At 35.9% G+C, this 72089-nt stretch overlaps 1 protein-coding gene, 1 non-coding gene and 1 pseudogene across 4 annotated transcripts; 1 reads left to right on the plus strand and 2 right to left on the minus strand.

The window, feature by feature from the left end:
• The first annotated feature begins 8078 nt into the window (after positions 1 to 8078).
• Positions 8079 to 39569, plus strand: LOC18444052 (dehydratase family). Of its 2 annotated transcripts, none has more exons than XM_088871251.1 (14): positions 8079 to 8966; positions 13479 to 13550; positions 16644 to 16691; positions 17449 to 17603; positions 17739 to 17933; positions 18041 to 18152; positions 18367 to 18436; positions 18520 to 18578; positions 18686 to 18809; positions 18901 to 18971; positions 19188 to 19289; positions 19851 to 19931; positions 30306 to 30464; positions 37047 to 39569. In XM_088871251.1, exons 1-14 carry the CDS (start codon positions 8412 to 8414, stop codon positions 37098 to 37100), a joined length of 1857 nt encoding a protein of 618 aa, XP_088727377.1. In that variant the 5' UTR covers positions 8079 to 8411; the 3' UTR covers positions 37101 to 39569. The 2 variants fall into 2 exon arrangements, with proteins under 2 accessions (XP_088727377.1, XP_006854292.1); XM_006854230.4 differs by lacking the exon at positions 37047 to 39569 and adding an exon at positions 30566 to 30904.
• On the minus strand, positions 37712 to 39399 carry LOC148781249 (zeatin O-xylosyltransferase-like; annotated as a pseudogene). The gene is made up of 2 exons (XR_016059816.1): positions 39237 to 39399; positions 37712 to 39115 (listed from the first exon to the last, which is right to left on the minus strand). The product of XR_016059816.1 is annotated as a zeatin O-xylosyltransferase-like (transcript).
• A 12214-nt stretch (positions 39570 to 51783) lies between the features above and the next one.
• LOC18444045 (zeatin O-glucosyltransferase) lies at positions 51784 to 53290 on the minus strand. Its single transcript, XR_016059817.1, has 2 exons — positions 52851 to 53290; positions 51784 to 52741 (listed from the first exon to the last, which is right to left on the minus strand). It is a non-coding gene; the product is annotated as a zeatin O-glucosyltransferase (transcript).
• Between the last annotated feature and the right edge of the window lie 18799 nt (positions 53291 to 72089).

Raw genomic sequence — 72089 nt, forward strand, 5'->3', positions numbered from 1 at the left:
TCGTAATTTTCCTAAAAAAAAGTACTTTATGACCATTTGTACGGTCTAATTGCTACAAATATTGAAGAGCTAATATATCATCTATTACATAAAAGCCACCTCAAAATCGAGTAGTATTTACGTTTGGTTCCTGTGAAACATGAAAAAATTCTAAAAGCGTGGGAAAAAAAATTGGTTTTCAAAATTATGAAAAAATTCTAAAAGTGCGGGAAAAAAAAATGGTTTCAAGATTAGATTTCAAATGAAAACTGCCATTTTATATATGGCAAAACTTTTTAAAATTTGGTACTTTAAAAAACAAAAAAGCATACAAAGGGACCATTTACTTCTAGTATAAGTCAAACTTACTCTTGTCTATCAGATTTTAAATCGTTGTAAGTATGTCATTGACTAGACTCAAAGTTCAAAAAAAAAAAAAAACATCTCGAATTTCATGATACATCTCAAGTCATCCAATTTGACATCTATTAGCTAGGAGTGTTGGGACATCTTTATAAATAGTAAATAATCTCATAGTGTACAATCCCTTAAAAATATCTTCGACCATATCCACTACAAATCTTTTATTTCGAAAATATATGTATCAATATTTAGTTCATTAAAATGTACCACTCATTCTTGATTTCCCATCCATTATGCTGATATCGTTCGATAAAAGACCTGCCCGTCACTAGTAAGGCCCTTCTCTTGAACTTTTCTTTTTTCTTTGAATGCTAACTTGTGTAATACCCTTCTCTTGACCATGGTTCTCTCTCAACCTAGACAAAAATTGCACTCACCAATTTTGCCTCGTAAGTTGTTCACAGCACAAGTGACCAACATCGAATGCATCATTACAGCAAGTTATCATAGAATGACACCCAACGTTAGGAACGATGGAGATGTTCATTAGTTGAGAAGTGATTATCGAGATCAGAACTGCCCGTCACAAGCCAAACATACCCAAGGCACATGACCACAAGTTCATAACAAAAAGAGCCAAGGAGGAAAAATGTGACTTGATGTCTACTCATCTATATAACCGAAGTTCTTTCTAACCTAAGTTGCCAAATACTTGCTAGCACAGCAAGTAGAAAGACACCCAATTTTGGTAATGGTGGAAATATTCATTAGTTGAAAAGTGATTATCAAGACCTGCCCACAAACCAAACATAACCAAGGCACAAGACAATAAGTTTATTAGAAGAGAGCCAAGAAGGAAAATGTACCTTGATGTCTCCTCATCTTGCTTACATAGGAGGCAATGCTACAGATGGGGAGTCCATGATGGTTTATGCAGTCAATTGTGAATAACTTATCTAGATTGTAAGCTAAGTGGATGCTTGGGTCATGATTGAGCATTTCTCTTTTATAGTTCCCCACTGTATTAAGTTTTATGAGTCGCGTCAGTTGCAATATAATGGCACACACCATCCAGTTGTCTGACTTGTTTGGAGCAAGGATTGGGCTTTCACCATAATGAAGCTGCCAATCCTGTTACTCAATTGCAGCTTCTGGGGCAAGATCCAGTTATAAGCTCTGCCTCACCTTGGTTGGAGATTTTTTATTATCTCTCTAAATCTAACACAGAAACCTATGGAAGAAAGGCCAATGAATCCCTGAACTCACCCTAGGCTAAGATATAATGGCCAGTCTAAGCTTACCTTTGAGCCAGAGAGAATTGGACTAGACATACCTAGAGGTTATGTAACCAAAGTTGCCAAATGGTTGCCAACATTGCATGTTTTTGTAGATTGATCCCGAGTTACGTAATGGTGAAGATCTCCATTAGTTGAATAGTGATTACTGAGGCCATAACTCCCACTGCAAGCTAAACAAAACTTCCAACGGCAAGCTAAACAAACCCAAGATACAAGACCATAACTTTATAGCAAAAATGCAAAGAAGGAACATGTTACATGATGTCTCCTCATCGTGCTTACACACAAGGCAGTTATCGGAGATGGGGAGATCTTGATACCTTATGTGGTTAATAGTGAGCACCTTATATAGTATCGCAAACCAAGAGAATGCTTGGGCCATGTTTGGATCCAAAAAGGACCAAACCTTTCAGGCCTCAGAGTTAGAAAGGATTTGATTTTCTGGAAGTCTATAACTCGATTTTAAAAGTACATAGTTTCGGAGTCTGTCGCCCATGTGAGAGTATCCACCGCCACAAGATCATACATGCAGCTAGGGTGGGCGAGAAAACTATTGAGCTATCCTAGTAAGTGGGAAAAATCATGAACCTCTGAGCCTCTCATTCTCTATTGCCTAATTACTGCCTCCTAATTGGTGTTGAACCCTGGATCCAAGAGCTATCTCCTAAAAGATGGTATTTTTACAAGCGACAGTAGCAAATAGACTAGGAAATTTAATGCATAATGATTAGCTCCCAATTCATTCATCTATCCAAAAACTATTGCTTCTTCCATTGCCTATTGCGACCCTAGTCTCACGGATAAAGATCTCCTTGCACTTGTTAAGATCTCTTCAACCACCAAATTGCTTTGCAATTAGACTTACACCATAACCAACCTGCTCACAGAGTCCCTTCTACATTTTTTAAGCACAGCACTCATAGGTGGTTAGGCTCTTGCTACTACCACTTCACTAATAGAGCCCAGTTCATTGCCTTCGGTCTCCCTGCAAACTTGTCCCATTATCTAAAAGGCGCAGTTTGTATAGAGCGGAGGCTCTAAACAATCAAAGTAGAGCACACCTTCAAATAGTGTCGAGAAATGTGGTTTTAATACTGAAAATCTTTGTGACACCTTAAAATATATTTTTAATCCTTGATTATAAAATTTAAAGCTTCAAAAATAGTGTAGATCGAGCAAATCTATGAAAACTTGAAAATCTTGAAAATTGACAGTCCAAAAATGTGTTACAAGATGTACTTTTTTGAAAACTTGAAATTAATTTTTTTCACATGTCCATGCTTCTTGATGTCGAGATGATCAATTTGAAAATATATGGGCATCAAATCAACCTCTTTTAGTGAAATTTTTGAGGCGGTCTCTAATTTGATTGTTTAGAGCCTCGGCTCTATAAAAGCTTTTTCCTTATCTAAATAATACTTATTACTTTCTGTTCACTCTCCCCACAAACTGATCCATCTTAGCTGCCACTGATGCTAGAATGGACACATAGTACATTGGTAAGTTCATGGGGTGAAGAGGTTATTCTACATCCAAGAGTTATGCATGTTTTCTCTTAGAAAATTTCCCATTATATCTATGATAAAATACATAATTTCTTAAAATATTAATAGAATAAAAATTTGGCACAAACTTTATATCCATTATAAAATCTACTGTATGCAATATTTTCCAAATATTGCCATTTCTTTGTTTCGAAAAGATATTATTTTCTTTTCCCATTTTAAACCCCAATAAACAGTTTACCTCTTGTATAACATGATCACAACTTGCCGCAAGTGGTTGTGATGTGCTATTAATCATGCAATGTGAAGTTTGAGAAAACATTTTTGGGATTTTGTGTGGAAAAGTAACACATTATTACTTGGTCATTTTCATATCTGATGGCTATGTGTGATTACGATATTTTTGTAATAAATAGTACCATAGACACTTTTATATCTAAATGTATAATGCCTAACAATCTTTCAAGGAATTATGCTTATATCATATTTGAGGTACTCATATTCATTATCCATAGTTTATACATTAAGAGGTATCAAGTTGTGTAACTGTTTTAAAAAAAAAAAAAAGAGAGAAAGAAATAGGGTGGTGATAAAAACAAGTAACAAATCTCATATGCTATATATCGAAATTAAAATGAATGAATGAAGGTTTTTTTTTTATTGGTGTACCAGTGCAGATTCGGACCTCTATTCTTTGGTGAGAATAGAGTTCAAGATTTAATTCATGGAACTCGATAGCACTACCACCACGGCCCCAGCCCATTCAAACCACCATGTTGGTTTGAGTACCCTATTTTATGCACAAACCAAATATAGATTATTTGTCTTTAAGGAAAAATAATAATATATATTTTTGTTACAAGGACATCACAATTGGTACTAGCTATTAGATATCAAATAAGATGGCTCGAGGTATGTTACAAAGTTCGAGAGATATCTTTTGAACTTTGAGTTTAGTCAATGACACTTACATCTACGCGATTTGAAATCCAACTGACAAGAGCGATTATGACATCTTTGTATTAAAAGTAAACAATCTCTTTATATTCTATTCCAAAAAAATATAAGATATTTTGCAATAGTATTGTTTGTGTTGCGTAGACAAGTCATCCACCATTCAATTTTGTCAAAAAAAACAAGGATGCGGATCCTCGAAGGAAGGTAAAGGTTATGGATGGTTGGTGGGGCAATCCCAAATTGTGGGTTGGGAGCAAAATGGAAAGGGAACACTTAAACTTAAGGACATGATACAAAAGAGAAGTATAACAGGTCATAGGTGAAATACATTTTTTCCTTAGATTTGACTGACATAAGTAGTATATATTTAATGAGTTGCGAAGAAGTAAAACGAATGAGACAAAAATGAAGTTCATAAATAGGCTTGAGTTTAAGATATACTGCTCCTAATTAAATTTTTTTCTTCTTTTCATATTCATAATCAGTATTTAAAAAGGGCAAACCGCGTTGTAATCGTATCGGATAGGAAACCGGTGGGGATAGTCCGGTTTCACCAAAATATTGGGAACCGTGAGGTACCTATTGGGAACCTGGGCCAGGTTTTGTTAGAGAACCAACCACACCTTACATTTTTATTGTTTTCAATTTTTTTGTTCTTTAATTCTGTTTTTTCTTTTTGTATTGGCCGGATTGCCAATCCTCCGAACCGAACTGGTTTTCCACATGGGCAATCTGGGTCATCGATCCGCATTTTTAAACTTTGTTCATGATGATCGAGATCTTCAAACTATGAATTTTAGATCCAAAATCCATCCATAAAATAAAAATCTAAGGATTGCCATTAGAGTCCAACCTTGACATGCATCTGCTTGGCATAACTAACCTCTCTCTCTCATGTAAAATATATATCAACATCCACCATCCATTATCAAGATGGCCAATGGCAATGGCAATTATTATGTCCTTAGCACTTAACAATCCTTGCATAATAAAAATAAAAAATAAAAATAAATAAATAAATAAAAAGTAACATGCAATAGTTTTATAGTAATATAATGAACCATTTCTTTAAAACTGTTGGAGATGATTTGTTTGATCCCAAATATTGAATATACACTCTTTTCATTCTAATAAACAATCACAAAACATTTTAAAAAAAATTAGAGCCCCCTTCGCGGGTTGTTTTGAATGTGCTTGGGATATTTTCAAGCATAATGCGTTTGGGATATTTTCAAGCGAAGAAGGGACATCGTATGGGGTAAGTACGAGTAAATTATATGTATTCTGTTCTACACTTAGCACGTGATTCCCATTGCATGTAACATTCTCCAAAAAAAATCTCTATTTTTTTTTGACAAATATTACTATCTTTATTAAAACTAAAGAAAAAAAATTACATTATTAGAAACAAGAGAAAGTAAAGAAGCACCACCCTTTACCAAACATCCGCCACATAATTATATATATGAGAGAAATAAACAAGGGAAGGTAAAGAAGTACCACCCCTTACCAAACATCCGCCACATAATTATATATATGAGAGAAATAAATTGTTATGGAGGAAGACATATTATAATTCGTAACCATAAATACCAAAGTTCTCATGAGATTAGCTATTCTTTATTATCACATTCGGATAATCACCTTCTATAAAAAAAAAAAAAAAAAATCCCATTGCATGTTCTTTTTCCCCTGCTTCTCTATTTCCCCTCTTTTGTCTCTCCTGCAACCTTTCTCTGTGCACTATACAGTGAATGTTAATTAATTATAAAAAGCTGAAGGCCACGAACCACCTATAAAACAGGGGGGCATCGGTCGGGTACGGGTCAAACTGGACCCAAATAGTTTTGGGTCTGGGCTTTCGTGTCCAAAGTTTGGACGGAAGGGTCAGGTCCACTGCCTACCTATAGATGTGAACTTTTTTTTTTTTTTAACCATTATATATATATATATATATTACTGTTGTACCCATATTACTATCTTATATTATTGACAACATTTTCAGTGATGCACAACATTTATGAATACCCATATTCTTTACTGTATTACGTAATAACTGGAAATTTTAAGAAACAAACATATTGGCAACATTGGGAAGAGTCACAATATCACAAGTTGGCTTTTAAACGTTAAATCTTAATCAGGCGGCTCAAAGTTTATGATTTTTAGATTTTATTCTATAAATCATTTTAAAGCAAAATTTGAGGCATTCGTAGATCTTACAAAGGTGCACATAATAATACTAATAATAATAAAATATTTTTAGTGATGAACGATTACTATAATACCTCTAAAAATTGTAGGGGCATCTTGGTTATTTATTTTTATAGAAAATATTTATTTTTTATATTTTCACTTCATCCTAATTTTATGATGGAACGTCTAAAATTTCATCCAAAAATTTTTGTAGAAAAAAATGTTGCCGTGACATTGGGGTATGACGATCATAGCAATTCGATTCAGATCAAACGGCTAAAAAATGGAGTAGGTCACATATAATTTAAGAAAACTTATAGATACTATGCAATTTCACTTTTCTACATATCCTATCCTCTCTTATTTTCTCTCTCTACCTCTCTCCACCCATCCTCTCTTTTTCCCTCCACTTTTCCTCACTTTTTCTCTATATCTCAGTACCCTCTTTCATTTTTTTTTCTCTCTACCACTCACATGCCCATAATGTGGTATGACACATTTTGTGTTAGATCGAAAATTTTTTTACAATCCGGTACAAAAAAGTGCCAAACAGTGAAAAAAAATTCCGTCTGACAAAAACATGCTGGACCGCATTATGGGTATGTGAAAGTTAGTGGAATCCAATGCGGTTCGACACGTTTTGTGTTGGACATAAAATTTTTTTACAGTCTAACATGTTTTTGTGTTAGACCCAAAATATTTTTATGGTCGGACACCTTTTGTGCCAGACCACATTATGGGCATGTGAGTGGTAGAGAGGGAAAGAATGAGAGATGGTAAAAAGAGAAAGAGTTGAGGGAGGATAGAGCGATAGAGAGAGATAAATGGTGACGAAAGGTAGAGAGAGAATGAGAAAGGGTAGAGAGAGAAAGAGTTAGGGAAGATAGAGCGAAAGAGAGAAACGGGTTGAGAGAGAAGACCGGTGACAGTTTTTTTTTTGTTAATTAGAGAGAGAGTTTGAAATATATTTTTTTTTAATAATTAGAGAGAGGGATTTTAAAATAAAAAAATATAAAAAAAAGTAGGTTGAGCCAAAGAGAGAGAAAAAAAACAAGAAGGCATTTTGGTATCAAATTGGTTTGACCATTTCCGTATAAAAAAGTAGTGTTGGGACTTAATGTATAACAGAAAAATTTTCATGAGTACGATGCGTCGAAAAGTTGAAATTGTGATATGTATAATTGTTGGGGTCACGTAGAAATATTTCCCATTTTTAAATACCCAAGTAACATATACACTTATTATTCGGAACGGGTGCGGGGTTGGCTCTAGCAGGACTTGGACCTGAATCATATTTCAGTTCCGGGTTTTGGACATAGATCCGACTTACCATGCCAAATTTTGAACACCATACCCAAACCCAATGTCAGGTCTATCCATTCGGTCCTGGGTCTAACCTGATCCAACAAAAGGAGCGATCGCAAAAGAACAAAGAAGCAGATAATGGTTAGCCATTAGTTTTTAAGCAATCTGCTGGCTCTTAAACTACTGTAGCCTGCTTGCATGGGCGGAGAGGAGAGAGTGCAAAGAGAGATTGGTTTACAGAAGTGCAGAGAGAGAGACTGGGTTGCTCTTTTATGAGAGAGTAGAGAAAGAGGTTTAAAAAAGGGCAGAGAGAGATAATTGGTTCTCTTTTGTGAGAGAGAGAGTGTGGCTTGCACATGGAGAGAGAGATTTGTTTGGTTCATGTTGTGGGCCTCGAAATTCTGTGGCGTTTTCCTTGCATATCTAATATCTCTGGTATCTTTTCGTATAAATCTCTTGAAACCGATAGCGTCTTGGGGGCTTTCCGTATTTATCTATATTTGGAGAAAGAGTTCCGCACTCTGCTTTCTCACTCATCCTACTCCCTGCTTTGCTCTCTCACATACTCCTACCAGGGCCCAAGCAAGTGACCCTTTCTCTCTCCTCAAGAGCCACACCTACCTCCCATCCAAAACCCCTTTTCAAAATCAAAGAAAGAAACCCACTTCCTGCCTCCACACCAACTTCCACTTTCTCTCTCTTGATTGTTCTCAAAAAGACCTTTTTCTCTCTAAAGCACTTCTTTGTAGCAGAACTCACACCAGGAAAGCAATCAAACAGACCCACCATCGCATAAGAAACTGTCGCCATGATCACCACCTCTGCCTGTACCTACCCCCTCTCGATCTACCACCTCAAGTTCTCAAACCTCTCATCCCCATTGAGTATTAGAGCTTCTTCTTCTTCTAATCCTTCTCCTCCTCCTCGTTCTTCCTCTGTTTCTACCCATGCTATTGCCACTGAAGAAACCCAAGCTCCGACCGTCCCAAAACTCAACAAATACAGTAAACGAATAACGCTACCCAAGTCGCAGGGTGGCTCTCAGGCCATTCTCTATGGAGTGGGTCTCTCTGAAGAGGATTTGGAGAAACCCCAAGTGGGTATTTCCTCTGTTTGGTATGAAGGCAACACCTGTAACATGCATCTACTTCAGCTTGCAGAGGCTGTAAAGGAAGGAGTGATAGATGCAGGAATGGTGGGTTTTAGGTTTAACACAATTGGGGTGAGTGATGCCATCTCCATGGGAACTCGAGGAATGTGCTACAGTCTGCAATCACGAGACCTCATTGCTGATAGCATCGAGACTGTAATGTCCGCTCAGTGGTATGATGCCAATGTATCGATCCCCGGTTGCGACAAGAATGTGAGCATTTTGTATTTCTTCTCTTATATGTCTCAACATTTTTCTACTGTTTCTTAAGGGAACTATCCCCTTCCTATTTTGTCTCTCCTGTTTCATTTCTCGCTGTACTCCCTTTCCATGTTCTTGGATATTGTGAGTGTTTTTCACTAGTTGTGCTCTTGTGATTCTAATAAATTTTGCATCTTTTGATAAGCAGTTGAGTGCTAGATTAACTGCATTGAGTTGCTCGTATTACTTGTCCCTTTTGTTTTTTTCTTTTTTCGTTTATTGTAAGAGTTTTCTGTCCTCTATACTGCTTGGCCACCTGATAAATTTACATCTTTGGAGGACCAGTTAGTGCTAACTTAATCACATGGAGCTGAATTCATTGTTTTGTTTTCTCTCTTCTTTCTTTTTGTTGTGGGGCTGGTAAGAAGAGATTTGACCTTGTATACTACTGGTCTCGTGTATAGTATTAATGTTTTATTCTGTCATGCATTAGAGTTGAGTTGTGGATCTATCAAGTATTTGTGGATATTTCTGAATGATCATTTGGTGGCTTCAGGTTATTTTTGTTAGTCAAATTCCCAAAAGCTCCTATCTTACAAAAAATCCATGGAAAAATTGCAAGTACATTTTTTCATTGAGTAACTTCTAGAGCTCCTAAATCCCACTTAGATGCCCCTGATGTTGTTACCCAAAAACAGATCTTAAACAATCACAATGGATGGCACTTTAATCATGCACATGGACTTTGAAATTTACAACCACTGGTTTTGGAAGTTGTCATTATCGTTGCTCTTGTCTTGGATGTTTGTACTCAGGCTTGATACATTTCTGGATAAATTTCTAGTTTTAAATGTTTGTGCAGGAAAAAATGCCTCTCTTTTTTTGTATTTTCTTATTAAAATTCAGGGATGCATCTTTGGAATTTTCTATGATTATTTTTTTGGGTTATAAAGTTTTTGGGGGAAAGGCTAAAATGATGGTGATGATAAAGTTTTTTGGGACTTTACTGTTCTTTAGTATTTTAGGAGCTACTTGGATTAGTAGTTAGAAGACTTATGAAATTCTTTATTTTATTAGGGGTATAAGTGTCATTATGATTTCTTTTTAATTAGAACTTATAATTCAACTAGAAATAGGATTTATTGGGTTCTAAGTAAGGTCTTTTGTTATTAATAGGGGTCGATGCAGAGAATATAAAACTAGAATTAAATATTATTTGTTTTGAGAGTCCTAGTTAAAACAGAGAGCTAATAAATTTGGCTTGGTAGCTTCCACCATTATTTTCAATCAAATTTTCAGTCCTTTAATTTCTTTATGTAAATTCTCTGTTGCATTAGTTGGCATAAGAGCATGATCCTTCCCAAATAGCCATTGATCGACATGAATATGCATTTTTTATACAAAATCTGGACCTAAAGCAGGATTATTGGACACCCGTTGTCCCCTTTTGAACCTGGGCGGCTGCTGAGACGCCTGCCTAGGCCTGGACAGCCTATACCCCTGCCTAGGCCTGAGCAGCCTAGACCCTTGCCTAAGCCTGGGCGGCCTAGAGGTGCCACCTGCTGTTTTTGGAACACTGAAAAGAGCTGAAGATCTACTGCAAACTTGCTCAATGGCTGTTAGAGGAGGTCGAATTTGTGGTCATGGTGGTGTCAAATTTACAAAGGCTGGGAACTCAATAATCTGAAAGGAGAATTGGGGAATTGTCGTCAAAACACATAAAAAATGTGCGAATGGAAGTAGTTTGAAGGATCTGATGCACTCACTCTGATCGAAGTTTAGTTGTTCAAGACAAAAGTTGGTCATAGTCCTACTTATTTGAGTCCACAAATGAGAATTCATTCTGTAACCATGGAAAGAATGAAGCTTTTCTTCACAACTGGGTAGGAATGAGGATCTTTCTCATGAGGAGTGCCTAGTTAAGCCTATCTTTAATGAGGAAGACGAAGATCATATCTTCATCTCAGAGCTGCATGAGGAAACTTCTGTTGCATTTATGTCCTTAAATTTCAGTTCAAAGCACTCTTCTTTGATACCACTGTTGTTTCAATCTATGATGAAAAATGAGATCTTGTGTGTGTTCCAATTTTTGATGGAGAACCTTTGGAGGATCTTTCTCATGAGGAGTGCCTAGTTAAGCCTATCTTTAATGAGGAAGAAGAAGATCATATCTTCATCTCAGAGCTGCATAAGGAAACTTCTGTTGCAGTTATGTCCTTAAATTTTCAGTTCAAATCACTCTTCTTTGATACCACTGTTGTTTCAATCTATGATGAAAAATGAGATCTTGTGTGTGTTCCGATTTTTGATGGAGAACCTTTGGAGGAAGTTGAGGAAATTGAACCATTTCTCTTTGGAGAGAATGAGGAGAGGTTACTTCTTGAAAAGGATGAGGAAACCTTCGATGGGGAGGTGAAGAAGGAAACCCCAGGTGAAGATGATGATGATGACCATGGTAATGGCATAGAAAGCTAGGTAACTGTTAAGGTTTGGTGTAAAAGTCTTGGGTGGTGCCAAGGGGTATGGATGCTTCATACAAAGTGTGCGAAGAAAATGAGGTTGATGGGTTTGCAAGCTTGGTTAGGATTTTAAAAGTTGCAGTGGAGAATTCTGGGGGTTGAGAGCATTGGAATCAAGGTGGTGCAGAGGAAGGTGGATCTTAACCCACTAATCTTGGCCCTGGATTCGAAGAGAAAGGAAGTAGTTGATGAGGTGTTGAAGGCTGCAAAGACGAAGACTTAGTATCATTTTTTAATTATACATATCAAGATCCTTTTCTTGAGGGCTTCTTCATACCACCCATACCATTGGAGCCGACAAAGATTAAAATTGAAGAATTTCAAACAATTTTGAGTCAATGTGGTAGTTTCAGGCAGATTTTTCGGTGTTGCTTCCGAGTTTTAACATCTAGATGTATTCCAAACCATAGTTATCTGAATCTCTCCTCCCACCTCGTGTTTCTGGTTTCGAAACCCGATTCCGCGTTTCCATTAAGGAATCTCAACGGAAACCGTTTCTCGGAACCAAGGAAACTCGATTTCTTAATTTCGGAATCTCGATTCAACACATCTTTAGAAGCCATTTTTCGGAACCAAGGAAACTCGATTCCTTAATTTCGGAATCTCGATGCAACACATATTTAGAAACCATTTATTGGAACCAAGTAAACTCGATTCCTTAATTTCGGAATCTCGATCCTGCACATCTTTAGAATTTTGAACCCATTAATTGTGGGTAGATGTTTCCAAATATATTGAATCTGGATTCCAGCGAGGATTAATTATTGTTTTCACGTCAATTGGAGTAGAAATCTTCCTTAAAATGCTTCTAGTGGTTACAAGGTTTCATTATTTTACTTGTACCACCTTGAATAGTCTTTACTTTAAATGTAAAATATATCAGGTAAATACAACACATACAATTAAAAGTAAAACCATTTGTGTAGACATAATGCTATTTTGTCTTTATAATAATGAAATCAAAATCACAATTCAGAAATACTTGTCTTTTGTATATAATGACCTTAAGTTCAATAGCCAACACTATCACTTTAAAATTTGGGAAACCTTCTAATAAGAGACATCCAATATAGGTTCTAAAGATGATGAGGCTCAAGATGTGCTTGTGGCTTCCTTCTCTATAAAAATGAAATCTCGACTCCTGGTAGGGGTCGTCAAATGCATTCCATAGTTCATATTATTGTAAATCTCGATCTCAAACTGGCATGGATCTTTGATCCATATACTTCAAAAACTCGATTCCAAATATGTTAGAATCACGATTCGAAACAGCAACATATCTTTGTTCCACATATGTTAGAAACTCGATTCCATAGATGTCGGAAACTCGATTCCGCATATTAATGAATCTTGACTTTCGGAGTGTCAATTCTAGAGGGATGGGAATCTCGATTCCAAGGAGGATGGAATCTCGAGTCCATATGTGGGTGAAACTTGGATTTATTTCGGTCGAAACACGATTCTCAAAAACTAGGAATATCATTCCTAGCAATTCCTATTGTACGGACAATGATTCCTAATACAAGAAGCTTCTAGCCGGCTGCAATTCCGCGATTCCGGTTCCTAAAACGATTCGGGTTCCTAGACGTTTCCAACAACTATGTTCCAAACTGGGAAATATTGGTTTATTTATTCATTTTTGGAACTATTACTAATAAATTTTTTGGATTTCCTCTTTGATTGAAAAATAATTAGATTCCGGCATTTCAAATTTGAATGGACAACACTCTTGTTTATATGAAGAAGGCAGTCATTTTCCCATTTGTATACTATATATGTTATTGCTTTCTTCAAGTATATCAATTGTGATTTAGGTTGTCTTTTCGCATCCTGGTTCAATGACAAAATGGATGAGATAGTCTATTTTAGCCATTTTCTTTGAAACGCCTTAGGGTCTGTTGTCATTTTGGGAAGAAAATATCTCTCAAAAGATTATTATTAATAATGCAGAATGGATGCAATCTTGATTTGTTGATTTAGTGTTTGATGTCATTTGTCTATACAGATGCCAGGTACAATCATGGCTATGGGGCGCCTTAATCGGCCTGGGATCATGATTTATGGCGGTACGATTAAGGTCAGTAGCTTAAATATTATTCATTCCTTGTTTTTCTGGGCATCTAACCTTTTGATATCTGGAAAATTTTAAAATGTACAGAGTACAATGTTTCATTGAAATTTTGGCCGCATAAGACTGGTGGCTGCTTTCCTTGGCAGTATATTTGTTTTATTTATTTATTTTTTTTGAGAATAATTCCTTAGCAGCATGTTGTACATTTTTTTTTCTTTTTTTTTTGTGTCACCTTCACTTGTTCTAGAAACTAATTGGAAATGTATTCATTTCCAGTCAGTCTATTATATTTGCATTTGGAATATTTATTTCTTGCCAAAAATTCTAGTTTGAGTTATCATCCTTCAAGTAGTGTTACATGGATATCAACAAGTCTGGTATGTGTCAGGGTGTTTGGTACTGAGGCTAAAAAGTCAGTACTTCCCAGCATGTCTGTACGGACACTATTTTGAATTATATAGTTATATACGATATGATTTCATGCTAACTTGCATCTAAGTTAAAAAGGTGTGATTGCAAGCAGTGTTGTTGAGATGACCTTCTGTTCAAGAGGTTGCATTTGCAAAACTGCTTTTAATCTTGAATAAGATAACTTTAATATTGTATATAAGATAATATTCTTACATTAAGCCTAAGTTAAAGTGGCAGAGCGGTAGAGGCTGGCTTTACGCACAAGTGATTATAGGTTCAATTTACTGATTTTGTACCTTTCTTTTATTTCAAATAAGATCATATTACATTTTATAATATACTGTCCTGATATTGCAATAAAGCCAAAGTGGCAGAGTGGTACGACTTAGGGGGCTTAGGCTTTATTCCCATGTGTTCTTAGGTTCAAACCGTAACTTTGGACTGTTGGTTTTATATTTTTGTTTTAATACAAGCTCAAAGGAAAAAGGTTCAAGAAAAAAAGCTGGTTGCCTAGATTCAAACCCTTGACTTTACACCAATGCTAAAATGTTTGCTCTACCATATAATCCTCTTCATTATAGTGTTAGAAAAAGATGGCATTTAATTAAAAGGTGTGGTTTCCATAAGGTTGCAACCTTAAACAATCCAACTAAGGTGCACCTTCAAATTTTATCATAATATATAATTTTGATGTAAAAATGTTCTTAGGATTATCTCAAAATCTATTTTTATATCCAATTATAAAATTTTAAATTTCAAAAGTGGTTGAAATCAAGTAGATCTATAAACATATGAAAATCTTGAAAATGGATGGTGTAGATAATATGTTGTAAGATGTACTATTTCTGAGACTCAAAATCTTTTTATTTTTCATAGTCACACATCTCGATGTCGAGATGATCAATTACAGGGTTTTTCAACATTAAAATAACCTTTTCCGATGGATTTTTGAGGTGCATCCATAGTTCTACATTTTAAGGTTGCAATCTAATATAAAATTTTTCCTTAATTAAACCATATTGATATATATTTAAGAAAGGGTGCGGTTTGTATAGTGCCTAGGCTCTAAACAATCAAATTAGAGCCTACCTTCGAAAAGTGTCGAGAAATGTGGTTTCAATATTGAAAATCTTTGTGATGACCTTAAAATATATTTTCACTTTTATTTATAAAGTTTAAAGCTTAAAAAATAATGTAGATTGACATATCTATGAAAACTTTAAAATCTTGAAAATTGACGGTCCAAAAATGCGTTACAAAATACACTATTTCCACAACTTGAATCCATTTTTTTCTCATGTCCATGCATATTGATATCGAGATGATCAATTTGAGGATATTTGGGGCATCGAAACAACCTCTGCTAGTGAAATTTTTGAGCTAGGCTCTTAGTTGATTGTTTAGAGCCTCGGCTCTATAATCAAGTTTCGGTGATGTATCTATGCATGTTGACACATGTCACTATGTGAATAACACAATGTCTAGGTAACACTGTGTTCAAGGTTTCATACTTTTCTTTTTGACCTCATGATCGATTATTAAGGCCATTCCATATTTGCTGGGATCGGGAGTGCAGGATTGTGAAAGGCTAGAAGATCTATATGGTTGGGAGAGCCGCCATACAATGCATATGTTGGGGATCAAGATCCCTAAATCTTAGGGATCTTGATCCTGACCTTCTAGGGATCTCGAGCCGACCTTTTGCTTCTCAATCCCAAACTTTTGGAGATCTTGCTCTTATCCTTAAAGAATATATATAGAGTCTAGGACTATATATACGCTTTAAAGTAGGTATCTCTTTATTTATAGCCAGCAAGCAATGCCACTATATTAAAAGTATAGTTGCATTGCTAGTTGGCTATAATTTAAGAAAGTTATTAGTTTGGTCGTTATTTTGGCCTTTTTGGTAGGGATTGAGATCCATGCCTTTTAATAGTATTTTGTCAAGGAACAATGAGACTATGGATGTTCCTTCTGATCTTACTTTCCATATTAATTTCTCCAAGTTAGTGTGGCTAAAGATGCTACTTTTTTTTCTCTATGGGAGAATTTGTCTCATGCAAAGTCTTTAACCATAACATTGAGCTGGAACTCTTGGGAAAAACCAATATTTTGTAGGAATAATTGTTAGAATGACTTTTGCAATGCCCATTGAAAGAAAGAATCATTGGGGAAGGACATCCATTGATGTTGTGGATCACCTCCTCTGATTTCACTAGGTGTGTTTTGGAGCAGTTAAAATGAAATTTATTTGCACTTATAAATTCGAAACAACTTTATTATGAACTGCTTATAGATTAATTTCTACATTGAATGTGGTACTTTACTAGGAGTAGCATATCTAATTTTTTTGTTTGTAAATTTGACATGCATCTCATTCAAGGATAGCAGTACATATTGGTAAGACAATCTTTTGAAGAAGCTGTGTGTTATTGAGAACTGTAGTGCCCAAGGGGGGCCGAGGTATTCAGGTATAGGACAAGCAGCATTTTCTCATGTATAAGATTATGTTCAAATCCATTATAGTTCATATGGTCATTGAGGAAAACAAATTTTGCCTCCAAAATGCATCGCCCTAGTATTTTGTTTTGTTTTTTTTTTGTACTAGGCCAGTATAGTTTGTCTGATTCTTGGAATTAATAAGATCTTATTGTTGACTTCGGTTTGTTTCCTCTTATTGTAATACAGTCTGGCCATTTTCAAGGTCGTCCTTATGATATAATTTCTGCCTTTCAGGTAATTTTCATATCTTTTTCTTGATTTTGAAATTTTTTGTAGCATGATTTCTATTCTTGTACTTTTGATGGCCATATCCTAGGGCTATTGATAGGGGTAGCAATCAGGTTAGGTCGCCGAACGGGGTCCAGGTTGGGGGTCATCTCGACCCGGTATAAAATATATAAAAAATATATTATACAATGCAAAAAAAGGAATTATTTTATTTCTTTTAATTTCTAGACCTTGATTGGGTTCGGGTTTGGGTCCAAATGATTGGGCCCCGGGTTGGGTCCACGTCCGACCTGGACACAACCCGACCCATTGACACCCATAGCTACTGCCATACATACGAATGATAAAGCTGTAATATATTACACATATTCACTGATCTGCCCTTGTACTCTAAAATACACCAAGAAACATATTAAATTTACTTTGTTCGCATCACCCATCAAATGGTACTGAATGTCAGTTAGGAAAGAGCTTGGTAATAGAAAGTAATGATGAGAAGGAGGCATAGCTTTAGTAATCAAATTTTCTCTCTGGTAATTGCTAGATGCGTAATGATAAGAGCTGTAAGTTCGTCACTGATGAAGTGGCAATTGACCTCAATGTTCTTCATTTATTCATGGAAAACATTATTTTATATGATGTGAATAAGATTAAGTTGATGTTGCATCTTACATGTCAAAAGAAAAAAAAAAGGAGTTGGTGTTGCATCTTAGACTTGTATTCTTATATTTCTTAATGGCTTCATTATGAATGTTGTGGTCAGTGCTATGGAGAGTATGTTAGTGGGTCAATCAATGATGAGCAAAGGATGAATGTCGTGCGAAATTCATGCCCTGGTGCAGGGGCTTGTGGAGGCATGTACACAGCCAATACCATGGCTTCTGCTATTGAGGCAATGGGCATGACCCTTCCATACAGGTGAATTTAGTTATGCTATTTTTACACCTAATTATAAATTTAGTTATGCTATTTTTACAACTAAATTAGGAGTATAAACTTGTGCGTTTCATATAATTATTATTTTATGTTTTTGTTTGTTTGTTTCATGTGAAGCTCATCAACACCGGCGGAAGACCCACTAAAGCTGGAAGAGTGTCGTCTGGTTGGTAAATATCTTTTGGAATTGATGAAATTGGATTTGAAACCAAGAGACATTATCACTCCAAAGTCTTTGCGTAATGCAATGGTGATTGTTATGGCCTTGGGTGGGTCTACAAATGCTGTGTTGCATTTGATTGCCATTGCAAAGTGAGTGAGTAATTCTTCTATTATTTATGGTTGTTTCATTTGTCATCATAAAAGATGCATTTGTCTTATGGGAAAGGTGTTTAGGGTTGGCTTTATATATTTTGCAGATCAGTGGGTCTCCAACTGACTCTCGATGATTTCCAGAAAGTTAGCGATGCAGTGCCTTTCATCGCAGATCTCAAGCCAAGTGGGAAATACGTAATGGAGGACGTGCACAAGGTTTGCCATTGAGGATATAGCTAGAACTGCTCTTTTCATTTTATCAGATTTTGTGAACCATCTGAGATGCACCTTGACTTCAAAAATTTTTCCTCAACTGTCAGAAAACAGGAAGTTGTTTTCATTTTGATTAATTGCTTTTGGTTGTTGGTTTCTGAATATTTTTAGGTTTCGATTTGGAGTTTTTAATTTTATTATATTTTAATATTTGTAGATTGGAGGAACACCAGCAGTTATTCGCTATCTCCTAGAAGAAGGCCTTTTGGATGGGGATTGTATTACTGGTGAGTATGCTTACAGTAATATATGTAGCTAGAATTCCCTTTTGATCTGTTCTCTCCATCTGAGCATGGTTGGGGTTTTGTAGTCACTGGAAAAACACTAGCCGAAAATGCAAAGATTTGTCCTGCCTTGGCGGAAGGTCAGGTACGACTGTCGAACATCTTAAATGAATGAGAACTCTTATTGAATATATTCATATGGAGATTTTCAAAAAAGATCAGGCGTCAACCTTCTGGTTGTTTGTTTTTCAGCAAGTCATCAGACCTTTAGGAAATCCTATCAAATCAACAGGACACCTCCAGATATTATATGGCAATGTTGCACCGGGGGGTTCTGTAGCAAAAATCACAGGAAAAGAAGGGTTATTTTTTTCAGGTAGTTTCTATTTTATTTGATGATTTAGTTAAATATATTTTTCTAGTTTCGATTTGTTTAGTAGAGTTGAATGATGTGCCTTTGGAGGCAGGTTCTGCTCTTGTTTTTGAAGGCGAGGAATCTATGTTAGCAGCTATCTCTGCAAACCCACAAAGCTTTAAGGTACCTTGATACACGCAAACGTGCAATTTGTAGGACCTCATTAGTCCCTGAGTTTCATAAAGGTTTTGATAAAAAAGTTGTTCAGATTTGTTTGTTGGAATGAAGGGTCCAATTTCCTGAAAGATATTGTTAGTTTACCTTGAGGGTAAAATTGAAGATATTCCTCTCTCCATGTTATGTTGTTTACTTACTTTTGTTTTGTTTCCTCCGTGCCAGGGCAAAGTTGTTGTAATTAGAGGAGAGGGACCTAAAGGGGGACCGGGCATGCCTGAAATGCTAACACCAACAAGTGCTATAATGGGTGCTGGTCTTGGAAAGGTATATGCTCATTGATTTTTCTTGATGGACACTTGGTCTGCTTTAAAACGTTCTTTCTTTTTTCTTTTTTTTTTTGATATTTCTCCTTTTGAAAGCTACTGTTATGGTAATCGACTGTGTTAGTATCATCAACATTACTCCCACGTTTTATTTTGGAAGGATCTTAATTGTTTTTTTGGTTCTTTTCTTATCTTTTGATTCTCTAAATTCCTAACTGTGCTCTTTATTGTCCTAACAAATGCATATATTAATCGAATCTCCCTGCCCCCTACACTACATCCCCTCCCACAACCACCACCCACCCAAAACACCTCTCTTCACCATGGTCGCACAAAATGCGGACTTCTACTAATGACCAAATTTATCCACATTGAGCTATGGAAGAATGAAATGTCCTTTGAATTGTTAATATTCTTGTTTTGTTTGACAGGACATGACATCTATAATGCTCCTTGATACTGTCCTGGTCAATGGGTGTATTTCATCATTTAATGTATGCGTATGTGGATTTATTCAAAATATTGATTGCAAAACCATCTGATAAGCCCATATATGTTTCAGGAAGTAGCATTGTTGACAGATGGGAGGTTTTCAGGAGGTTCACATGGATTTGTTGTAGGGCATATATGCCCTGAAGCACAGGTATGCCATTTGATTTTTTTTTTCTTCAAAGATGTCAACTTGTATGTCATTTGATATTTTTTTTTCTTCAAAGAAGTGAATTTGTATGTCATTCGATGTTTGTATTGTTTTGAAGCATCAGAAGAATGGTGTCTTTATTCTTTTGTTGGATGGTCATTCATTCTCTTAAAAATTATCTGGCTTTTGCAAATGAGGATTCGAATCACACTAAAGTGAATTGATACTTCTCTTAAAAATTATCTGGCTTGTTGGATGGTATATGAGAGGAATATTTGTGCTGTATAAATTATGTATTTTTATGGCTAATGAACAAGATACCTGGACATCTCCTGATGCTGTGATGGTACTTGGATCATATCCTTCTCTTGGTTAAGGCTTTATTTGCAAGTGAGATAATTTAAGACAGGTAATTGATTATGCGCTGCACTCTATTGCATTTCTTGCAATAAGGATGGAAAGGGTAGGGGGCCCCATTTCATTCAGAATGCACAATGCTTCTTATTAGCCACATTTTGCATGACCATGTGAATGTGAAAGAAGGAATGATGAATATAAGTGAATGACAAAGACCAAATGTAATACTGATGTTGATCAATCCAAAACTGTAATACTAATGATGGGTGGGCTTGATTCCGAAATTATGATGCATAAACGGTATTTGATATGGAGCAGCTTGAGAATCAAGCTAAGAGGTGTGTCATGGTGGATATACTGGATGTGGAAGAGTTGTGTCTGTAACATGCTTCTGTTTTATTTGGGAGGCTACACACTGATTGAGCAGCATTCTTGGTTTTAGCATCTCTTTCAGTTCTTCTTGTGGGAATACTTGAATAGATGATATGTTGAGGACTGGACGAAATCCTTTACTGCACTGCATGAATATTTAGCAAATAGATGAGATAAATAATGCCTATGGATATGGATGATCTTTTGTCAGTGTAGGCTGAGTACCCCCTTTTTTTTTTTGGACTAGTGTGGGTTGAGTATATCCTTTTTCCAGTGGTTTTGACTTGTCCCTCATGGTTGAAGTCAAATTTGAGAGTCATCTTATCGCTTTCTTCATTTCTGTTAATTGACTATACCATTTTTTCTGTGGCCCTAAATGAGAGCATATTTTTATATGCAAACTGGAATTATTTTATATCATTGTCATTCGAAGCGAGAGTCAGTATGGAGGATGGTCGGTGGCAAGAAGCTCCCTAGTACGGGAGACTAGAAGTGCTCTTCCAGTAAATATATAAAAACATGATTTTTAAAAAACAAAAAATGGCTCTTATAATTATATTTAGATCAATAATAAATATCTCTAGTAATTTTAAGACTCATTTATTTATTCAAGTGAGTCTTATCATGCAAAAGCTGTGCATAATAAGACAACATAGTTATTTATTTGATTAGCACATTGTAAATTCTAATGACAGATATCAAGAGATTTGAACCTTAGCCTTGAGCAATCATTTTCATTAAAGAAAATGATGTTAATATATTTTAGTATAATAAGCACAGCCCTTTTCTTCTCTTATCTGTTACAAATTTTTTTTGATAAAAAAAATAGAAACTTAAGCATGATAAAAAGAGAATAACATTGAGAGATAAATAGAGATGAATTTTCATCTAAATTTTCAAAATTTGGACCAAGGGCGCTTCTTTTAATGCAATTCTCTGACCACTACATTGAGGACGTCCTATTTGTGATTGATATTTCCCCTTAGGAATATATAGCATGTGTGGATTTGCATCAAGACTATCTGAATTGATTTATTGACATGCATTGAAGTCCATCCTTTTTTTGATAGATATGGATTGTAGTGTTTCTTTCCCACTGCAGAATTTATGGAACATGATTTTTTTATATTATTACTTTTTTTTTTTTTTATTGAAATGCATTTAAGAAAAAGGGATTGTCTACAAAGAGACCATTTATCTTTTCTACATGGAGGTCACAATCATTCTTATCTCTTAAATTTCAAAATGGGTGGTTGTAAGAGTGTGTCATTGAATAGACACAAAGTTCCAAAAAAAAGATTCTCAGACTTCGTGACTCACCCCAAGCCATCCAATTTGACATCTAATGAGTGAAAATGATTGTGACGTCCACATAGTTTCAAAAAGCGCTAGGCGGGTCCTAGGCCGCCTAGGGCTTCCAGGCAGCCCAGCGCCTAGGCGGGCGCCCAGAGCCTGGGCGGCCCAGTCGAATCCAAAAAGGATGCCCAGTCAAATATGTGTCTAAGGACTCAAAATCTTCTAAAAAACCCCTCAATAGATTTATAAAACATCAAAATTTAAATCTAATATCAATGGGTGATGTTTTGATCAATTTTTATTAACTTTGAAAAAAAAAACTTTTCCGCCTCTGGGCAGGGCGGCAGCCTAGGTGGGGCGCAGGCCCTGAGTGGCCGTCTTGGATTGGGCGCTGGGCGGCCGCCTAGGCGGGTTCTGCTGGTACAGAAACCGCCTAAGCGGCTGCCCAGATTGGCCGCCTAGGCCTGGGCAATGCGCCTAGGACTTTTGAACCTCTTAGGCACTAGGCGGTCTGCTTTTTGAATCACTGGACGTCCATGTATAAAAAATAAAGGGTCTCTTTGTAGACAATCCCTTTAAAAAATACATTAACATGGGTGTGAGTTATATTGACCAATCCTTAAGGGATTGGGATCATGTTCCCTCCATGTGGGAGCATTATCCACCCATGATCGCACTTTGGGAATGTGCAATCGCCACCATGTGGACAATCCTCTTCGTTTGCAGTCAGTTTAAATTTCCCCTACCTGGATAGTTAGAGCAGCATCCCATTTTAATTAGTACAACATGAAAGAGAAGATTTCATGGGGCCTTTTCTGTCCTATGCAAAAGTTGCTTTATTGGCCATTTCATTAACCGCTTCAATGCTGAAGGACTCGCAAGCACTGCTGCCTTGACCACCATCTTAATGATAGCCAAATAGTTAGATATAATCAAGCTCTTTACAAACGCTGCTTGAAGTTGATGCAAATCAATATTTGGATGCTACAAATTTTTAATTTTATTTTTGTAAATTTTATTTTCGTTAATTTTATTTTTAGAGGTTTGGTAGACTTTTTATTTTTATTAGAGTTAATTCTTTTAGAAATAGGATTAGTATGAGTTTTTTTTTTAGTTTATCTTGATAAGTCCGTTTTTTGTTTCCTTTATTTTCTCACATGAGTTGGTTTTATATAGGTTTATCTTAAGTTGATGTTCATCTTTTATTTGGAAGAACTATTTACGAAGGGTTCCATCTAAAGAGATTGAAGTGAGATAGAATGAATGGGAGGTCATGTAGATGGAAAGAAAGATCGGAATTTGTTTTAAGGTTATTTACTAAAAAGGAAAGGAAGTAGAAGGACAGTTTTTCTTGTTGTTTTATTTGGAAGGTGATGGAGTTCTTATCTTTTGCACTTAGGGAAATCTTTTGGAAGGTGTTGGCCCTTTATAAAAGAAAGATCGTACAATGTATTGAGGGGGATTGAATTTTATGAATGAAAAAAGAGTGATCTTTGAGATCGTGTAGAGTGAGAGAGAGAGCCATCTCCCCGCCTAAAGTGCAAGCATTCAACTGGATTGCTTGCTCTCAAAGAGTTTTTTTTTTGATAACTTTGCTCTCAAAGAGTTCTCACTGTGGACCTGCTTCAAAGAAAAGGATCCCGATTCCCAACTGGTGTGTTGTGTACTGTGCTTGTGTGAGGAGGAATTGAACCCACACTTGTTCCTTCGCTGTAGCCTAGCCCACAACCTTTGGAGTCTCTTAATCTAGCTGTTTGGCCTCTCACGGGCCACTCCACTCTCTGTCCCGATTCTCATCTCTTTGTATCACGTCTCTCACTGGCCGAAAGCTGGAAGAATCCTGTGGAAGGCAGCCATCGCAGCCTCAATCTGGGTTATTTGTCTAGAAAAGAACTCCAGGATCTTCCAAGGCCTCAAGAATGAAGTCCCAGCACTCTTCCATAAGGTTACTTCCTTAGTAATCTTCTGGGCCTCTAATCACAGGACCTTTAACGGGATATTGGCTAACACGTTCCTCAGCCAATGGGAAAATATTCTTAAGTTCCAACCACACAAGGTTTCAAGACCCAACAATTGGATGCCTCCACCGGAAGGCACCATCAAGCTGAACTTTGATGGTTGCTCTTTGGGGAACCCAGGCCCAACAAGAACCGGAGGCGTTTACCGAGACCATTGCGGTAATGTCCTGGCCACCTATTTCGAGCCTGTAGGCCATGAAGATTCTCAGTTTGCTGAATCCATGACTCTGCTCTTAGGACTTAAAAGATTTGACTTTTCTTGGGGATCTCAGTTGTTTCTGGAGGGGGATGCTCAAAATATCATTTCATGGGCCGTTGGGGTTACACCACCTCTGTAATACCTATCCTCAATATTTGATGAAATACCTTACACCTGCAGGGATATGATTGTCTCATGGAAGCATATTTGAAGGACATCGAACGAGTTCGCAGATCTTCTGGCAAAGGGCGGAGCTAAAGCCCAAGCAGATGCACTTGCTTAAATGTGACTTTTCGATGTTTTGGTCAAACTTTAGTCGTTGGTCGATCGCCTTTTTTGCTCTGGACCGCCGTTGGTGCATTGTATTTTGTTTTTTTCAGCACTTTGTTTCTAATCAGGGCGAGTCTATAAGCCCCAATTTTTTGTATAGGGTCACTGTGTTCTGACCTATTTTTTGTCCAAGAGACCCTGTCTGTGGGTGCTCTCTGTTAACACTCTTGTTCCGTGATACTCCTCCAGTAATACAAAGTTAACTTTACTCAAAAAAAGAGAGAGAGAGAGAGCCCTTTGTGGGTCTTTTTTTTCTTCTCCTTTGCTTATAGGTCCGTGTTGGAATACTCGTATCCGTACGTTTTGTTTGGTCTTCTTGTGATTTCCTTCACGGTTTTTATTTCTCTATCTAAAACGTGGTTAATTTCTTCGGTGTTGTTTGCCGGGTAATTTTATACTGCGTCAGGTGGTATCAGAGCGTAGTCGATTCTTGTGGATTGTGGTGTTCACCAATTGTCCTTATGTCTCATGGACAAGGTCTATAGCCAGGCATCGAACTCAAGCCATTCACCACGAACGACCTCTCCATGAGATATGGAAAGTTTGAGAAGGCAAAGAAGAGCTGACCTTGCGCCTAGCGCAAAAACTATCCTCAACACACTATGATGACGGTAGTGAGTCGGATGTTGTTTTCGAGAACTCGTTCCATGCCAACGATCTGTGTAGGGACCCTCATGATCGGGAGAGTGATCTATTTTCTCATGATCGGGAGATTGATTTACCTAAGTTTGTTAAAGAACCAGTTGAAGATGAAGAACATGTAGTTTTGGATCTTCAATTGCAATCATCATTCTTGGATGTCACAACTTACCCCATCTTTGATGAAGTTCCTGTTTTTAATAAAGAACAAGATGAAAAGAAAGCATTTATCTTTGAGGCAGCAAGGATATCTAATTTTCTTATCGATGGAGAGGCGGATAATCCAGATATTGACCTAATTCCAGAGGAGATCGAGCCTATGGAGATGTATAACAAAGAAACAGAAGCATACGTGATGTGCCTTAACGTGAAGTTTGAGCAATTTCAGCAAGTAGATGTGGCTAAAAAATCGACATACAACGACCCTTTCCTCGAGGGTTTCACAATTTTAGTGCACTATCGTTGTGTCTTGATTAGTGCAGTAACCCACTGGTTCCAAGATTGTGTTTACAACATTCGGATCGAAGAAGGTAGCAGGACTAATACAAAGTTGATCGCAGCACACTTCGAAACTCGAGGTTGAGGTTTCTCCAACCAAGGGAGAATGATGCAGATCAAAATTTGGATGCTACAAATTTTTAATTTTATTTTTGTTAACTTTATTTTTAGAGATTGAGTAGACTTTTTATTTTTATTAGAGTTCATTTCTTTAGAAATAGGATTAGTATTAGTTTTTTCTAGTGTATTTTGATAAGTCCATTTTTTGTTTCCTTCATTTTCTCACGTGAGTTGGTTTTAGATAGGTTTATCTTAGGTTGATGTTCATCTTTTATTTGGAAGAACTATTTACAAAGGGTTCCATCTAAAGAGATGGACGTGAGATAGAATGAATAGGAGGTCACGTAGATGGAAAGAAAGATAGGAATTTGGAAAGGAAGTAAAAGGATGGTTTTTTTTGTTGTTTTATTTGGAAGGTTATATAGAGTGCTTATCTTTTGTACTTTGGGAAATCTTTTGGAAGGTGTTGGCCCTTTATAAAAGAAAGATCCTACAATGTATCGGGGGGGGGATTGAATTTTATGAATGAAAAAAAAGTGATCTTTGAGATCGTGTAGAATGAGAGTGAGATTTCTTTGTGGGTGTTGCTTTTCTTCTCCTTTACTTATGGGCCTGTGCCGGAATACTCGTTTCCGTGCGTTTTGTTTTTTCTTCTTGTGATTTCCTTCACGGGTTTTATTTCTCTCTCTAAAACGCGGTTAATTTTTTCGGTGTTGTTTGCCGGGTAATTTTATACTGCGTCAGAAGCTCTCCAATGTTTTTGATGTTCCCAATTCTGGATCTTGATTCCATTGGAGGACTTCTTCATGAAAATTGTGTTGCTATGGTTGTTCTTGATGACCAATACATTCAGGAACCTTGTCCTAGCTATCTATTTGGGATATGCTCTAGTATATCAAACTTTTTATACTCATCCTATTGCTCATACCCTTCTAACACCTCATGTGATGTAATTATTGATGATTGGTAGGGGATGCAAAACCTTGGGTTCAGATAGGTTCTATAAAATTGCTATCTTAGGGATTCATGGTAAAGATTTAAACAAATTTAAGGAAGTCTCTATCTCACTTTTTTATGCATCACGTGAGATGAGATGGTCTATTTATAATATAAGATGTACATATTTTTGGATATACATGGGTTGTATTTGTTACAACCATAATTTGAATAGGTTTGACTTTATATTTGTTAGAACAATCACTTTGACTGAGCACATGTTTAGTGTGTGCTTGGAAAATCAGGTTAGCAGTAAGATAGGTGGCCCCCACATTGTCACACCAAAGAATAGGCTATTTATGTAAGAAGATGCCAAGTTCCTCAAGTAGCAATGGCAACCAAGTTAATTCTACAGAGGAACTAGCAAGTGCACGATATTCTGCCGCAATGTTGGAACGGGCCACAGTTTGTTGTTTTCTGGAGCTCCAAAATATAAGATTGGGGCCAATAGAAATAGCATATCCTCCATTGGATTTCCTATCATCAAAGCAACTGGCCCAGTCAGCATCAGACGTAGGTTGATGCAATGAATTGGTAGACTTTGTTGACACTATACGTAATATCAGATCGTGTGAGGGTCAGATATTGAAGTGCCTCAACAGTACTCCAATATAGTGTAACATCGTCTAGAGTTACCAGACTGAAAGGATAGCATCATAGATCTTGCGAGTGAAGTAGACATGTGTTTTGCCCCATCCATACCAGTCCGCTGAAGTAGATCAATAATATGCTTGCGCTGTGAGAGAACTAACTTGCCATCATGAGGGACGACTTCTATCCTTAAAAAAAAATGTAATAGGCCGAGATCTTTGAATGCAAATTCACGACCCAATTTATGGAGGATTGATGGAATGAAAATGCCACTATTCCCGGTGACAAGAATGTCATGTAAATAGATGAGAATATAGGCTACATAACTGTTATCATTGTAAATAAAGAGTGAAGTATCTGTTTTTGATCCCAAAAGCCAAGCTCCATGAGAAAGGTACTGAGATGGTGAATCCATGCTTGTGGGGTTCGTTTCAACCCATAAATAGCTTTTTGAAGGCGACAAACATGTGTCGGATGATGTTGATCAATGAAACCTGGTGGCTGGGCCATAAACACATCCTCTATAAGGTGGCCATGCAAAAATGCATTGTGTACATCCAGCTGTCTAATTGGCCATCCTTTGGACAGCGCAGTGCTCACTGCTCTTCTTATGGTAGTATGTTTGACAACTGGACTGAAAGGGTCTTCCATGATACCATCTGATCTAGGGAGGCTTCACGGTGGACAACAAACTAGTCTGCCAAATTTCTCCAATTTGTCATCACATTCTCACAAGCGACTTGAATGCTCTAACCAAGAGGTTCAACCAATCGCAAATGCCCAGATCCCCTCAACCTACTCCTCCAAGCTCCAGTGCCACTATACCTACACCACCCAGTACAACTAGAGCCCAAACATCAGTCTCCCAACCAATTACTTGTTGCTCCAACTGTACCCAGTATCTCGACCCACCATTGCCCCATCACTTCCCTGACCATACCCATTGAAGAGCACCCTTCTCATCCACACCGAATACATGCCATGCGCGCTAGATCTCTAGATGGCATCTTTAAGCCAAAAGCCTTTCATCCAAATATCTCATAACTAATGCCGGACCCCATGATGTTGAACCCACTTGCTTTTCTCAATCTAGCAAACATAAGGATTGGAGAGATGCCATGAGTAATGAATTTAACGCTTTAATCCAAAATGGGACATGAGTATTAGTACCATCCCGGCCCAACATTAATGTTTTTTACCTGTCGCAAGTTTTCCCCTAGGATGTGGATCTCTGGAAGGCATGATTTTCTTAAGGACTAAGTTACCTATCTTGAACTTCCTTTCTAAGACCGTATCATAAGCTCAACTAATACGTTTTTGGTAAATTTGGGCATGCTCAGCGGCACGTAGGCCTTTCTCATCCAAGAGTTTTTTTGTGCCAACAAAGCTTTCAACTTTTCACTATCAGTTAAGTCCTTGTCAATCTGGAATAACTAGGGCATTGACCTGTATCAATTTAGCTAGGAGAATAAGGAAGGCAGCTTAGATGAGTTTCTGGGGGAAGCTGCTACGACTTTTATTGGATCCACAGGAGGATATGCTATTTTTATTGGCCCCAATCTTATATCTTAGAGCTCTTGGAAACAAGAAACAGTGACGTCTTCCAGCACAGAGGTGAAATATCGTGCACTTGCTAGTTCCGCTGCAGAATTAACTTTGTTGCAATCGCGCTACTGGGAACTTGGCATCTTCTTAACGAGCCGCCTATTCTTTGGTGTGACAATGTGGGGGCCACCTATCTGCTAACCCGGTTTTCCATGCACGCACTAAACATGTGGAAATCGATTTTCACTTTGTTCGTGACAAACTATCGAAGAGAGATCTTGATGTGCGATTTATCTCAACAAAGGATCAACTTGCAGATGTTTTTGCAAAACCCTTATCCAGCAGCAGTTTTCAAGATCAACAGTCCAAACTTAATGTTCGTGATAGTACGTTGAACTTGAGAGGGTGTGTAAGGGGATAACCGATAATCTTTCAAATCATTGGGTTATCCCTAATAACTTGGTGAACCTCATTCAAAGTGATTGTTGTAACAAATATAAAGTCAAACCTAGGCAAATTATAGTTGTAACAAATACAACTCATGTATATCCAAAAACATGTACCATCTTATATTATAAATGGACCATCTCATCTCACGTGATGTATAGAAAAGTGAGATAGAGACTTCCTTAAATTTCTTCAAAATATTTGGGTTGTTCTATTATAGTGTCAGAGCGTTTTGAGAGAAGCAATCCGCCATCATGAGGGACAACTTCCATCCCTAAGAAATGTAGGAGGTCGGGATCTTTGAGCGGAAGCTCACGACCCAACTTATGAAGGATTTGTTAATGAGGATGACACTATTCTCAGTGACAAGAATGTCATTTACATAGATGAGAACATAGGCCACATAACGGTCATCATTGTAAACAAAAAAGGAAGTATCTTTTTTGGATCTCACAAAGCCAAGCTCGATAAGAAAGGTACCCAGACGGTGAAACTGTGCTCGTGGGGCGTGTTTCAACCTATAAATTGCTTTTTGAAGGTGGCAAACATGGGTTGGTTGGTGTTGATCAATGAAACCTGGCGGCTGAGCCATAAAACTTCTTTTGTAAGGTGGTGATCGATGAAACCTGGTGCCTGAGCCATAAACACTTCCTCTGTAAGGTGGCCATGCAAAAAGGCATTGTGTACATCTAGCTGTCTAATCTCACTTTTCTATAAAGATGTGAACAAAGATGTTGAAAAGTGTTTACAACAATCACTTTGAATGAGATTCATCAAGATATTAGGGATAACGCAATGATTTGAAAGATTATGGGTTAGCCCTTTACACATGGTCACGTTTGTTTGCATCCAAGTGAAACAGTAATCTACACCCATTCAACTGAAAGGGTCTGGTTTGATGGCTTGATGTGACAAACCTTGCTATAATATGTCATTTCCATTCGAAATGTTATTAGAGTTGAAAATGCTTGAAAACAGTAAATGTTTTTTGTTGTAGCTTCCTAATCCATCTCTGTAAATGTATTTCAGGAAGGTGGTCCAATTGCTTTGATCCAAAGTGGAGATTTCATCACTATTGATTGCGAGAAGCGGCGGATTGATGTTTCACTCACGGAAGAGGAGTTGAATGAAAGAAGAAAGAACTGGAGAGCACCACCATACAAGGTTGAACAAGGAGTTCTATACAAGGTTAGTAATTGTTTAATCTTTTGCTGAACTACATCTTAATGTAATAGTTTCTTTTCATTTGGTCACCAAAAGAAATTTTCATTTGCATTATATGCATTCAGTACATCAAGAACGTGCAGCCTGCTTCGAGTGGCTGTGTAACAGATGAATGAGCAATCTATCTCGGCCGATTTTGACATTGTGAGGAGTCCTGCACTCTTATCTTGGCGACAATGTGCTTGCAATTTCTGCTTCATCATCGGGAAATTAGTATATTTTAAGTGCCTTCGTAGTTTATATTTATTTTTTTTTTCTACTTCGATTTATGCTTCTTTATTCACTGGTGTAGGCAAAGAACGTTACATTTAAAGCAACTATATATTTAGTTTTGGGAATAGAATGTCCTAAGTTATTTCCAGTGGGACAGTTATCCCATGAAAACAACGGACATGTTGGACTGATCACGGTTTTGGCATGTTTTCTTGTTAAATCGCGAAAGCAGCAAATTATTTATAACTCTAGAGAAACTGAAAATTAGTATTAACTATCCATCTTAAAAAAATGGAGAAACAAGGTAAGGGACGGTGTTGCGCCCATATGATGTGTATGCTTGAAGGGTGCACAAGCACGTTTCAAAAGTTCAGATGGAACCTAGTCTTACCCAAGGATCACAAAATAAATTTTTTTAACTAAGATTATCTTTATCTGAAATTTTCAGGTATTGATTCAATTTTATATGACACATCCAATAAAAATAATAAAAATTATTTTGAACAAAAAAATTGAGTAAAATACCTTGGAATTATTTGGAGGTATTTTGGTTAATTATTTATTTATAGTATTTTATATTATGTTTATTTAGTGTGTATAAAAATGAATTTACACCTGAGAGACATTTAAATTTTAATATAAAAATAAGAAACAAATTTATTTTATGATTGTTGGTTACAATTTTATTGGATTCGAAAGGTTGCTTGTGCACCACCGTCCACATACATGATCTAGACTAGAGACGGTAGACAGGAAACCTTCCCGAAAAGAAAACCAAGAAAGAGATTGGTGCTCAAGTGCATCTATTTGCCACTGTCATTTGAAAAGGAAATAAAAAAATGATATGCTCGAGTGTTTACAGAGCCACATTTATATGTTTCAAAAAAAAATTCTTAGATTGAAGAGAGAGTATCAGATCCAATCCGTTGGCGATGCAAATCTTGGATTTTGGATAAAGTTGTATAGGAGAGCACGTTGATGAAATTTAGTTTTTGCCAGTGTGGATTATTTTGCTCACTCGTTTGTGAAACTTGTATTTGTCAATTTCATTATATTTCAAGCTATAAAAAGTTTGTTTTCTTTTTGTTTAAGTCATTTGTATCTTTAAAATCTCCTCACAGTTGAAAGGGTAAACTTTTTTAGTAATTTGTTTAAGCTTAATGGTTTTGTGTTTCAGGGGGAGCAAAATGTCCACTTGATCCTCGGGCAAAAAATCCAGGTTAGAGGGTATTTTTAGGGCCTCAAATTTTGGGGATTTATCCTCTACAACTAGAGACCAACTAAAAAAAATCACACAATTAACATCGCAAAATAAATTTACGCTTATCCAATTTTTGGGCGACAGAAATTTATATGCTACGTAGTTCATAAACCTTTGTTCTAAAAATAATTTTCTGATCATTTTTAAATGGATACCAAATTTCGGGTCCCAAAAATCTTTTTGAGTACCTTTTTTTTCAACGGTGGGATTACTAATATTTGGTATAAGATGGTAAGATAGGCGACAATTAATATTGATAATTGGATGTAAAATTGGGTGGTTGTATTTATTTTATTGATCCAACTCAACACTCAAAGCTATTAGATTTCATATGGAATAGATATAAGTAATTGTGATTTTTTTTTACCAAAGGTAAATAGTCTCATTGTATATAATATCATAAAAGTTTGCTCGTGTAAAAGCATGGTATAAGTACCCTTCGTTTAAATCATGTCATGTAATTTTATCGTTCGATTTGAAAATATCTATTAATTTTTACTTAAGATTGTTACTTTGAAAGAGATCACTTTATTTTTTAAATAAAAAAAATAAAACATGATTTTAACAATTGAATAGAAAGTGTCTTTTAACTCCTTTCTCTTTTATCCATTTGCTAGCTATGCCTTTTCTCATTCTATTTCCAGCTCCTCTCAAGTCGTGCCCTTTCTCGCTTTATCTCCCTTTTCCCACTTTAGTTTAGTTTTTTGCTCTAGAATCTCATTTTCTCTCCAAATGTAGCTTTTACCTCAAAACACCTCCCTATGCCCTTCATCTCTGCGACTCTTTTCTCTAATTGTGCACTTCTCTCTCTACTCGTATGTTTGGCAAGCTCTGATTTGAAAACGACTACTATTTTTCGGAATCAACGTATCCAGTATATGGGGCCAAACGGGGAAATGCATCTCTAGGATTTCGATCTCCAAAGGAGTGCCAAAGAGGTTCTACTGAAATTGGACGATCGGAGCAGGGGTTGAGTAGGTAGGTAGCTCTCTTAATCAAGAAATCGTCGAGGCTTTAGCAGGAGGCTCAATTTTCACCTACTACTCAATTTGATCATTCGGTTGGCTTTGCTGGAATTAAGGACGGACAGTCAATGGGCCCTTTCTCTCTCACTTCTTCTTCTTCTTTTATTTTATTTTATTTTTTGGGAGGGGGGAGCTATTTGGATCCATGGAAAAGGATTGTCTAGATATGTATTTCTTGAGAAAAGTATTTTCTATAAAATAAATTTATGTTGTTTGGATAGTAGTATGGTACATGGATGCATAATATTTTCATGTCTTTTTTTTTTTCTTTTAATTTACTTTTTTGTTAAATGCTTTTAATTGTATTATTATTATAAGGAAAAAGTTTATATAGAGCCGAGGCTGCAAACAATCAAATTAGAGCCCAACTCAAAACTTTTACTAGAAGAGGTTGTTTTGATACACAAATATCCTCTTATTGATCATCTCGACATCAAGATGTATGGACCAAAAAAAAAAAGATTTCAAGTTTTAGAAATAGTGTGCCTTGTAGTACATTTTTGGACCGTCAATTTTCAAGATTTTCAAGTTTTTATAGATTTGCCCGATCTACACTATTTTTTAAGCTTTAAATTTTATAATTAAAGATGAAAACCCATCTTGAGGCTATCACAAATATTTGTAGTATTGAAACCACATTTCTAGATTCTATTTGAAGGTGTGTTTTACTTTAACTGTTTAGAGCCTCGACTCTGTACAAACTGTACCCAAAAATTTGATATAGTTTTTCTATCGAAAATTTTAAGAAACGTTTTATCTCTAAACTTAAAATTTAAGATAGTTTCTCTCTCTAAAATTTTTCAAATACTTTCTTTCTTTAAGACTTAAAGTTTTTTCTCTTATTTCGAAATACTCTCTCTATAAATTTTTAGATAGTTTCTCTTTAAAGAATTTTTAGGGTACTTTATCTGTAAAACTTAAAATTTAAGACAATTTCTTTTTCTAAACATTTTTAAGTACTCTCTTTAAAACTTATAATTGAGATAGTTTTTCTCTAAAATTTGATGTAGTTTCTCTCTCTAAAATTTGATATAGTTTTTCTCTCTAAATTTTATTATATTTTTTCTATCTAAAACTTAAAATTTGAGATCATTTTTTTCTCTAAAAGTTTTGAGATAGTTTCTCTATCTAGAACTTAAAATTTGAGATATCTTCACTCTCTAAAATTGTGTAATATTTTCTCTCTAAAATTTTCTAGTGCTTTCTTTGTCTATAACTTTAAATTTGAGATGGTTTCCCTCTCTAAATATAGTTTCGCTCACTAAAACCTGAAATTTGAGATAGTTTCTCTCTAAAAATCAAGAAGTTTCTCTAATTAAAGCTTCAAATTTGAGATAGTTTCTCTATCTAAAAATTTTAAAACAATGTCTCTCCCTAGAAATTTTTAGGTACTTTCTCTCTCTAACATTTCGTATAGTTTCTCTCTCTAAAATTTTAAGATTCTTTTTCTAAAACTTAAAATTTGAGATAGTTTCTCTCTATAATAATTTTGAGATAATTTCTCTCTAAAAAATTTCATGTAGTTTCTCTCTCTAAAATTTTAAAATACTTTCTCTATTTTGTTGGAGTGTTTTGGTAGAATTAATTTTATTTTATAAAGTGGGTGTTTCTGTCTTGCCAATTAATTTTATTTTTTTAAAGTGGGTGGGAATTAAAGTCCTGCCCTCCAATTTGATTCTTATCGTGGATAGGGATGTATGTTTGGAAGAGTTAAAAAAAACTGTCTTTGCTCTCTCGAGCGATAAGGCCCTTGTCCTGATGGCTTCCCTCTAATCTTTTTTCAAAAGTTTTGGAATTTGATAAGTGGTGGGCTCTTGGAAATGACTAGCGGATTCCTTAGGAGATAATATCTTTTTAAAAGAGTAAACTCCACCTTCGTTGCTCTGATCCCTAAAAAGTCAGTTATAGCCAATTTGGGAGACATCTGACCCATTAGCCTGTTGACGAGCACCTACAAAATAGTGGCTAAGGTTTTGGTTGAGTGCTTGAAGGTGGTTCTACTAATCATTATTTCTGGCCCCTAATCTGCCTTCATCAAAGATAGGTTGATTTCTGACAGTGTTTTGATTGCACAAGGGTGTATCCATTCACAAATGCTTTATGGAGGCTCTGGAGTAGTTGTCAAACTAGACATGGAAAAGGCTTATGATAAGATAAAGTGAAATATTCTATTAGAGATAATGGGGTTTTAGCGATAAATGGAGACATTGGATATTTGGAAGCCTATCTTCAGCCCATTTCTTTATTTTGTATAAAGGAAGTCCGACTGGGTTCTTTAAGGCTACTCGGGGTTTTTGCCAAGGTGACCCTCTCGCTCTTTTCCTCTTCATTCTTTATGCTGAATGTTTCAGTTTAATGTTATCTAATGTTGCAAGGAGTGGATATTTTTTCGGTTTTCAACTGGTTAACGGAGGACCTTCTATTTCTCACTTGCAATATGCTGCTGACACATGTTATTCTATGAAGCTCAAATTGTTGTGGTTAGCAATATTGCAATTTTTTTAAGTTGCTGTGAAGTTGCCTTAGGACTTAAGGTTAACTTTGGGAAAACTGCAGTTGTTGGCTTGAATTGCAGTGATGAAGTGATAAGTTCAATGGCACAGGTTCTAGGGTGCAAGGTAGAAAAGTTTTCGATCATATATTTGGGAATGCCATTCTCGGATAGCCGACTACCAATTCTTCGAGGAAATTCTTCAGCAAATCCAACCAAAATTTGACTTGTGGAAGTTTAAATATCTCTCATTTGGGAATAGGATTACTCTTATTATACTTGTCGAACTTACCTATATATCAGATATCAATCCTACAGATCCCTTCTTCTGTGGCTAAGGGAATTGAATTGAGGATGATGAACTTTCTGTGGGGGCCCTTTACGGAGACGAGGAAATTCCATCTTCTTCGATGGGATAGAGTGTGCACGCCTAAAAGGGATGGTGGTCTTGGGATTAGGAAAATTATTGTTGTTAACCAAGCCTTGCTTTGTAAATGATGGTGGAGAAGTTTAACTTGCAAAGATCATCTCTGGTACAAAGTTATTGCTTCAAAGTATGGAGATTGCAGATTTGGTATGTGGGTGGGTATAAGAAATAGGGTTAGGGGAATATCTTCATGCTGAAGATCGATTTATAATTGTAAAGCCTTGATTCATAGAAATATTCGTTGGACCTTAGGCCAGGACACCAATATTTCATTTTGGCATCATAAGTGGTTGGGGGATGCTTCTTTGAAACTAGTCTTTCTTTTGATTTTCTAAAGAATGGCTAACCTTAATGTTGTAGTCTTGGATATCTATGAGCGTAGGGATGATCATATTCCTTGGAATATCAACCTTTCATATAATAGGATCCCTGATGCTCTCTTTTTTGAACTCTTTGATTTGCTCAGATTACTAGATGAGGTTTATATCCCTCATGATGTCATGAATGAGGTTGTTTGTGAGATCGATAATGATGGAGATTATTCGGTGAAGTCCATGTACCAGCTGCTCTTCCACGTTAGGTGGCAGTGGTCTAAGCCTGAATTTGCCATCGTTTAGAGGTGGCCTTTACCTCTTAATGTGGTAGCTTTTTTTTGGCTGTCTTTTCAAAATAAGGTGCCGATGGTAGATAATCTTATCAAAAGAGGGAAAATTTTGTCAAATGTATGTCTTCTTTGTAAAGAGGATGGGGAATCTAGATATCATCTTTTTCTGCATTGTTCTTTTATATATCGCATTTGGAGTAGGTTCTTTGACCTGCTTAGGATTGCGATAGTAATGCTACCAAGTATTGTAGGTATTTTACAAAATTTGACGATAGACATACCTCAGACTGGTGTTGTTATTTGGAAAATCACTAGAGGCATAACTTTATGGGAAATCTAGAAAGAGAGGAATAGAAGAGTGTTTGACGGGATTAACTTGCTTTTTGAGAAAATATGGGAGAAGTTTTGTTGCTATTTGGCTATATCTTTCGATTACCAAAGTTGCCCATGATATTTCGGATTTGGATGTTAGGAGAAATTTAAAGATTTTGTTCCAGCTGAGTTTTTGGGTTTTTTGAACTGCAGGCCGAAAAGAAGATGGGTTGCCCCAGTCTTTGCGGTCTTCCTGCTAAACTTTGATGGCAATTCGTTAGGAAATTCGGGTATTACGGGATTTGGTGGTGTGCTTAGGGATTGATTGAGGAATGTTATCTTCTCTTATGTTGGTCCTCTTAGGGTGCGTACTGCTAATTACGCTGAACTATATGTACTTTTCTATGGCTTATATATCTGTGTGGCAAGAAACTTGAGGCATTACTGCATCCTAGAAAGGGATTCCATGAACGTCGTCAAATGGTATAAAGGAGAGCAGAAGTTACCTTGAGAGTTCAAATCTCTACAGATCTTAGACATCTCAAGTCCCTTTTCCTTTTCCTTTTCGATTGAACATGTCCATAGGGAGGCGAATGTTATGGCCGATTCTCTCTGTAATCTCATTTTAGTTTAATGGAATAAGAGAATTTCTATCAAAAAAGAAAAAGAAAAAAGAAGTGGGTCTTTCTGTAATAGAAAAATCTCGTCGGAAATGAGCTCCAAAAGGTAAAGACAAGGAGATAGATTTCCTTATTTTAAGCTTGAAGTGAGGAAAAATATCGTTTTGATGACAATTAATTTTATCTTAAATAAGTTATTTTTTATGAAATTCATGTTCTTTTTCACTAATTTTGATAAAAAGAAAAAAAAAACAGCACTTTGAATAAAGTCAAATTAGCATTTAGAAAAGATAAACACTTATCTGAATCTGCCTAGTTTACGTACTACCCAATAATACCCATAATATACAATCCAATGTCCCCATAATATATGATCCTATACAAGTGATTTGAAAATTTATGTTCCCAATCACATGGTATTTATTAACCCTTGAAGAAACCTCCTCCAATGACTAAAGAGAAATTGAGAAACAAGAACACCGAATGTCAAGGGCACGAGTCAGGAAGAATTGACCAAGGTCGAGAGATGTGTGCGAGAAAGGAATCGAGGGCGGCGCGAGATGTCCCGCCCTTCCCCACAGCCCGTCGGGCGGCGTCCCTCAGCTCCGCCGCCTTCCTCTTCATTTCCGCCCCCTCTCCCGACCCCATCAGCTTCCTCACCGCCTTCTCCACTCTCTCTGCCCTAACAATGTCCTCCCTCTCGTGCCACTCCTTCACCCCCACCCCCACCCCGAGCACCCCTGCAACTAACTGCGCATTCGCTGGCTGGTCCGAGTGCATAGGCCATTCCACGATCGGAACGCCCATGGAGATGCTCTCCATGCACGAGTTCCACCTGCAATGCGTCAAGAACCCACCGGTAGAGGGGTGACGCAGTATCTCCAATTGGGATGCCCAGTCCCTCACCATCAACCCCCTCCCTTGCACCCTCTCCTCGTACCCTTCTGGTAGCCCCCGAGGACCTTCCGCACCTCCTCCGGCGAATATGTTCCCTTTGTCGGCGTGTCTTAGCACCCAAATGAAGGGCTTCCCGCTGGCTTCCAATCCTTGGTGCTAGTTTCCTCACCTCTGCTGCACACATTGATACGCAGGTGCCAAATGAGATATACAACACAGACTGTGGCGCCTGCTTGCTCAACCACTGCAAACATTCATGGAACTTGTGTGGCTCTTGAGGCTCCTCCCGCAAAAGGAGAGTCCGCCCCACTGCCCAAACATGGAGACCTAGCGATCTCTGTGAGATCTTGCTCAGGAATTGGCCTTCAAGGGCATGGAAGGTGTTGTGGAGCACTCCCCTGTCGAGGTGTTGGATCCTCCCAGTGCGTTGCAAGAAGTCCATGAAGCTCTCACTTACACAATTCTGGAATGAAGGTGGTGGAAGGCCGGGCGGGATGGGCTCCGGGCGGCCCTCTCCTTCACTCTGGAAGCACAAGGAAAAGCATGCGCTGGGGCAGCGGTACATGTATGCCTCAGAATTAGGAGACTCAGCAGCTGCACCGGCAGCCACAGACCTTCCCATGTCGTGGATGACTACCACACTCGCGAGGTCGCGGACAAGGACAGTAAGTGGAGCAAGGAGGTGCTCAATGGCATCAAAGACTGGCTGGAGGTGGGCTGGGAACTTGTTGGAGGACTCCGGGTCAGGCGGCAAAGTAGGAAATTCTGGGAAGGGGAGGATGTGAAACCGGAGTAGCAATCAAAGCCAGTGGAGCGGTGAGCGGCCTGTCTTGTGTGGATCTCTGAGCAAGCAAAGACCACCGGCAGGCCGGCCATGCTCGGCAACCACGCAGGCGAAGGTGAGCAGCTGGTTTAGGTGGCTCTGCGCCGGCAGCGGCACCACTAGCACCGCCACTCTTGGGGCCCCTTGGCCTGAACGCAAAGTTGAGGTTTGGAGGACCGCTCATTGTTGAGGAGGAGGACAATGTTGGCTTCAGCTGGTTTATCATTTATAGGGGGTCCTAGGCCCAGTCGATTTGAAAATGGACCATATCATGGTTGTCGGACCATTCAATCTGTAATTTTGCCATATGATTATCATTGTTTATTGTAAGATCGAAAACGACATTTCCAGGTTGTCCTGATCAATGTTATCAGACTCTGTCATTTTGTCGTATCATTTTCATTGCTTACGGTAAGGCTAAAAAATGATGATGACGGTAGTAAGATCCAAAATGTCTTGATAAATGTTGTCAGATTGGTTTTTGGGGCATGCGTCTTTAAAAAAAAAAAAAAAAAAAATGAAGTAATTCGATATTTTAATTGGATCGTGAAAAACTTGAAGTTTTTTTATTTTATAAAAAAATAATATATATTTTTATATTATATAAAAATAAAAAATTTAAAATTAAAACTGGAGTTAGAGAGAAACAATATAGAAGAGACAAAACATAAACAAAGAGATGTGAATAGAGGAGAGCCAAGTAAGGGAAGGGTATCAAAGGCAGAGAGAGAAACATAGATGAGAGAATCTTAACAAGTCTAGAGAGATATAGAGAACTTAGTGAATGATGAATACTAGCCTGCTTACAAAATGGTGGTGGCATTTTCAATTTCAATAAAAAAATGCTGTGGTGTTAAATGCTAAAAAAAAAATATGGACTTGATGTGTTTTATGGAGTATCAAAAGCCTGGCATCTAAAGCTTCCATCTCGAGTATTTGGTGTGAGATGAAATTGATGTATGTATTCAATAATACAATCATATTTACAATACAATGATATTTTTATAGAGAATGTACAATCAATACTTGCTAAAAATTATAAGATACAGTTTCTATGTAGGCATATTATACAATTGGATACTGACATATTTAGAATACCGTTTCTATGTAGAGATTTGCCATATCTGTTCACACTCCTCCTAAAACTTTTGATGATTTGAGAGGAAGAGTTTGGAAACAAACTGGGAGAAAGGATGCGGGGGATGAGACTTAGTGAAGAAATCGACTAGTTGGGCTGATTCTGTTTAAGCACATTAGCCCTCTGAAGTCGAGTTGTCACAAAAATTACGTCTCCTTTAACATTTGAGTTAAGAGATTTGATCTTGGTTGCTTCTGCAATTAGCTCAGCTCTGAGAGAGCTTGATTGAAAGTGGGGAGAGAGCTTTTGTGCACCAAGCCATTTCTGATACCCTTAAATTCTGGATGGAGTGCCATTAAGAATTAAACTACTTGAAATTCTGGATGGAGTGCCATTAAGAATTAAACTACTTGAAAGTCCTCTCGAGATTTGGTGATTATTTACGCGCTGGGACCACGTTCAATTGAAGGTTCTATCATTGTAAGAGCATCTCAAAGTGACTTCATAAAGGAGTAAAAGTTCTGAATTGACGGCTCTTATTGTCGGAGCGAAGTTGCTGTACTAACTAGTACTTTCGTGCCCAGTTAGAAATGTCCATGCTTCTCGATCAGTTTTGAAAGAACTCAAGTTGATCCCGATATTACTTTTAGATGAGCCCATCAACCATGCTATAATGCTAGAATTATTTATGCCCTATTTTTCTTGACTCAGTAGGTTTTTTCTGAGTCTCATCTATGTATTTGAGGAGATTTTTTTTCATTAATGACATTTCGCATAAATGAAACCCAAAAAGTATAATTTGTGCCATTGAGTTTGACGGGTACAAATTGAAAGTATTGGAAGGGATGCAAATGAGGGAATAGTGCAACAAAATGGCCCCTATTGTAAATGTAAGAAAACAGTGAAGAGTTACGAGTGAGGTATAGAGAGAAAAACGTAGAGAGAGAAATAGTGCAAAAGGTCGAGAGAGAAGAAGGTAATAGTGCAAGAGAGAGGCGTGCCCCAGAGAAAGTGTGGCAAGAAGAGTGCAAAAAAGGTCGAGAGAGAAAAAGGGTACGGTGCAACAAAATGGGTTTTCTCGTGATTTTATGCACAAGGTGTTGGTGTGTGTCTGTGACCATGGGGCCTTTAAACGTATAATATTTATTTTTTTTATAATTTAATGTTTATCACTAAAAAAAAGAGGACCACGGGGCTTTTAAAAGTATAATATTTATTTTTTTTATAATTTAATGTTTATCACTAAAAACAAGAGGCTTTTTAGAAAGAAAAAGTATCATTATTTAACGGCCAGAAATTTACAGAGTTCTCACAGTTTTGGTAAAAGCCTGATCTTTGCGATCGATAGTCTAAAGGCACTGCCCTTAATCCTAAGAGTGGGTCCATCTCTTCCCTCAAGTTTTTTTCAACATTGGTATCAGAGCAGTTTGTGGAAGCGTGGTGGGCTCATAACCTACAGGTCCCAATTTTTTTTGGTATTTTATATCTTATTTTTTTTCCCGAGTTTAATTTACAGTAACTTTGATATTGTGTTTTGTCATTCACGTATATCTTGCTGTAAATTTTTTTTTTCTCACCTTAAATTTAATAATATGAATTTATTTATTTATTATAAATTTCTCTCTCTTAATTTATTGCTCCTCATTTGCGATTCAGTATTTGTTTTTACTGGTATTGTTGGTTTTGGAATATTTTCTCTCCGTAAATTCTTTTGTCATATTTTCCCTCTCTAGATTGCGTTTGGCTTACGTGATCATAGCGTAGTCGGATGAGTCATCTGTTTAATCTTTTGTAGAGAAAAGTTAAAGAGATAGAGACACTAGAAGAATCATCAAAAAAATAGGAACATATAGAAATTAAGTTTAAGGTTGTTGCAGAAGAGTTATCTTAACTTAGCATATGCCTCAATATTAGGTTCTCTCTACGCCTCAATATTAGCCTCTCTCTCTACGCCTCAATATTAGGCTCTTTCTCTAGAGTAAGAACAAATTGTGTAGTTATTTTTCTCTCAGATCAAGTTGCCGATACAGTACATACTTGAGCCCACGGTCAAGTAACAGAAAATAAGGCAAATAATTCTTCTCTCTATTTTCTAATAAAATTAATAATAATAATAATAGTAATTTTTGTAAAGACTGTAAAAGCAAAAAAAAAAGGAAAAGAAATTCCTCTACTCTATGCAAGGTAGTTGAGCATCTAAATTTACGTATTGTTATATAGTTTTTTTTACTGACCATGGATTGCTGAAAATCAGGCGGCTGGCATCTTCTTTCTTCCATCTTTTTGTTGCTGAAAATTAGTGCATATTATTATTATTACTGAATCTTATTATGCACGCGCCAATTCTATTGGAGTAAAGGCTAACACATCAATTGCATATATATATATATATATATATATATATATATATATATATATATATATATATATATATATATATATATATATATATATATATATATATATATATATTTGTGACTATAATTTAGGGATTTTCGACATATTTTATTTGCATGATAATTGTCACTGCATTGCATAATTATCCTATGCTTTGGTCTCTTTTAAGTTAGAAAATTTCATGATCTTGATTTTGTGAAGTTTCCTTTTTTTTTTTTTTTTTTTTTTGAGATTATGCTATGCCATATTTTTTGTTGAAAAATATCAAATATCATTATAGGCTCTCTATCTTGTGCTAAGACATATTCACATATTTATGAAAATTATGCTTATGCAAGATTTGACATAAAAGTAGTTGTTGCCTTACTTTATTAATTTTTTGTTGTATCACAGCAGTGCGAACATAAACTGTTCGAGAAAATTTTTCTTTGACGTTGCAGCTCACTGAGAGTCAGCAAACTTATTGATTTAGCTAGCAGACAACATTTTCTTAAACACAATTAAATTTTTTTTTGAACTTTTAGGTATTATCTAAAAATTTAAAATGGCATTTAGGCTAGTCATGTCAGAATTATCCAAACTTGAAAAACTTAATGGGACCTATTTTTCTATGTGGAAAAAAAAATTTGGATATATTCTTTTTCAAGATAGGGTAGATTATATCCTAGAAACAGAACCACCTGTAAGTTATTTGCCATCTTCAGATATGATTGCTGACCCTTTAACAAAGAGATTGAGTACAAAAATATTATCAAAGCATGTAGTTTTGATGGGACTTAAAAATATTTAAGTCAGGAACTCTCAAATGAGATATTTTTTTTTAGCCCAAATAATATAGGCTGTTCATTTTGGTGAGTTGCTTACATCTAGACCTTAGAAATATTTTTTCATTTCCAATTTTTTTGGATGGTTTTATTATCATTAGATGAACAATTTTAAAAAAGAATAAAATGATTTTGAGTTTATAAAGGCTAAGATCTTGAAATTCACCAAATGAATGGTCTAGATTCGTTTTTTGAGTGGACTCATTTGGCCATATCCAGGGTCCAAATTGAACTTATTTTTTTGGGATTGAATATTGAAATAAAGAGAGTGTGTGTGCAAAATTTTGGGTCATACAAATACCACAAACATGGTTTTATAGAAGTGTCGTCGCATTATATTATGATACATCCGTTGCATGAAATCACTGCCCAAAATATAAATGTTGACTGAGGGATGGTATGTTAATGCTGTAGTTAATGTCTAATTTTTGGGGTAAATTAAAAATATTTTTGTATCTGTACTTGAAACCCCTTTCTCTTTATAATTGTATACCCATACCATATCTTGAAGTCTTATAAAACTTGAAACTAGAGTGTGTAAATATATACGTGTGCTTATATTTTTCAGTAATAAGCAGAAGATTTTTTTCAATTTGAAAGTTAAAAGTTAAAGAGTACGTATACTCCTGGGTACATGTACTTTTTCCTTTTGAAATTTTATTATGCCTAATTAGTTTTTAGACCCGGTTTCTATGCGGCCAAGCCCATATATGTAGAAATGCAAACTTATTAATAAATCTATTTTTGAGATGGATTTTTTAACTTAATTTTTAAGGATATGTAATATCTAACACGGAGATCATGAATACGATAAATAAATAAATTTTAAAAACTAGAAATAATAATTCTAATAAAAAAATTTAGACCAGCGACTTCCATTATTTTTAGATGTGGCACCTACTTACATTCATATTTAAGATGGATGGTTTACACGTTTTAGACCGCATATGTAGTCATGAGGTCCAGCAAACAATTTTTCTTAGTTTTTTTAGGCTCATATGCAACTACACCATGTCTAAGTCTTGAATTCCCTTTACCTATCTTAAAATATTGTGAGAAAGATATGGCAGATGTTAGCAATTTTCTTTCTTCCATTAAATGTAGTTCTCACTACTCCAAAACCTACATGGCAAAGAAATTTCAATATTTATAATTTCTACGTAGTACTTGCATCTACCCTATATATATATATATATATATATATATATATATATATATATATATATATATATATATATATATATTATTTTTATTTTTATTTTTATTTTTGTATTTTTCTAGAGAGGGAAGGTAGATGCAAATGGTTGTTACCTTTTACAATGGTTGACGGTTAAGACCCATACACATTTTTGGAGATCACTGATTGTAGGTGGAGAGACCAACTGCATCGGGATATCCATACTGCAGGTAATTTATGATTCATGTTCTCAATTTATGATTCTATATCAACCGCGATTAAATTTACCGTAGTTAATAATAAAACAAACCATGTGCATGATTCTTTTTTAGCCCACAGAGCTTGTACTCCAATACCACCTTAGATGATGCATATATCATTGAGGACTTGAAAAACTGCATCTACATGCTTGAGCCTGATCTTGAAACTCAGATGAAAGGTATGCAGTAGGTAAACCTTAATCAAAACGTGTATGTTATAAAAGTTTTAATCCAGAATAATGAATTGCATTTCTATGTTGTACTAATTTCTTGCATACACATCTTGTTATTTGTAGTTTATCTTATACATGGAAAAAAATGTGGAGTTTGCATGCAACAATGCCAAAAAAACAGCTGGAAAATTACACCCAGGTTCGTTATAATTTATAATAGTTTAATACAATACTATTTCTGGGTTTTTTAAATCAATTTTTTCTATTGTTAAGTATTTTTATGTATGTCTATATCAGCAAAATAGTGGACGATATACGAAATTCAAACAAAGAAATTGCAAAAGATTACAATTAGAGTTCTGAGTCAAAACTGTAGTTTCTTGAGATGTGAGATAAACTAGAGTACATTCTAGTGGATACACACCCTGAGGAGGAATAAGTTCAACTTAGACGCTGCACAACTTGGTGTACATTTATTACAATTTAAATTTGAGAGAGAGACATATAAGGATGACCCCGCATAGACTACACGCTGATCAACTTTGATTACATCTTTTGGAGGGACCTCGTCATTGAGTGGGTATCACAAATGACCCCACTACTAGACCAGGATTTCCTTAGTGGGGCAGTTGCCGATATGGATGATAATGCGAATGTTGCAGCACCAAATGAAGGAGACCCGGTGGTGGACATGGATACCGACTATGATGATTATGCAAAGGATGAAGATGAGGCACATAATGATGAGGAGATAAATAGGACAATGGAAAATGACTAGCGAGGTCCAGTCGCCAAGGAATGTAAAGGGGCACAAGATGATACGGTGCTTGATGATTAGGAAGATCCACTGAGATTGGCTCGAAAGAAATGCCGGGCTTCGAGGCATACAACTACTCGACAAGGGAGAGGCAAAGCCTTAGCCGGCACCGTAACCTGATTATTCATGATGATGACAATATCAAAGCTGCTGAGGGCCATAACATAGAACAGGTAAGGTACACAGAACAGGGTGGGAGGGGACCACGAATGCTGGACGAGTCTATGAGATTTTGGCCAATGAGGTACCACGGGAAATATTTCTGACTGAAAATGGGGCACAACTGTGGCATTACAGACTCCATCAGAGCTTACTCAGATTTTTTGTCCATTGAACCCTGATAGAGAGACACAACAATACCCTGATCCCGCTCGCCCTCTCATTACAACTAGCTATCGTTAGTTGGACTTTGCAATTTCATCAATTGTATTAATGTCAAATTAGACAGTATACATTTAATTTAAATTTTTCTATTTTTTTAAATTTTTTGGAGGTTTTGTCCCCTTAAAAAAAAAAAAAAACTACTGGGTCGGTTAGTCTGGTTCCGGTTCTAACCGCTCACAAGCCTAAGTTTGGTTAACCATTTCTGTTCGATTTTACGAACACTAATATATAATCATTAGGACCCTAAAACTGCCCCTAACCGGACTCGAAAGCCTAGCGGTTCCGAGCTAACCGTTGGTTCCGGTTCTAACGCCGATTTTGCAAACACTGCTATGGACAACCAATGGACTTTTCTCAACTTGTTGTTCACAATTTTTCTTTCCCCTCTTTTTCTATAGAAAAGTATATCCTATAAAATAGATTTTTGTTGTTTCGATAGTAGTATGGTACATGGATACATAACTTATTTTTTTTGTTTAATGCTTTTAATTGTATTGTTATTGTAATGTCATTTTTCATTAAATTTGAGATAGTTTCTGTCCCTAAAACTTCTGATAACGTTTCCCTTTTTAAAAAATTTCAAGTAGTTTATCTCTTTAAAATTTGATATAGTTTCTCTATCTGAAATTTTACGATACGTTCTCTCTCTAAAACATAAAATTTGAGATAGTTTCTCTCTCTAAAAAATTTGAGACAATTTCATTCTCTAAAGAGTTAGTACAAACCATATATAAGTAGGGAAAATATGGTATACTCCTCTTATATATGCAAATATTGCAACCAAGGTCAGTCAACCCATCTTTTTGACAAAATTACCCCCTCGGTCCGAAGATGTCATCCTTGTTCCACATTTTAATTATTGCTATTTTTCATTGGTAGGACAGCAACCGAAGGTTTGGGGCACATCCTAAGGAGTTCGAGGTTCAAATCATCGGACCGCCTTGGCGGTTCATTTTTTTGAAGTCCAGAGAGTGGTCCGAGGTCCCCATCCTTGAACCAAAATTTTTAAAGAAAGAGCAGTACAAGGGTGGGGACCTTGGACCGCCCTGGCAGTTCATTTGTTTTAAGCCTAGAGAGAAGTCCAAGATTGCCGTCCTTGGACCGAAATGTTAAAAGAAGTAGTGGTCCGAGGATAAGACCTCAGACCGCCCTGGCAATTCATTTATTTTAAAGAAAGAAGAAGCAATCTGAGGATTTGAACCTCGGACTGCCTAGGAAGTGCCCTAAACCTTTGGGCACTGCCACAGCAATGAAAAATAAAAAGTAAAAAATTAAAATGAGGTCCGAGGATGGCATCCTTAGACCAAAGGGTAATTTGGATAAAAAAACAATGTCGTGTTGACCAACCTTGGTTTTAATTTCAAGGTATTAGGGGAGAAAATCGTAAGTTTCTAACTTATTTAAGGTACATAATTAACTTTTCTAAAATGTACTCTCTCTCTAAAATTTTAAGATAAATATGATATAGTTTCTCTTTCTAAAAATTTTCAGGTAGTTTCTCTATCTAAACTTTGATACAGTCTCACTCTAAGATTTTAAGATACTTTCTATATTTATAACTTAAAATTTGAGATAGTTTCTCCCTAAAACTTAAAATTCAAGATAGTTTCTCACTAAAAATTTTGAGACAATTTCTTTCTCTAAAATATACTTTCTCTCTCTAAAATTTTAAGATATATATGAGATAGTTTCTCTTTAAAAAATTTCAAGTAGTTTCTTTATCTAAACTTTGATATAGTTTCTCTCTAAAATTTTAAGATACTTTCTCTTTCTAAAATGTAAAATTTGAGATAGTTTTTCTCCTTAAAAATTTAGAGAGAATTCTTCTTTTTAAAAATTTTCAAGTATTTTCTTTCTATAAAATTTAAAATTTGATATAGTTTATCTCTCTAAATTTTCAGATAGTTTCTATCTCTAAAAATTTTAAGATAGTTTTTCTCTCTAGATATTTTCAGGTACTTTCTCTCTCTAAAAGACAAAATTTAAGATAGTTTATCTCTCTAAATATTTGAACTACTTTCGTTTTCTAAGACTTAAAATTTGAGATCATTTTTCTTTCTTGTTTTGAGGTGGTTTCTCTCTCTAAAAATTTTAAAGTAATAACTCTCTAAAACTTAAAGTTGAGATAGGTTCTCTCTCTAAAATTTGATATAATTTCTCCCTCTAAAATTGTGAGGTACTTTCTCCGTTTAAAACATAAATTTTGAGATTGTTCTTCTTTCTAATATTTTTGAGATGGTTTCTCTATAAAAAATTTTATGTACTTTCTCTATCTAAAATTTAAATTTTGAGATAGTTCTCTATCTAAAAATTTTGAGACAGATTATATATCTAGAACTTAAAATTTGAGATATCTTTGCTCTCTAAAATTTTCAAGTATTTTCTTTGTCTAAAACTTAAATTTTGAGATGGTTTTCCTTTCTAAAACTTGAGATAGTTTCGCTCGCTAAACCCTAAAATTTGAGATACCTAAAAATCCGGTATTTTTTATCTCTAAAGATTCAAATTTAGGATAGTTTCTCTCTAAAAATTTTAAGATAGTTTCTCTTTCTAGAAATTTTTAAGTACTTTCTCTCTCTAACATTTTATATAGTTTCTATCTCAAATTTTAAATTTATCTCTCGAACACGGTTTCTATGCGGCCGGCCTGCATATTGTAGAAATATGGGCATGGCAATAAATATAAATTTTAAATATAATTTGATCCTAATTTTTAGAGAATATATAATTTTTAACATGAAGATCATGAATATGAAAAAATAAAATAAATTGAAAACTAGAAATAATAATTATAGGAAAAAGTTTTTATACTTCCCCTACAACATAGAAAAACTATCATTCTCCTATCATCTGGCCGTCCAATTTTGATCAAGAGAGCCACTCAACGTTTGATCTTAAATCCGACGTCTCAAAATATTTTATTTTTAATTTTTTTTATACAAATTGTATGGATATGAAAGTTGGTACATGCCATCTTCTCATTGGAACGCACTTATAAAAAATATTAAAATTGTTTTTCTATAAAATATAATGACCAAAATAACCCTTGAATCTTTCAAGTGTATTTTGATCATTTTATTTTATTGAAAATATTTTTTTAAAATTTTTTGCGTTAGTGCGAGTTTCATTGGATAAGGGGAAGTATATAAGTTTTATATTTTTTCGTTAGTGCGAGTTTTATTGGATAAGGGGAAGTATATAAGTTTTATATTTTTTCGTTAATGCGAGTTTCATTGGATAAGGGGAAGTATATAAGTTTTATACAATAGGGAAAGCATAGAAAGCTTGCCCATAATTATATTAAAAAAACATTTGGATCATTAGTTATAATTTGTTTTAGATGGGCCACCTATTTGCATCTATTTTTAAGATGGATGCTTTATACCTCTGGACCATCTATTATAGAAACGCAGTCTTGCATGAAGCAATTTTCTTTATTTCTCTATTAAAATTTGAGATAGTTTCTCTTTAAAAAATTTCTAGTAGTTTTTCTCTCTAAACTTAGGTGTAGTTTATCTCTAAAATTTTAAAATATTTTTCTCTCTAAATCTTAAAATTTGAGATACTTTCTCTCTCTATTTTGTGGGGGTATTTTGGCAGAAGTAATTGTATTTTATAAAGGGCATTTTTGTAATGGGGAAATCTGGTTAAAAATGAATTGGTATTTTGGCAGAAGTAATTGTATTTTATAAAGGGCATTTTTGTAATGGGGAAATCTGGCTAAAAATGAATTTTTGATGGTAAAGGTAACGGGATAGATTTTATTGTTTTATTCTTGAAATACGGAAAATATTATCTGGAGGGGAATACTTTTATGTCCCAAAATTTGGATCAAAGACGCCGAAAATGTGTCATCTCCACAAAAAAAACATTTCTAAAAATGTATTTAAAGGTATCAAAACAACCCTTTTGTGTTTTTCGTTTTTCAAATGTTTCATTGAAATTATTTTGTCGCATACGAGAAAAAGAAAACGTTTTGTATAAAAATTCTTTTATCTAATGCAATTGGTCTTAAAGGGATATGTTTGGCTCGCAATTAATTTTATCCAGAAAAAGTTACTTTTTCTGAAATTCATGTAATCTAAAAATTATTATTCTATTAGTTGTTTGGTATGTAGTTTACTATAATAATATTATCTGTCGGTGATGTTAAGTTCTTTTTTGCTATTTTTGACAAAAAAAAACCATCGTTTCTAGTAAATTGCTTTGAATAAAGTAAAAATAGCTTTTGAAAAAAATGAACACCTATTTGCAACGGTCTAGAAGTTTATTTTCAAATAACTTTATAATATGTATTACCAAACAACAAATAATTCATTATCAAGATTGACTCTATATTTTTTAAAAAACTTGAGTTTTAACTTTATTGAAACATATGTACATCTAAACACAACGATAATACATAATCCAACACATCTGTATAGGGAAAATATCTTTATATCCCCTATTTTTAAGTTTCACATCTCTATAGACCCAATATTTCAAAATATGTCTTGGACCATAGAAATCATAGGTTTTATATTTTCTAACCTCTTAGACTAGCTTTTATTAATTTAATTCAATTTTTTTAACCCAAACAAATTATAAAATAACAAACCTTTTTAGACCAATCATCTCTCTCTTCCCTCAAACTTCTCCCTCTTTTTCTCTCTCCTCTGTGTATTACCCCAACGCTCTCTTTCTCCCTCCATATTACCCCTCTCTCTCTCTCATTGTTTGATGCTATGTGAAACCCTAATCTACTCAGTTTTTACAGGTGGTTGGTTAGGACTTAAAAGGTTCAATGATGAATTGAGGATTAATTAAGGTTTTGAAAGCTTAGCAATAGAGAATTAGAAGTTCGATTGGTAAATTCAATCATGACCATTCGGAGATTTCATGCTTTGTGAAATCCATTAGGATTTTAGTATCTATTGAAAAAAATAAAAATAAAAATAAATAAATAATAATAATAATAGGGCAAGATGGAATGCCAAAACCTCATTTTGGTGGGACATAAAAATTTCAAGGTCCCTAAAAATGCATATCCCAACGTCATTGCTCAAAACATAAGCTCCATACTCGCAATGGGCTTAGGGAGTGACGGGAGAGAGAGAGGGGTAATACACTCAAGAGAGCGACAATGGGCTTGGGGAGAGAAAAAGATGGAGAAGTTTGAGGGATGAGAGAGAAAAGATAGGTTTGGAAATATATGACATTTTATAATTTATTTGGGTTAGAAAAATAGGATTAGAGTGAAAAAAATATATGAAATTAAAATAGAAGATATAAAAATATTTTCTCTAATATATAATTTTATATATCTATGTATTATAAAATCATGTTCCAATCACATGAGATTTATTATTGGAAAAAGTTTATATAAGGTTTCAACCTTAGATTGTACAAGTACATAGCACTTACAAAACCCACTAGAGAAGGTTAGTTTTTATACTGAAAAACTGCAAATCGATAATGAAAAAAGAATTATAGTCCTAATAATAATTTAACTTCTAACATATTATCTGAACCGTATTGTCAAAATTTTAAATTTCATAATTAAAGACAACAATATAATTTCATATCATCATCGCAAAGCTTTTCGCCACCGAAAGCGTTTTTGACGTAATTTTGAGGCGTATAAGGTCGACACCCTTATACAAACCTCACTTGCTAATAACAGCGAAAGTCAAGAGCAAGGACTTGTCCAAGGTCTAGAGATGTGTGCCAGAAAGGAATCGAGGGCATCGCGAGATGTCCCGCCCTTCCCCACAGCCCGTCGGGCGGCGTCCCTCAGCTCCGCCGCCTTCCTCTTCATTTCCGCCCCCTCTTCCGACCCCATCAGCTTCCTCACCGCCTTCTCCACTCTCTCTGCCTTAACAACGTCGTCCCTCTCGTGCTACTCCTTCACCGCCACCCCCACCCCGAGCACCCCTGTAACTAACTGCGCGTTCACCGGCTGGTCTGAGTGCATAGGCCATGCCACCATTGGAACACCCATGGAGATGCTCTCCATGCACGAGTTCCACCCGCAATGCGTCATGAACCCACCTGTGGAGGGGTGACGCAGTATCTTCAATTGGGGTGCCCAATCCCTCACTATCAACCCCCTCCCTCGCACTCTCTTCTCATACCCTTCCGGTAGCCCAGGAGTATCTTCCGCCTCTCCTCCGGCGAATATGTTCCCTTTGTCTGCATATCTTAGCACCCAAAGGAAGGGATGCCCGATGGCTTCCAATCCTTGCGCTAGTTCCCTCACCTCTGCTGCGCACATTGATACTGTGGTGCCAATTTTCCGACCAATGCATACATTCATGGAACTTGTGTGGCTCTTGAGGCTGCTCCCGCAAAAGGAGTGTCGGCCCCACTGCCCAAACATGGAGAGCGGGGAATTGACCTTCAAGGGCATGGAAGGTGTTGTGGAGCACTCCCTTGTGGAGGTGGTGTTGGAACCTCCGACTGCGTCTCCTTGAAGGTCTCACTTACGCAACTATGCAATGAAGGAGCCCTCTCCTTCACTAGGGAACCATACGGAAAAGCATGTGCTGGTGCAGCGGTAGCCGTACGCCTCGGAATTAGGGCGGGCACTCAGCAGCAGCACCGGCAGCCACAGACATGGCAGCGTCGTGGATGACTACCACGCGACGGTGGGAGCTCGCGAGTTCGCGGACAAGGACAGTAAGTGGAGTAAAGTGGCATCTAAGACAGGCTGGAGGTGGGCCGGGAACTTGCTGGAGGACTCCGGGTCAGGGGACAAACTAGGAAATTGTGGGAAGGGGAGCATGTGAAACCGGAGGTTGGGAAGGGAGGTGCAATCAAAGCCACTGAAGCGGTGAGCGGCCTGTCTCGCGTGGATTTCTGAGCAAGCAAAGACCACCGGCAGGCCGGCCATGCTCGGCAACCACGCAGGCGAACGAACGTGAGCAGCTGGTTTAGGTGGCTCTGCGCCGGCAGCTGCACCACTAGCACCATCACTCCATCACTTGGGGCCTCTTGGCCTGAACCCAATTTGAGGTTTGGAGGAGCGCTCATTGTGGAGGAGGAGTAGGATAATGTTGGCCTCAGGTGGTTTATCATTTATAATGGGCTCATGGGCCCAGCCCAATTAGAACCGTGTTCAGTAAACCAAGCGCAAGTGCCGCGCATCTGCCCAAACAACTTCACTTCCATTTTGTCGTATCATTTTCATTGCTAGGGTCCTTATCGTAAGATCGAAAGCAACATTTCTAGGGTCATCAATGACCTCAGACACCATGTCATGTTGTCGAAAACGACATTTTTAGGCCTCGTGGTCAATGTTATCAGATGGGCCTTTCGGAGCCTGGGTCACTGGAAAATGAAGCATTTGGATACTTCAATTAGATGAGGAAAGCATGAGGTTTTTTTATTTTAACAAAAATAAAAAATATTTTTATAATATATAAAAATTAAAAATAAAAAATTAAAAAGTGGAGTTAGAGGGAGAAACAAGATCGGAGAGACAAAACATACACGAAGAGATGTGAATAGAGGAGAGCGACCGCAAGGAAAGACTATCGAAGGTAAAGAGATATATAGAGCATATTTTTGGTGCAAGGAAGCTCTAAGTACGATGAGTTGATTTTTAACAAATAAAGTACGAAAAAAAAAATCGACAAAAAAAACAAACAACAAGCAATAAAAATAAATAATAGAAAAAATAACACCAGGATTTATGTGGTTCATCACAGATGTGACTACATCCACGAACGAAGGCAGTCGATGCTTTTTACTAAATCAAAAAAAGAAAATTACAAGACGACTTATTTGAGAGAACCAGAAACACAATCTTCCATAAAGCTTTTTTCTCTACAATTTTCTCTCTTTGCATAAAAACCCCCAAAAGTTTTTATCTATTTTTATGGATCTTTTTTACTCTCTAAATAACCCATTATATAGAAAAGGATGGTAAGTGTGCCTCTATCATTTCCCGTAAAGTTAAGAATCTTAACTTTATCTCTATCTACTCGTCGACCTAAGGCTCCATCCTAATCTAAGTAGTACTTATCCACAAACTTAGATCCCAAATAACAAGCTCTACCTAAATAAATAAGCAACCTAAATTAAAAGAAACCAATCTATTAAAAATTAGGGTTTAAGAATTGAAGATAAATCTCAACAAATCTCCACCTTAACTTGAATTTTAAAATATATTCCCATCAACTATTTTCTCCACACGCACCTCCACAGGGGCTCACTTGGGCAACACATTAGTCAAGTCCAAGCATAGCTTGAACTTCTGTAGTAGAAACGGTTTTGTTAACATATCTGCAACATTCTTCATAGTGTCAATCTTCAGTAACCAAATATCACCTTCAGCTATGATCTCACGAGTAAAATAGTATCTGACATCAATATGCTTCGTCTTTGCATGATATACTTGGTTCTTCGCCAAATGTATTGCACCCTGACTATCACAATAAATAATAGTTTCATCCTGTTATAAGCCCTAACAACACTAACGACATGAGAAATGTCTGGTCCAATGCAAACCATTGCATACATGAGGCTTCTAATTGCACTCGCATAGGGAACACGTGACATGTACACTAGATAGAGACACGAGAGCAACGAGAAATTGGCTTTCTCTCTTACTAAAAGAAAAACAACCCAATTCTCCATGAGAACCGCTTATCTACAAGAAACCAATATCTCACTTTGCAGGAGTCTTTAGGAGGCATCATCAATGTTTCTCTTCATAGGAAGCTCTCTTCTCTCTAAGAAAAAATTGTATCTTATGCACATGAGGCTCTATCTCTCTCTCTTTCTCTAAAGGAACCATCATTCCCATTTGGTGACCCAATTTGGGCACACGAATGCTCTCCAATTTCGTCCCATATATATAAGATTAGGAGTCCATAGTAAATAGGAAACTTCCTACTGATGCTACATATATCTCAAAACCACGAGTCCGAACCTTTTTGGATTTCTATTTCCTTTAAAAAACTTATCAATATAAATATCAATCCCACAAAATATGGGAATATCTCAATCCCACAAAATATGGGATTTCCTTATGTTGGTGATTTTGGATAACACCAGATCCAACAATCTCCACCTTGCTATCAAAATCACTTGTTCACCATGCTAGCATCCATTGGATAGCTTCATGGTTTCTTCATCTTTTGCAAAATAAATTTATTCATCATTCTTGCTGAAAAATAATGTTTGCTATCAAATTTCTCCACCTTGAACTTTGCATTCGAAACCTTTATTGCCTTACCGAAGACCCTAAACCAAGGTTCTGATACCACTTGTGCGCAAAACACAATGCCTTGATTTTTGGCAAGAGAAAAAAGGATCGACAAAAAAACAAGCAACATGCAACAAAAATAAAGCAGGAAATAACTAACAGAAAAAAACATCAGGATTTACGTGGCTCGTCACAGATGTGACTACATTCACAAGCGAAGACGATCGATGTTTTTCACTAAATCAAAGAAAGAAAATTACAAGGCAACTTACTTGAGAGAACCAAGACTCCATTTGGTTTGTCATAGATGTGACTACATTCACGGGCGAAGACAATCAATGTTTTTTACTAAATCAAAGAAACAAAATTTTAAAGCAACTTACTTGAGAGAACCAGAGACTCAATCTCCCACAAAGCCTTCTTATCTACATAATTACCGAGAGCAGGACCGAGAATGCCTCCGGTTCTAAGAGCGAGAGCGTCAGATCAATGGCTGCCTAAAGCTCCAGTGCTCGAGCAGTGAGTTCCGGATCGAGATCCTGTATAAACAAGGAGCGTGTTCCCGATACATTGGGATCGATGTCCTTATTTAACGGGAACGCGTTCCATGTACAATGAGATAGTGTTCCCGTGTTCATTAGGATCGCGCTCCCATAGACAACAGGAATGGGATCCCATTTAAAGTTAAGTCGCGCTCCCATCTAAGAAAAATACATTCTTATTTGGAATGGATTGAGCTCCATTCAAGATTGGATTGTGTTCCGCTTAACTTGGAGCCAATCTCCACCTATCCTCTATCTCTCCATCTCTCTCTCTATCTTTCTCTCTCTCTCTCTTGACCATACATGCACTACCTCTTCACATTCACCACGTCTTCAACCTTTGCACCCCTAATCCAATGGACCCATCTGCCAAGATACGCCCCTCTCTATGTCAAACGTTATGAATACATTTGTCAGACTTCACAATGAATGGGCACTTACTCTCTCTTTAGAAAGCACAACAACAACAGAAATCCACATACCCATCTCAACCTTGCTTGCTAATAGTTGGGGACCTCCACGACGATATCCAAAAGGACAAACAAGCATTGAAAATGGCTAAAATCTTCGATGAAAAACTATTCACTGGATTGCAGGCAACTCCATGGTTGTGAAGCTTGGTGATATCCTTGACAAAGGAGGAGAAGAGTTCAAGCTCCTTTATTTTTTAGAAAAACTTAAGCAAGACGCAGAGAAATCAAATGAGAAGTTGTTAATTTATTAGGGAAACTATGAAAGCCGGAATATACAAAGAGATTTTAGGTATATTATAAAAGTTGGCCTTGACGAATTCAAGAATTAAGGCACTGGTTTTCTATAGGAATTCAAATGAAAAACCTTTGTAAAGGATTGGAAATGCAAATTAATATTTTTATTGGAGTACCCAAAAATTATCCATCTAGAATTAGAGCTAGAATAGCTGCTTTGAGTATTGGGGGCCCAATTTATATGTGTTTTTTAGCTGATAACCCTATTGTTTTAAAGGTGCAGTTTGCATACGGACGCATCCATAGGTGTAGAGGTAAGGTGCACCTTCAAATTTTATCATGGTATATAATTTTGATGTAAAGTGTTCTTAGGAATATCTCAAAATCTATTTTTATATCTAATTATAAAATTTTAAATTTAAAAAATGGTTAAAATCAAGTAGATCTATCAACATATGAAAACCTTGAAATTGGACGGTGTGGATAATATGTTGTAAAAAGCACTATTTTTGAGACGTAAAATCTTTTTATTTGTCATAGTCATACATCTTGATGTTGAGATAATCAATCAAAGGGTTTTTCAATATTAAAACTACCTTTTCCGATGGATTTTTGAGGGCCATCCATAGTTCTACATTATAAGGTGGCATCCTTATATAAACTTTTTCATTGTTTTAATGGTGGGTGGCCCTTTTTTTTGTTCATGTTGGGATCCTCCTCCCTAAGGATAGAGTTTCGGGAATGTAGGGATCCCGATCCTAAAGTTCTTGGAGTAGGGATCTAATTTGTTTGGTAACGCGTTCTGTGGGATAGTGGGAGCGAGATCCGTGTGGTAGCGGGAGCGAGCTCCGTTGTGAATAGGATCGAGAATCCTAAAAATAAAAGCAAGCTCCCAAAAAGTTGGGAACGGGTTCGGGACGAGATCCTGACAATGGAGTGCCGGAGCTGGCTTCCGGAGCGGGAGCACCACCCTAGTTGGACGCTCCCGATAACTATGATATAGAGGAGAGAATCCCAACAAGTCTGGAGATATATAGAGACCTCAAAGAATGATGAATACTAGCATGCTTACAAAATGGTGGTGGTGTTTTCAGCTACAACAAAAAAAATGTTGTGGTCTGAAGTGCTTAAACAAAAATAGGGAATTGATGTGTTTTATGGAGTATCAAAAGGTTGAGATCTAAAGCTTCCATCGAGTATTTGGAAAGGGATCGACTACTATAGATCTACATATCTTCGCCACTATCGTAAATTAGTGGGAAAGGGAGATCAAACTCTCTTTTGGTATGTTAACTAGACTCTCTTTTGGTATGTTAACTGGTTGGGACATTACCTTTTTAGATATTTGTTTCTTGAGGTCTTCTCTAAAGTTGTAAACCCATTGGCCTCAGTGAAAGAATTGAGAGGGGAGGGTGCTACTAACAATTATTGTTCTATTATGTGCAGGTACAAGAGCGTGTCTGATGCTTTCATTCATAAATTCCAAAACCTTATGGAGCTATTGAAAAATTTCTTTTATGCTCCTAATAAGGAAGACGCTTTGATTTGGGATCTTAATCTATTGACCTCTGTATGATGATTGATATCGAGCAATAGATCCCAATCTTCCTAAAATTTGGACCCTATATATTCCACTGAAAGTTCAGTTGTTTCTTCAGATTGCATATCAAAACAAACTAACCACAGTGGACAATTTAAGAAGAAGATGATTCATCTTGATGAATGGGTATCTATTGTGTTTGCAAAATGATGAGATAATTGATCACTGTTGTTGCATCCCCATTCACCCAAGAATTATAGAATTAGAGTAAGAGTTTGATTCAATTGCACAACTCAATCCCTCAATATATGAGCTTTATTCAACATTAAATGTACTCTGGTACCTCAAAGATCGGGACAATTTTGTGGTGATCTCTATAAACCAATATAATCCGGAATACTTGGAGAGAACGGAATAGAAGAGCCTTTGAGGGAGTTAGTATGGAGCTAAATATTCGCAATTCCAATATCCTTGCAATGACTGCCGATTGGTTCTCGGTGCATAAAGATTGTAATTTCATCCTCAAAAATCAGGAAATTCAAAACCCTTTAGAGATACACCATAATTAAAAGGCCTTAAACTTAACTTCGATAGAATCTTTGGTAACCCAGAACTAACTGGCTTTGGAGGGCTTAATCGGGACCACAATGGGCGAGTAATAAAGACCTATTTAGGTCCTTGGTAATACAACTATAAACGATGCAGAATCTAGGAGTTCACTTGGAGGTCTCAAGCTATTGGTCTGAATGGATGGGCAAAAAGTGATAGAAGGTGATTATTATAATATTATATTGCTAGGGCGAAACGAGAGATAAAATCACCTTGGAGATTAAGTATTCTATTTGATGAAATCCATTCTCTTTTACCTCCTTGCTTGTTTGAGCTTTGACATGGTTATAGAGAGGGTAGTTATGAGGCTGATGCACTAATTAAGGGTGGTGTTCATCAATCATTGTTGGTCATTAAATCTTTCATATTATTTGTACTTTTTTTATATTTTTTTATTTTGCAATGAAATTTGTGGTTAATATTAAAAAAAAAAAACATATAAAGTAAAAAAAAAATAACAATAAAAAATTATTTTAAGGTATTAAAAGCAGAAAGAAAAATATAGAGGAGCGAATTCCATCAAGTCGAGAAAAAAAGAGAGATATGGAGATAGAGAGAGGAGAGAGAAAGTAACAGCCGGGAATTAACTAAATTTTGCATAGCCTTGGGGTTTGTGTAGATACACTTTTCTTTTTTTTTTTAGCCAACTTTAACTTTTGACTTTTACCTTTTAATTTTAAAAAGTTAAAATGGTTAAAATATACTAGTCACTTTTTTAAGGGAAAATTACGTAAGAATCCATTATATTAAGCATTATTACAAAATTACTTAAAATTTCATGTTATTTTTCTCTGTTACCACAACAATTTTTGACTTTTTAAAAATAACCCAATTGCCATTTGGGATTTTCAAGATCCCAAATATTCAATCACGCAACGGCCTAAATATGAACTTTTCAAATTTAAATTTTTTGAAATATTAGGATTTTCGGATTTTTATAATCCAAATTGATTTCCTACGCACTCAAATGTAATGTAATTTTTGGATTTAAAATATTTGAATATATGCAACTTCGGATCGTCATCATAACTTTTTCTTAATTAATTGGGGTCGGCTATATGCATCTTGATATGCCATTTCGCACTAGTAAAGGCCATACCCTCAATGAGGCTATAAGTCCTCGTATATTTTCGGACAACTTCCAACCATGTCCTTTTAGACCTACCTTTTGCTACTTTTAGTCTTTCCAGTTGAATTAATTTGCACCTAACAAGTGTTGTACTTGGTCGGCACCACATATGACTAGGCTATCTAAGTCTACTCTCTCTCATCTTATCGATATTGGTACCACACCTAAATTTCCCAATTGGATTCATTTCGAATTCTATTATTTCTTGTCTTGCCACTCATCCATCTTAACATTCTTATCTCTGCTACACTCATTGTATGGGTATATTATTTTTGGTCTACCCAACATTTTGCCCCATAGAGCAAAACTGATATCACAACTATCCTATAGAACTTTCTTTTCAGCTTCATTAGTATGCGATGATCACATAAAAATCCAGTTGCATATTTCCATTGTGTCCACCCAGCTCTAATTCTGTGTTCGACTTCTTCCTCAATCTCTTCATTTTCATGGATTAGTGACCCCAGATATAGAAAGTGGTATTTTTTTGTATTTCTTGGCCGTCAATCTTAATTACGTCATCATCTCTACTCCTATTATTGTATTCCATTTACTTTGTTTTAGTCTGGCTAATTTTAAAACCTTTGAATTCTAGAGCATTCCTTCAAAGTTCCAATTTCGTGTTGACACTGTTTCGGATCTCATCGATAGAAACGATGTCATCTGCGAGCAACATGCAACACATTACCTCATTTTGTAGGTGCCTAGTTAAGTCGTCTATAACTAAGACAAGAGTTACGGGCTTAATGCTGGCCCTTGGTGTAGACATATTGTCACTGAAAGTTCACTCGCCTCTCTATTAATTTTTTTGTACACTAGTTAGTGCTCCATCGTACATATCTCTCACCAAGACGATGTAGTGTCTGGATACTCCTTTCTTTTCCAACACCCGCCAAATAAATCTCGAGGTACTTTATTGTAAGCTTTCTCTAAATCAATAAATACGATGTGGAGGTCTTTTTCCTTCACCTTAAACTTCTCAATCTGTTGTCTAAGTATGAAAATAGCCTCATTGGTTGACCTTTCTGGCATAAAACTAAATTGATTTTTAAGTACATTTGTTTCATGTCTTAGTCGTTGCTCAATCACTTTCTCCCAGAGCTTCATAATATGGCTCATGAGCTTGATCCCTCAATAGTTCGCTCAATTCTGTATGTCTCATTTGTTCTTATAAATAGGTACCACAAAAAATTTTGGGCAATTGAAATCCGAAAATTTCGTGAGATAAGCCCTTGCTACCAACATTTCTCTCATTGCTAATATTTACCCCTCTCTACCTCGATATATATATATAGGAAAAACCTAAAAAAAGCCTATAGGCGTAGTTCTATAGTGTTTCGCTACTGCCATGGACTTGCTCTGTCCGTGGTGGTTTATTGAATGGACCCGCAACGGATCGCTCCGTCCGATTGTTTCGCATGTATTTTGGAGGGCCACAGACTTAGTATGTCAGTGGCGTTCGAAAAACACGTGCCGTTCGATTTTTTCGGATGGCGATGAGCTTATGAGCAAAATCACTGCAGCGTTTCACACATAGGCATTGCGTAGATGCTTATATATACATATATATGACAACGTTTACCTTTGGTACAAGGTAGTCACAATAATCTTGACTATTAGATGTGAAATTGGTAGTTACATGTATTTTATTGATCAAATTCAAAGTTCAAAAGAATTTTTTTTGAACTTTGTGGCACACTCAAACTATCAAATTTCACATCAAATGATCGCATATATATATATATATATATATATATATATATATATATATATATATATATATATATATATATATATATATATATATATATATATATATATATATATATATATATATATATATATATATATATATATATATATATATATATATATATATATATATATATATAGAACTATTCCACAGTGGAACTGTGCAAACAGTTATAACTGTAGAATTTGTACAACTGTTCTTCCTACCTCATAAGTAAGATAAAGAGACATTTTACTGTAAGAAATTAAGTGAGATTGACCACCAAGAAAGTTGGTCCGAGAGTTAAGACAAGAGACAAGTGAACGCCGATGCGAAAAGTACCGCCAAGGCCAGGAGAGCCGCTTAGGGAAAAAAGCTAAGGCCACTGAATGTCCAGAATGTCATTATCCGCAACCTACGGATGACAAATCTCATAAGAAATCTTACTAGTAAAACTGTACCTTCATCTTCCAAACTTAGAGTTAAAAATAAAGAACAGATAATCATAAATGATATTGAGGAAAATATACAAAACTGGAATATCCCCAAGGTACCAATACATGATGTTTATAACAAAGGATCATTCAAACTTAAGATGGGTTATGCCATCAAGACTGTAGAAGAAAGTCTATCAGTCACGCAAAATCAAGAAGACTTTCACCTACTCTCTAAAAAAGTAATAGAAAAACATAGAGAAAATAATTACAAATACTTACACATTGGCCTCATTCAAATAGCCGTAAAACCTTTGACCCGACCAGGGTTGAACACTTCTGTGCTTGTATGCCTAAGAGATACAAGACACAATATATTCACAGACTCTCTACTAGGCATGGTGGAATCCAGCCTCTGTAGCGGGCCAATTTATTTTAACTGTTTTCCTAATTTTTCTGTTTCTTTAAATGATCCCAATATCTTAGATATATTAACAATAAATCTTAAAACACATGGATTCAATATGATCCATGGATCACAAAATCTTGCTATAGTCTATAGAATATACTATAAAGTTATGAATACATTAAGTCCCAATACCTTGAAACTTGATCAAAAAGATCAAACAATTTTGTTCCAAACAAATATAGAAAAATCTAATATGATAGTCCCAAAAACTATAAAATGGTCAGATATAATTCTACCTCAATCATGGGCATTACAAAATGTCAATCAACCACGAGAAATTCCTCAACAACATATTCCCAATCATATAATAGAACATACCGATGGAAATGTAGAAATACAATTTCAAAATACAAATTCACGAATACAAGATGATATTGATATAAACAGGAAGAGACATAATAAGCAAAATATACCAAGTAGAAAATCAATTTCTCATAACCCAAATGTTATTATATTACCTCCTCCTCCAAGTCATAGTCATCCATCTTCATCTAATAATCAAATAAGTTCATCTAATTCAGATATACAATTTCAAGGAACACATAGAACCAGAGATAATATTGTAATCCCAACATATACATCATCTCATCCTACAACTTCTAATACTGAACCAAGTATAGAAGAATTACATGACTTTCAAGTTTGTACATTACAACTTGAAGAAGAAGATCCTACTCAATATTCAGAAGAATATATAGCAGCCTATCTAGCTGCCAAGCTAGAAAGGAAACAAAGAAAAATAAATAAAGCTTTTATTAAAAAAGATTATTTATCAGAAGAAAATAAAAATATTCGAGAATGGTATTTACAAAGGTTTCAACCACCTAGATTAATGGAATTACTACATAAAAAATATAACAAGTTCTTACACAAAGAAAGATTAAATATAGGATTTTTTCATTGGCTAAAAGACCTATGCTTAGAAAAGAATATTACTATTCCCTCGTTTGATAAAATTCAAAAAATTCAAACCATAGAAGAAAAAACATATATAAGTACTGATGGTACTACAACTGCTAATATCCATCCACCGGAGAACAGCATTATACTTAAAACAGGCATTCCAAAGAAAAATGAGCCTGTACACTCCTCATCTTTCTATGATATAGTAGCTACCCCATATAAAGCCATACCTAAGGAAATCAATAAAAAACAAGAATATATACCTCATATTGTAGAACAAAATAATTATACAAACCTATATCTACAATCCCTTGGAAAGCAAACTGAAAGAATAGAAAGAATCGTATCCAAGGAAACACCTACTATATCTCCCATTCCTAAATCAGTATTATTTAAACCTCCTCCTGAGTTAAATAAGAATAAATTCCACATTGGAGAAAATAACAAATCCCTTATGGATCAATTAATCTCCAAACTATCCCAACTAGATCTGAAAGGAGTACCTTCACCTCAAATCAATATTCCTCCACCTACGATTACTTCTCAAATACCTGAGTCATCTGACAAAGGAAAAGCTATCCTACCTGAGCATGAAACAATGGTGCTCACAGAGGAAGAACCCATAATAGAAGATACAATCCAAAATCAGGAAAAAGCATTTATGGATACGACACCTCTAATGGATACCATCAATAAAATAGCTTATGGGAAATACTGGAAACCCATAACAGCCTTACCCTATCATAAGAGACCTACTCCTGTTGACATTCAAATGGAAGAAGACTCAATACAACAGGCAGTATCTTATTCTGGAAGATCTATAGTCAATTGGCAAATAGATGGTTTATCTGAATTAAAAATATTAGATGTCATGAGACATATGACCATGTATGCCTCTGCAAATAAAATGGCAGGCAACCATGATCAAGAAGTTGCCAAAGCAATAGTAAATGGATTCACATGATGGTTAAGAGGATGGTGGGATTTTTATGTGGATGATGATACCAAACAAAGGATTTTAAACAATACTAGACAATGGACTGGAAGAAATGAACAAAACCAAGAAGTCATCTATACAGAAAGTGATGCTGTTAATACCTTGATATACACAATCACCTTACATTTTGTAGGCAGTACTTCATTACTGGCAGCAAGGTCAGAAGACTTGCTATCTAATCTACGCTGTCCTACTCTTTCTCATTATAAATGGTATAAATATGTATTCTTTTCAAGGCTTTTAATACGTGAAGATTGCCAGCTAGACCATTGGAAAGAAAAATTCATAGCTGGTCTTCCATATCTATTTGCAGAAAAAGTCAAAGAAAGACTTCGCAAAAAACACAATGGAATAATAGTATATTCATCATATACACTCGGAGAACTCTCCGCAGAAATATGTGCAGAAGGCTTAGCCCTATGCACCGATATGAAATTAAAAAGACAAATAGATAAACAAAAGCTCACCAAGAAAAAAGAACTTGGAGACTTCTGTGAGCAATTTGGCTATTACTTAGATAGAAAAAATATGCCTGACTACGTCAAAAAGAAAAAGAAAAAATACAAAAAAGAAAAATATATTAAAACCAAAAAGAAGAATAAGGACAAAGAATATTATAAAAAATCAAAGCGAAAATTAATCAATAAATTTTCTCCAAATACAAAGAAAAAGAAAAAACTCCCAATATGCTATAAGTGTGGTAAAATAGGATATTATAAATACCAATGTAAATTAAAAAAGAAAATAGATTCATTAAATTTAGATGACTCAACTAAAGCAAAATTAAAAAGTATAATATCATATGATTCTTCCTCCTCTACTTCTAGTGATTCTTATACTGAAGAAATAGACAGTAATGATCTTGAATTTATAGGTTCAGATAGTTCTTATACTAATACCGAGACTACTACAGAATCATCAGAAGATTGTAGTTGTCCTTTACCTCAGCATAATGTTCACACACTCACTCAGGAAGATAATTTTATACTGGACATTATAGATAAAATAACTGATCTTGAGGAGAAAAGGGCTATCATTACTCAATTTATCAATATTACCAAAAATAAATCAAAATCACCTATTATCAAAAATCCAGATGAATATAACTTCTCTGCCATTATCAAAAGAGTAAGTGATCAACACACTTCTCAAAAAGAACCTACAATCTCTGATCTCAAAAAAGAGATTAAAGAAATAAAAGCCGAAATAGTACAATTGAAAGGAAGAATTCAAATATTAGAATTACAACAAATGTCTCAACAAGATTCTGAGACAGATGAAATAGAATTCAATGATTTGATAACAGACAATCCAATAGAAACCACTGGTCCCATAGAGACTAGTGAAATACCAACAATACCAAATCCTTCAGTTAATTTGATAAATAAGATAGTTGTACAAAAATGGTTTGTCCAAGTCAAAATCATTGTTGCTAGAAATTATAGTTTTGAAACATCAGCCCTTATAGATTCAGGAGCTGATCTCAATTGCATAAACGAAGGACTTGTACCTTCAAAATATTTTGATAAAACTAGTCAAATATTAAATACAGCAGATGGCCGTAGGTTATTTATTAAATATAAATTATCCAACGCCTCTGTATGTAATAATCATCAATGTATTGATACACCCTTTATCATGGTTAAAGGATTAAGCCAATCAGTAATTCTAGGAGTCCCATTCCTAACATTGCTTTATCCTCGAACTATTGATGAAAAAGGAATTTCATCAACAATTCAAAATATTCCAATACATTTCAATTTCATACATAAACCAAAATTAAAAGAATTAAATAATGTCAAAAGCCAATTAAAAGGCAAAGAAAAATTTCTTTGCACTCTTAAACAAGAAATTAAATACAAAGTAATTGAAGAGCAATTGCAAATGCCTTCAATCCAACAAAAAATTCAATCAATACAAAAGCAAATAGAAACATCAATATGTAGCGAACATCCTAATGCTTTTTGGGATAGGAAAAAACATAGTATCAGCTTACCATATGAATCAACTTTCACTGAAAGCCAAATCCCTACGAAAGCTAGGCCAATACAAATGAATACTGTTTTATTGGAAATGTGTAAAAAAGAAATAGCAGAACTCCTACAGAGAAAGCTCATTAGACCAAGTTCTTCACCTTGGAGCTGTGCAGCTTTTTATGTTAACAAAAATGCTGAAAACGAAAGAGGAGTTCCTAGACTGGTCATAAATTATAAACCATTAAATAAAGTTTTAAAATGGATCAGATATCCAATTCCAAATAAAAAAGATTTATTAGACAGAGTTGCTCAAGCATGTATATTTTCAAAATTTGATATGAAATCCGGATACTGGCAAATCCAGATCCAAGAACAAGATAAATACAAGACCGCATTCAATGTTCCTTTTGGACAATACGAATGGAATGTAATGCCTTTTGGATTAAAAAATGCACCATCAGAATTTCAAAAAATAATGAATGATGTTTTCAACTCTTACTACCATTTTATGATAGTTTATATCGATGATGTCTTAATATTCTCTGAATCAATTGATCAACACATTAAACATATCAATACATTTATCCATGCTGTTAGCCAAGCAGGCTTAGTGGTTTCTGCCAAAAAGATTACACTTTTCAAAACCAATATTAGATTCTTAGGACATATGATACACCATGGTACTATCATTCCAATAGATAGATCTATAGCTTTTGCTGATAAATTTCCTGATAAGATTCTTGATAAAACCGAATTACAAAGGTTTTTAGGATGTCTCAATTACGTAAGTGATTTCTATCATAACCTTGCTTTGGATTCCAAACCATTATATGATAGACTCAAGAAGAATCCTCCTACTTGGTCTGACATCCACACTCAAGCAATAAAGGTAATAAAGAGTAAGGTTAAAACCCTTGAATGCCTTTCTCTTCCTCATCCAACTGCTTTCAAAATAATTGAATGTGATGCCTCTGATAAAGGACTTGGTGGCATATTAAAACAACAACTAGATTCCAAAGAACAATTATTACGATATACTTCAAAGGCTTGGAATTCAACCCAATTGAATTACTCAATGGTTAAAAAAGAATTATTAGTCATTGTTCATTGTGTCACAAAATTTCAAAGTGATATTTTAAACCAACCTTTTCTTATACGAACAGACTGCAAAGCAGCCAAAGATATTCTGCAAAAAGATGTAAAAAATTTGATTTCCAAACAAATATTTGCCCGCTGGCAGGCAATCCTTTATGCCTTTGATTTCTCCATTGAACATCTTCCCGGGTCTTCTAATTCTTTACCCGATTTTCTGACCCGTGAATTTTTGCAGGGGGGCAACACTGACGCCAACGACGAATCACCACTTTCACTTGCACTTCAATTATTCAAAGATAATCTTTCTGATAAGGATCTTTCATCCTTAAATATGGGCTCCCGAGGCAATACTTGCCGGGGAAAACAACCCATGAACTCTTTAGTTCCATATGAAGGGGAACCCTCACCCCTGAATATTCGTTCACCATCTCAATCACCAGTTCACCAAATTACATACCCAGAAGCTCGTACTTCAACTCCTACTTTTTCACCTGCCCAATCCAAGTCCACTCTTCCTACCAATACTCCCAGATCTGAATACATTGAAAGGGCCTTTTTAATAGACATTTCCATTGAGGACCATCAGGTTCACAGGGATCCAAGCAAGCTTGCACCATTATACCTATTAAATCATCTTAATCCTATCAATGGGGTTAAGACCAGAGAGTACTATGAAGCAATTCTAATGGAAACAGGATCCATCTCTGTTGTCCATTATTTCCAACAAAACACCAGAATCATAGCCTATTCAAAGGTACAGATAAAAAAGCTCCTTCCTTATACTGAGTGGGGTTCTAATCCCGCACAAGGGAAGAAATTACAAAATTCTGAATTTTCTTACAAATATTTCAAATACGCTGAGTACATAGAAGCTTGGCATAAATTTTTCTATTATCAAAACCCCAACAATACTCATAGCTGGTATTTACAGTTCCGGCTACCAATTTTCGAAAGGTTCCCCACTTGGTTTCAAAACTGGTTTTTTGTGTGGGGATCAACTGCTATGATTTTACCTCCTGCTTTCAAGGAGTTGCAGGAACAATTTATACAATACAATAATACCAATAATACAGTTGACACTCACCTTTACTTCATGGCTTTATACCAAATCCCTTGGATTATGAAATGGGATTATACCATCTCACCCAATACTTCCAACGACTATACCTATATCCCTCGCTTGGGAAAGACCATCTCTGTCAAATGGTGGGATATCTTCCAAATGGATCTCACTAAAGCCACTCCAAAAAGAATACCTCCCAAAAAGCCTATATACCAGGAAAACCCAAATACTCCAAACACTTCATTTGATTTTCCTACCTATTTGAGAAATATGCTTCAAACCAACCCGCATGCTTCCAAGGACGAACTTGAAAAACAAATGAAAGAGATATTTGCTGAAGCAGGAAGAAAACCTATATCTTCCGAAGAAACAGTTCAGTCCTCTCCACTACACACCAATAGGTATCTCCAGCTCAGTCAGAAGGATCCAGAAGAAACAGATCCAGACGAAACAGATCCAGAAGAAGACGATCCGGATGAGTTCAGCCAGAGACCATGAATAATCATCATCACCGTTTAGAAGAAAGATAGTATATGGGACAAATAAGGGTCCTACCACCAAAGACAAACACTCATTGTAATAAGGCCAAAAGAGCCTAGATGTTTTACTCTTTTATTTTAACTTTTTGTGCAAAGAGCATCCCCCTATGCTCATATGTTTTGTCCACTAGTACTCTTGTCGTATTCCACCGACACCTCCTCTTGTCGTATCTGCCGACATCTGGGCCCCTCTCCTTTGTCCACATGCACCGACGATTCTCTCTCTTTTGTCCACATATGTCACCTCTCTTTTTCTCTTCTGTCCTCTTCTGATAATGGTCGCCAGCTGTCTTCATCTGCCGACAATGGCATCTACCTCCTTTGTCCTCTTCTAATAATGTTTGCCAGCTGTAAAGCCAAAGGGATTCCCTTCGACCTCTATAAGAAGGAAGCCCTTCCTTCATTCAAAGCAGGGCCTCACCCCTCTTCTCTTCTACCAAGAGCTAAACTCCTCTCCTCTCTTCCTAAAACCCCGAAGTCCTCTCTGAGCCTTTACCTGAAAATCTTTTAACCTTCACCCGAAGACCTCTGAGCCTTCACCGAAAAACCTCTCGACCTTTACCCGAAAGCCTCTGAGTCTCTCTGAAGTCCCTGAGACCTTTTAACAGACCTCTGCTACCGACCTCTACCACCTGTAACCTCAGACTTCTACCAACAACCTCAGACCTCCTGTAACCTCAGACCTTTTCTACTTTGCACCTGTACCTCTGCCCTACACCTGTACCTCTGCTCTGCACCTGTACCTCTACTCTGCACCTGCACCTCTACTCTGCACCTGCACCTCTACTCTGCACCTATACCTCTGTTCTGCAACTGAACTCTGCAACCGTTCCTATTCACAGCTATCATTGCCCTCATAGCTGAACCAGGTTCTCTCTCACCTCACTCTTAATAATGTGTGATTGCAATATCAATAACTTGCCTTCTTACTGTCCTCACCACTGGAAACTCTTTTCCAGTTACTGTGTATGTACCCAGTAAGTCTTGTGCTTTCTTTCTCGTTTAAGCTTTTCTGCTCTTTGTTTTATTTCTTGCTTTCCTGCTTTTATCTTCTCTGTAATATTTCCCTGTAATATTCTCTGTAAACAAATGTGGATAATAATAAGATGCTAGTGTGATTTTCTGAAAAAATTCCATGCAGTTTAAAATTTTATTCAATATTAAAATAGGTAACACTAGTTACGCTCAATGGATCGTACTTGATATTTCAATAATTCCATTCATAGGAATCTTATTATTCTGCTTGAATTATTACAGAATTTTACAATCATTAATCCAATATAACAGCTTGCTGTTTACATATTTGTTATAACACTGATCATCCTGATCATTGTTATCCGTAATAGTCTTGAACCGAAAAAGCAATCAATCAAAAAATAAAGATAAAAACTAATTAAAAGACAGTGCTGTAGATCCTGGCGCAAAGTGGTATCAGAGCCATACAGTGATACACTGTCTGACAAATTACAACAGTAGAACTATTCCACAGTGGAACTGTGCAAACAGTTATAACTGTAGAATTTGTACAACTGTTCTTCCTACCTCATAAGTAAGATAAAGAGACATTTTACTGTAAGAAATTAAGTGAGATTGACCACCAAGAAAGTTGGTCCGAGAGTTAAGACAAGAGACAAGTGAACGCCGATGCGAAAAGTGCCGCCAAGGCCAGGAGAGCCGCTTAGGGAAAAAAGCTAAGGCCACTGAATGTCCAGATTGTCATTATCCGCAACCTACGGATGGCAAATCTCATAAGAAATCTTACTAGTAAAACTGTACCTTCATCTTCCAAACTTAGAGTTAAAAATAAAGAACAGATAATCATAAATGATATTGAGGAAAATATACAAAACTGGAATATCCCCAAGGTACCAATACATGATGTTTATAACAAAGGATCATTCAAACTTAAGATGGGTTATGCCATCAAGACTGTAGAAGAAAGTCTATCAGTCACGCAAAATCAAGAAGACTTTCACCTACTCTCTAAAAAAGTAATAGAAAAACATAGAGAAAATAATTACAAATACTTACACATTGGCCTCATTCAAATAGCCGTAAAACCTTTGACCCGACCAGGGTTGAACACTTCTGTGCTTGTATGCCTAAGAGATACAAGACACAATATATTCACAGACTCTCTACTAGGCATGGTGGAATACAGCCTCTGTAGCGGGCCAATTTATTTTAACTGTTTTCCTAATTTTTCTGTTTCTTTAAATGATCCCAATATCTTAAATATATTAACAATAAATCTTAAAACACATGGATTCAATATGATCCATGGATCACAAAATCTTGCTATAGTCTATAGAATATACTATAAAGTTATGAATACATTAAGTCCCAATACCTTGAAACTTGATCAAAAAGATCAAACAATTTTGTTCCAAACAAATATAGAAAAATCTAATATGATAGTCCCAAAAACTATAAAATGGTCAGATATAATTCTACCTCAATCATGGGCATTACAAAATGTCAATCAACCACGAGAAATTCCTCAACAACATATTCCCAATCATATAATAGAACATACCGATGGAAATGTAGAAATACAATTTCAAAATACAAATTCACGAATACAAGATGATATTGATATAAACAGGAAGAGACATAATAAGCAAAATATACCAAGTAGAAAATCAATTTCTCATAACCCAAATGTTATTATATTACCTCCTCCTCCAAGTCATAGTCATCCATCTTCATCTAATAATCAAATAAGTTCATCTAATTCAGATATACAATTTCAAGGAACACATAGAACCAGAGATAATATTGTAATCCCAACATATACATCATCTCATCCTACAACTTCTAATACTGAACCAAGTATAGAAGAATTACATGACTTTCAAGTTTGTACATTACAACTTGAAGA

Source organism: Amborella trichopoda, chromosome 7 (assembly GCF_054954075.1).
Source record: "Amborella trichopoda isolate Santa Cruz 75 chromosome 7, AtrichopodaSantaCruz75HAP2 v2.0, whole genome shotgun sequence".
Classification (NCBI taxonomy): domain Eukaryota; kingdom Viridiplantae; phylum Streptophyta; class Magnoliopsida; order Amborellales; family Amborellaceae; genus Amborella; species Amborella trichopoda.

What these genes read in the sequence shown, in the direction of transcription:
- LOC18444052 (XM_088871251.1), top strand. Translation starts at nt 8,412, where the DNA reads ATGATCACCACCTCTGCCTGTACCTACCCCCTCTCGATCTACCACCTC. An exon ending in CATTTGATTGCCATTGCAAA is followed by an intron (nt 17,934 to 18,040) that starts GTGAGTGAGTAA and finishes TATATTTTGCAG; the next exon opens with ATCAGTGGGTCTCCAACTGA. An exon ending in TAATGGAGGACGTGCACAAG is followed by an intron (nt 18,153 to 18,366) that starts GTTTGCCATTGA and finishes TAATATTTGTAG; the next exon opens with ATTGGAGGAACACCAGCAGT.